We start from the raw sequence: 72,089 nt of genomic DNA, 5'->3' as shown, positions 1-72,089 counted from the left end.
TTTTCATTGTTTGTAAAGGTTATTCCTTACGTTGTTGCTTCATCTGATGTCCAGTTAAATTTCATTTCTTTTTTAAGATGGATATTACTTTGTTTAAATTTACCTACTCGTAGCACTGTGCATTTACTTTTGTTTAGTTTAAGACCCGATGCCATTCCAAAAATGTTTAGCGAATCTATAAGATTATTGAATGAGTCACTACTGTCATTTAAAAAATAAGTTGCATCGTCAGCAAAAAGGGACTGTTTAATTTCATCGTCAGATTCTAGCGATATTCCCGTTATATATTTTATTTGATATGATAAATTGTGATAGATATTCGATGCATATAATAAATAGCGAGGATGAAAGTGGGCATCCTTGTCTTACCCCTCGTTCGATGTTAAAACTGTTTGAAAAGAAGCCATTGTTGATAATAATGCTGTTAATATCGGTATAAAATAGTTTTAACCATTTTATAAGACTTTCACCGAAATTCATATTTTCTAAGCCAGAGAACATAAACGAATGGTCTAGTGAACCGAAAGCCTTTCCGAAGTCTGCAAAGAAAATGAGGCCAGAAAAACATAATTTTTACTATGGATATAAAGATATTGTAAAAATCACACAAGAATAATTAATTGTATTTTAATCAAATAAAATACACACAAAACACATATTTTTTTTAAACTAGCGTTTAGGTTTATAAAGAATAACATTGCTATTGTACAAATCTAATAAACAAAACTATACACAAGGAGAGAAATAAATAGGCAGGGCACAAGTGTACTGTAATTGTATATTTAGTAGTACATATTTTTGTAACAATGAATTATATTGCGTTGGGTTAATTGTACAAGTATTCTTACAACTGACCAATTTGGTAATTAATTATTTTGGTGCGTCTTCTGTTCTTGGATTCTCCATGATACAAGTAGACTTCTCTTAAGTCCTGGAACATGCGGTATTTTTTTAACACATACAAATATATATATTTCTATTTTAATGAGGAATATATTGAAAGGATTCATTTTTTTGCTATTAAAATTCTACGAATCATGTCCAGGGACCGTATTCCAGTGACTTCTTTAGTTAAAAAATAACTTAAGTTGAAATATTACGCAATATTTTTTCTTATCTCCGCCAAATGTTCTTTAAACATTATATTTGACTTCAGTTTAATTCTACTAGCTTCATAAACTTAATAAATTTCTTTACTCGGTGAATTTTTTCTCATATATTTAACCCTTAAAGAATTTCTTGAAGAGAAATACTAAGCGTCTCATGTTTGTTTTTTTACATTTCAAATTTAATTTAAGAAATTTATCTTAAAAAATTTCTTTAACTTAAGTGAAAACTTAAGAGCTACTAAATAAGACCCCAGGTAATCGCGTATAAGCTTACTCGATGAGGTTTAAAGTTACATTATTACTCAAAATCAACGAATATTTCGTACAATATTTCGTAAAATGAAGCTTAACAATTATAAATCATTGTTCCTTATGGCGATTGCCGAAATGTCAACGCCAGATGTGGTCTGGTAAAATAAATGTTTGTAGATACAAAATGCTCGTTTTTAGCTCGACTATTATATATGAAATATATATAGTGGAGCTATCCTACTCGTCCCGGCGTCGGTGTTAGCGTTTGCGTTTGCGTTGGCGTTGGCGTTAGCGTTTGCGTTAGCGGGCAAATGTTAAAGTTTGCGTACTACCCCAAATATGTTCAATGTCCTTTAAAATATTGCTTTCATATTTTGCATACTTCTTTACCAACATGGCCCCAACCTATACACTAGAGCAGACAACTCTATCAAGCATTTTGTAATAATTATGGCCCCTTTTCCACTTAGAATATGCATATTATTGATAAATGTATGTTAAAGTTTGCATACCACCTCAAATGTTTTCAAGAGCAGACAACTGTATCAAGCATTTTATAAGAAAAAATGGCCCTTTTTCCATTATAATATGCATATTACTTTAGCTGCATTGCCTTAACTTCTTTATTTATGATCAGATTTTATTAATACTTTGACAAAACAACACTTACCTGAATACCACAATGGTTTTCACCCAAACAATACCCCACGCCCCAACCCAGAATTCCTGCCCCCCCCCCTCCCCCCACACAAAAAAGATATTTATTTTCCTTTTTAAAATTTTGAAAAATCATCTTATAAATGACCACACCCCACATTAAACCCCCCTCTCAACCCCCCCCACCCCCCCCCTCAAAAAAAAATATATTGTTTTCCCCTGTTTTTAATTTTGAAAGATCGTCTTATAAATTATTGAATATGAACAATTTCCCCATGATGGCTTACGTTATACTGTCAAGCACTCGAATAGTCGAGCGCGCTGTCCTCTGACAGCTCTTGTTATTATTGTTTTGTATTGGTACCATTTTAGTGTTCGTGTGTCGTATGAATAGATATATTCGCGGGAAATTAAAATGAAATTAATTGTGTCACAAATAAATAAAAACGAGCATTTTGTATCTACACAAATCTATGTAATCATACCACATCCAGCGTTGAAATTGTGGCTCTTGCTATAAGGAGCACTGATTGTTTAGGTGTTAACTCTATTTAACAAAATTCTTTACGAAATTTTCGTTGATTTTGAGCGTTATATAGACTTTAAGCTAGATATCTTGTAAAAATATGGTTATCATTAATATTGAAGTTTCTGTTTTTCAGGGGGGTGCGGGGAAGTGGAAAAAAACAAACAAGTTAAGATGTTCATTGCCATCTCATGTGCATTTGTCACTAGTCTCTGAAAAGGTCAAAAGTAAAACGAATTATGGGATCTGCTTATGAGCGTTTTTTACATCTTTGAAAAGCACTTATTTTCAGCTTGTTACAATTTATATTATTTTTAGCAAACCTCCCGGTTTTAATCACTAGAGAATGCGCTGAAATTCTGAACTTACAAATAAAAGATCGTAGATGTAGAGGAAGTGATTCTAGATACCATTCACATTCGGAATTTGACTTAATTTGCTTATAGACTACCAGAAGACTATTTCCAATTTTTGCGCTTTAAAAAATAGTTAAGAAATATTTAGGGTTGTGCAAATGCGGATTTTTAAATACAAAAATGTACTTCTAAAAACCCATAATCGTCCAAAATCCGTTTTACATTCGATACCCAATTGATATTTCTTACCTGGCAATCATTCAATGCTTGCAGGCAAACCTTATGACATGAATGTTTGTGTTCAAAAATTTGAACAATATTTAATGATAGCAACATATCTTGAAGCGGTCCAACTCTCCATAGACTGCTGCCGAACGTGTACTTGTCCTTACCTGCAGAACACGCCTACAAAATACAAGATGAATCCTTTTTATATATGACACACATTCAACAAGGGTTTCACCCCACCAGTATCAAACATTCGTTCCGTAGCGATTTACAATTCGTCAACATTTCTTACACTGACATTGTGATGCCCGTCAAATCGTTATTAGAGGAAGATCCACTTTAGTCTGCCTATCAGGATTTGACTAAACATATCGGAATATCCATCGACCTTCCGCAATTCTGCCGGAAGACGTCCTCTCATGACGGATCGAACAGGTCAATCCCTGTTATGATCTCACGTTAAAAGGGCCTTGTGATTTTAAGTCAAATACTCTTACCACTAGATCGCAGAGGCTCTTATTCGAATATCACCCCAGCTTCCACATCCTCTTCAACATCAACTTGTGGTAATTCAGTTAACGTTTTCCGATACGTGAGGTTAACCATATTGTTTCTTATATATTTCTAACTATGTTTATTACATGCCATACCCTGTTTCCCATGTAATATAACTATTACGAATATTTTTATCTTACACATGTGTAATATACTTTTATGCGTTTTCATTGGTTTATTTTCGTTCGATTGACCAATCGCATTTTGTTATTTTGCTGAAATTACGTTGCAACGCCAAATGACGTCATGAAATGTAAACATCATTCGGGATTTATCATTATGTTTGCGTTAATATTTATTTAATTTGCTTATTTAAAAGCATGTGATAAAAACGATCTGATACTCGTTGTAATTTCATACCATATTTTATTAAACTCGTCCAGGAAATTCGTAAGTAAGCTCGCCAAAGGCTCGCTTACTCACAAAATTCCTGAACCCGTTTAATAAAATATGGTATGATATGACAACTCGTGCCAGATCCTATATATATGCCCTTAGAAATGCAGGTTCTTTCAAATGATATTATTTTTCTCGACAGAGAAATGGATGGAAAGAAACCCCGTGTGTGTATTATCGGAGCCGGACCGGCCGGTATGGCGGCTCTGTATCAGATGAAGCTTAACGTCGCAGACCAAATCAATGTGGAATGCTATGAGAAACAAGAGACCTCGGGAGGCTTGTGGAATTACACTTGGAGAACAGGTATGCCATACGACGATGGTGTACTTTGGTTTTAATTTCGTTGGAACCTTATTTCCATGATTTGCAATTTAAAAACATTAAATAAAGGGTTGCAATATGATCAACGAATTATAGATCCAACGGACTTCTTAGCTTTGACTCACGTGGTGTAAACACCAAGTAAATCAAAGCACAGTAGTTCGTTGAATATTAAATTCGTTGATAGCCCACCCACGAAACCCTCGAAAATTAATGTCAAACGAATACTAATGGTTTAACAGTATTTGGCAGCATTAGATCGACACATAATACATGTCAAAAGGTGTTCCTAATGCCCGATATATAGGGTTAGGGAAGGTCCTAGAAAGGTTGGAAAAATGTGCTCATTGTAATTGATTGATAGTTTCAGCTAATTCATTCTACATCGATTGTGAAACAAGTTCTATCAAATTATAGTTATCACCCCCGATTTCGATTCCTGGATACATAGCCAGTACTAGCGGCGAGTGTGGATTACATTAATGCAAGCATCGCAAGGTAGACCCCGCTCATCACGGGATTCGGGCCTTCGTGTCCCGATCATGTGATACACGTGTGTGTGAACCCGGCCTATCACACCATCCTGATAATTACGAACCAGTCGTTATATACATACTAATAATGACGAACCAGTCGTAATATACATTGGTAATATTTTAACTAATTTGTCCCTGTTTCAATTTGCAGCAGACGACTAAGTTTTGGTAAATTGAAAACATCATTTTCAAGTGTGCTGTTTTATTCATCATAAGCACTTGAAAACCTAGTGACAAAAGAGAAATTGCTCATCATGAGTAATTTCTCATTTTGTAAGTGGGTTTTTAAATTTCTTCTGCTGCAAGACGCAAAATTGCGTCTGCATACATCCAAGAGTTAAGGTAATCAGGCCATTATCAATTGGACATCCTATGTCGAATCTCATCATTCTGGAAACGTTCGATTCATACAGAATTTCGAGAACAGAAAACTATTAAACAATCTTCATGACGACGTCATCAATCGGCTATTCAGTATTTACGCAGTTACACGCACGAGTCAATGACTGGCCGCGAGACAATACGAAATTTAAAGAAACACAAATCCTGAGATCTCTATGAAAAACTGAGGGTTGAAATCATTCAACTGGAGATCATTGAGACAAAAGGAGAATGTGATCATTATAATAATCCTTTCGTCTTAATGTTGTAAAATGTCTTCTGGCGTCCGAAGGTGATTGTATTAGGTAAATGGTTTTAAGCATGCATTTCGTTTCAGGGACGGATTTATATGGGGAACACGTACACTCAAGTATGTACAAATCTGTGGCTGGCCGGACCGAAAGAGGGAAATGAATATATGGACTATTCCTACAAAGATCACTTCGGAAAACTGCTGCCTTCCTACGTACCACGTGAAATAGCTCAATATGTCAATGGTAAGGATTAATTTTGGATTTCGATTGGAATTGATTTTACGCCTTTATCTTTTCAAATATATCACGGCGAATATCACGGCGATCAGTGGACCTATCCATACTCCTGGCATTTCCTCACCTGAAATGTGCAATATTCCTTCAAACAATACTTGTACACTGGTGAGAGACGAATAAACGTCTGAAAGACTATTGATCGAGCCAGGATTCAAACTCAAGACCAATGTATTCTAAGTAGGAAATTGTAAGGATAGCGGGTAATCTAGAGGAAGCAAGAAACATTGAAAGAGAGCTTCTCAAACTCGTTTCGTCATTTGTTCTAAATAACATTTTAGTATTTTTCCTTATGTCTAATGCAGCTATGTTATTAAAGAGCAGAAAGTATGGAACACATACATAAATACTTTGTTGAAGTTGTTTTTAATTTATGTTTTCATAATCTGGTTTCAATGGTCATAACCTATGTCAGTGGTATTTTTAATAACAATTGCGTTCAAAACATCTTATGTTTATGTTTTAATTATTCTAGTTAGTTAAATTGAGTTTTTAGTATATATTGCCAAACAAATCATGTTTGATTAATAATTTTTCTTTCAAAAAGTACTATCTTTTCATTTCATTTTCGCACCAAAAAAGGTTTTAGCCAGGAATGTGTTCGACGGTCGCTTTGAAAACAATGAGTAACCTAAATCCCCTTCTTAAAAAAGTCAGGTGAATTTGCGTTTTTCTGTCTACAGGTCGATTTACCAAAGGCAAATGCGGCGACATGAAGTCCCTCGTTCATTTTCGGCATGTCGTCACAAGTGTCGAATACGACAATGATGCAGACCACTTAACGGTATGGATTCGAGATCTTCCCGGTAACAAAGACAATAAGGAAATATTTTCCCACGTGGTGGTGGCTTCAGGGGCATTTTATGTTCCAAACAGTCCAAGTTTTGAAGGCATTTGCTCGTTCCCCGGTCGTATCATTCACTCTCATGATTTCAGAGAAGCTAGGGAATTCGCAGAACAAACCGTTCTCATCGTTGGTTCTTCTTTTTCGGCGTCGGAAATCGCCGTTCAGTTAATAAGATTCGGAGCAAAACACGTGATCGTTACATACAGGCAACATCCGGTAAATTTCAAGGGAACCAGAAGTATCGAGGAGCGGCCATTGTTACAAAGGATCGACAACAACACCATCCATTTTAAAGACGGTACCAGCGCCGATGTGGACGCGATAATTCTGTGTACGGGCTACCTTTACCATTATCCGTATCTTAAAGGAGGCCTGAAGTTCGATACAGGTGTTCCCGTTTGTGTGATGCCAAATAAGATGTACAAAGGAACCGTGTACACACAAGGCGGCAACAATAAACTGTTGTTTATTGGACCATTAGATGGGTCTACAAGTACATACTGGGACAATTGCCAAACGAACCATCAACGCGAGAGGAGATGATGAAATCTGTTTGTGAATGGCAAGGAAGATTTGCAACACTCGACTCGATATTTGCAAAGATTACATTTCAGAAAGACATGTTGATAATGCTTGCTAAAGATGTGGGCTATCCGACAGAATATGTAGAGAGAGCGTTTGCAGTTGTCTTCCAATGCGTCCCTGACCGCATGGAGAACATATGGACTTACAGAAGTAAAGCCTACCGGACTGTTTTTACAGATGAACAGTCACCGGCTCCGGAAGTAAGATGGGATGAGTCGATGGATGACGATAAATTGGTCAAACAATATACGGATTAATTAGGTACTTTTATCAAAACTCGCTTCTGTAACTTGTTCTAAGGTAAATAAAGTAACTGATTTTTTTACAAGCTTGTATAACTTCCATTAGAACATGTTTTATCTCAATGCAACTCTATATTTAGTATACATTTTATGTAATGAAAGTGTGTAGAATGAACTATTGTTTTGAATGACGAATCAGTGTTGCTTATGTTTTTTTTTAAATAAATATATACCTGTAATACATATATATATATGTGTGACATTACCATTTGTTCTGTGGTTCATACGATAATTCAATTTCTTGAGATATGTTTTGTTGAGAAACAACCATACCATAGCAAATGGATGTTTTCATCACGATTGACTTTTCACCTTTCCGCCACAAGTTTCTGGGAAAATGAAAAGGGTTAACAAATTAACAAACAATCACGAGCTTAAACGAGTCAATTGCAAACGATTCTAGAAATTATTGTCAAGATGAGCAGTTCCTCCGTTTCCCAAAAATGATGTCTACCCTACCCAAAATGAATTTCTTCATATTCTATTTTCAATTGATGTTTGCAACTCAATATATAAGGGACAGTTCAAAATGGTCGTTTTGTAAAGAGTAAAAGGACATGTAGAAATCACTTGCTTCGATCTCTATCAATGCGGACGATTCTGGCAAATACGGAAACATACACATGAATAAAGGTTATACATATATAGCGAGCGTTTTAAGAATTCAGTTTTGCTTTAATAATGAGGTTTTTTCTCGCTGTCACGGCGGTAAATCCACCTATATACGTATGTTTCCTATTGTTTCCCATATGCATACAATATTCTGTCGAAAACCACGGAATGGAGTTCCACATAAACGCTTTAGATCATCGGTGCGAAGACAAATAAACAGTTTTATTATATGCTAGGCAGTGACCCCCTCTCGAATAACCCCGCGTGATATATAACCTTATATCTCACGGCTACAAATGATGTAATCATTTTGGCGCAGTGTATGACGGTATAGTGCAAACGTGCAAAATGCGTTTTGTTGAGATAACGTTCCAACAGGTCAAAATGAATAAATTAATACCGATAGCATTTAATAAACAGAATATCTGTTAGTTTGGCGTGACATATTCGATTATATCGCCAGTACTGGAGACAATTTCCACATTTTCACTCGCGCTACATTGTCCACAGTTTCACTCGTGAAACTATTAATTATCTCCCTTACCGGTGATGATATAATCGTATATCTCAAGGCAAACATACGCATATTCACTATTTATTAAATTTCAGAAAGAGTTAGCCAAGCCGCGGATATTCTACAAGTTCGACATCTCTACCGAGTTCGATATTAAGGAACGGCTTGATTTATCGGATCATTGATACACAAATACACACATTGTTAACATGAATAGTTTTGGACCTGAAAAGTAAAATTATTAGTGTTAAGCGTAATTTTGTTATTAAAAACACAGACAAAACAAGCGTGCTTTTGATTTGTAATGTTTGAAAGTACTCTACCGGTGAAAGTCTAGAGTCTTATCCGCCCTTCAGTTGTCCGTTCGTCCGTCCGTCCTCATCCGTCCGTCCTTGACTCCGGTGAGGTAGATAAGTGGCTAAAGATAGCCTCATAACGTTTATTCCGTCTTACTTATTGGCGCTGCACTGGCGGCCAGTAAGTAATGCATATTTCTTTTAACCTACGGGAGGAGAAGTTATTGCACTTGTCAATGTATATTTATGTTGTTACAATATCTTGCGCTAGAAGTGGAAATTTCTTAATGTAAATGAATTTCGAATAAGTGCCTACAACATGTATGTTATATGTATTAAAATAACCGCAAAATGTAATAATGCAAGTCTAATAAATAAATAAATAACCAAAATAACTGGTCACAGGGACCAGTCAATACGAGCACCGGTTGATTTGAAGTGCATCAATGATGCGGGTGAATTATTTGGTTTTGAATTAAAACAATATTTAATTTGGGGTGTTCTAATAATAGTGTTTATGGTTTGCTGATAGATTCTTGCTCAACGCTTATTTTCTTTATTTCCACAAAACGAAATCGATAACATGTTTCCCGTCATAAATTCCAAACGAGTAACAAGACTGTAGCTTGGGTGTTCCCCCATCAGCGTTCCATAATGAACTTCTCATTTCTGATTTGTCAAACAAACACAGGTTCGGTCTATAGGACTGGGATGAAATCCTACCACTGATTTTTAAAGAGTTGATAGGTCTCTTACGTAGTGTCTCGTAGAACACGGGTCAGACTTGCTAGGCTTACAACATAACAACCAATAGAATCGACGATTTTATTACCGCTTAATCCTTTTTTTTCAACACAATAGATTCTGTTCAGAAAAAAGCTTTTAAAAATAAGCAAAACATGGATCGCTTTCATAACTTATAGATGGAATATAATATTCAATATATAAATTATGAGTAAAGTTTTCAGAAGTTTGTATTCGTTATCTGATTTTCAAAGTGTCTATGCTGTACATATTTCTGTATTTGATTTTTGATTTTGATTTGATTTGCTCTCCGTTTTCAACACTTTTTAAGTTATATCATAGTGGTCATTGCACATACCCATGCTCCTCGTAGTTCCTCACCAGTACTGCACAATATTATTTCCAAGCCACTGACTGCTTTCTCTCGTGAACACAATTGTGAGGTAAGAAAAAATTAAATCCCGTAACACTTACACTGACTTCATTAAACTTCGGAAATAATATTTGCCGAGCCGGGGTTCAAACTCTCGACCCCTGTATTACAAGTCAGACTCGCTACCGACGGAGCTTATGTGGCTAATTTGAACTAAATTTGAACTAAACGTTTCCAGGTTATTTGCAAAATTGTATGTTGCATACTTAATTCTTTACAACCTGCAGACAATAGTTTCATCTTGCAGCAAACGACCTTAACATTTTCTCCGATACATTTAACAAATAAAATCCTCGGCAGCAGACTTATGTTAATATTTTGACAGAAAGAGAAATTCCTTTTGACGACAATTTTCTCATGTTGCCAAAATATTGTCTACCCTTCCCGACTGATTTAGTACAATTAATCCATGTTTTAAAAGATTTCGTACAGATAATTTCAAATGACGTCTGTGCACCGTCAAAAGCCGTCTACATAAGGTAAAGGGTAAAAGGGCTTTGTAAAAATGTGAACATTATTTCAAATCTGCTTTAATGATACAGTCAATCTTGTATCAATACCGTTAACATGTGTTCTATAAGACATAATACAGCTTAATACAGGATGCTAGTCATGTACAAAGCTCCGGTATCATCCCGTGTTAAGCTGTCACCTGATTTTACAGACATTCGTGCTTTGCTTCAGAGTGGTCGCTTAAAACAATATCGACTGTATGTGCGTAGATTATAAAAAGTAGTTTGTGGCAAAAAAAAATGCTTGTGCAAACCAATTTCTTCTTTTGCCACAATGCTTGTTAAAAGTCGTCTGCTGCAAGACGCAAGAATGCGTCGTTCGGTTTTAAAGGGTACAATCTGCATTTCACAATAGTATCATTATAATAGATTCACAGTTTACTCCTTACTTAACAGTCACTCGATTTTACACATCTGCTGAAAGCGACCTTTGGAAATATTGTAGAGAAAGAAGAAATTGATTGTTTTGCCTAAACAATCCATCGTTTTATGGATCATTCCACACACTGTTGTATATATCTTTCACATTTCAAATAGAAGTAGACAGTATCAGTAAGCCAAAGGTATACATTTACACCATTTGTAAACCATTTGTTTGTTCCATTTTCCAACACAACAATTCTGTTCTTTAGAAGCGTCATTAAAAACACAAAACGTAATAGCACCAGTAACTTATAGATGGGACATAACATTTAATATTATAGCACTAGTTACTTATAGATGGGACATAACATTTAAGCTGCGTTCATGTTGTTTGAAAGTTACTATAACTTTTCTATGTTAGACATCAAAGACCAATGGATGACAGTGTCGGACTCCGGATCCGAAGATCCAGGGTTCGAATCCCGTGATGAGCGGAATCAACATTTGCGATTTTTCACAATCTACTTATTGGCGCGAGAACTTGTTATGCATATAGGAGGAAGAATCGAGATTGGGATTAATATAAGTTGTAAGAACTTGTTTCACAATCGATGCAAACATAAATCAGTGTAAACTTAACTAAGGCCAATGGATCTATAAAGACATATCGGTCTGTAAATTATCAAACGAACCATAGACACAAGACATAATGACGTCCTTCTTTTATTTCTGTATATTTCAAAGCCTACACATTTACATATTATTTTCAACTCATTTTCGTTTCAGCTTCAGATTTTTTGTAGAAAACTTAGTATATGAATCTGAATGAAAACCCATCACAATAGTATATTTGAACAATCAGACTAAATATTTCCCTTTAAATGAAGGTACTCAAACTTTTTCCTTCAAGTGATCGAAAAACATAACAATTGTGGGTTTTTTTTCTTTATATTTAATGTCTCTTTGTTATCAAGAAGGAGAAGTTATCAAACAAATACACCAACAAATTTGTTAACGATGATGATCAAGTATTTTTTCTTACCTGGTTTATGTAGTTATAGTGTAAGTTATGTTACACACAAAGGTTAGAAAACAGCCTTTCATGTAGATTCTGGCATGTTTTATTAAATGAATTAGGTTCATATTGTGACCTATGAATTTATAAAGGCTAGATAACTTGAAAAAAGATGGATTTGAAAATTTTCAAAATCTAGAAGAAATGTCATCTGAGGTTAGATTTCGAAATTAGTACGGCATACGGGCTTAATGCATATCGTGTTGACCGTTTTGTTCAAAGCAACTCAGCTAATTTTCAAATTGTTGATTTGACAGAAAAACATTGGTCTCGATCGAAATTGAAACAACCTCAACTTGTGACAAGCTGAGGTTATGTCGTTTCGAAAGAGACTTACAGTATGATATTTATTGATAACTCGTACCATTCTTCTTCATTCCACGACCATTCCTATCCATTATGATGAACTGAATATCATCAGATCACTCGAGAAAGTCGTCTAATTTTATGGCCGAAATTTCTTTTTTGATACTTGTAAGTTTGATCGAGATTATTCTTTAAGATATACCTTATTCCGGACTCGACGTTCTGGAACGTATAACCGTTCCCTGTTTTGCTAGGTTGTTATCAGCAGAAATGAAATTCAAAGATTCAAAACATCTGAAAGTTTGTATGAAAACTTTATGTTTTTATCCTCTCTCGGTCCTCTCTCGGAAGAGGATGTATTGATCTCTGGGAGTGAATCATGACTGTCCAGGAAGAGTTTAATATGCATGACTTTAAATGGGTAAATATATATATATATATATTTATATATATATGATGGTCATTTTCCATATATGTGAATGGTAAATACTACTACAGTATGTTAATCTTCCAAAGAGAGACGTGTAAGAGAAGGAAGGGAGACAAGGCGCCGATGTTATAAAACTTATAGCATACTCAAATCAAAGCGAACTTAATAATTCCAGTGTTAGTTTTGGCTCTATTTGACTTAGGTCACAATTGGTCAATTAGGCAATTATTGACAACATTTAGTATTGATGAAGTTGAAAAATACCCATTCTTAAGCAGAAATCCTTGAGTTCGTTTGAGCTCTGAGCTATTGACAGTTAGAACTGTTTATGTTTCTATGTTGTTGGTAGGCGTGAATGTTAAATATGATTGATTTAAGCGTAGACAATAGACTAACACCTTTTTGTGTACTGTCGAGACGAGCGTTCTCTGTTTCAGCAGACGAGTTTAATTATAACATTTCAACCCATTACCAAACGATGACGAGATTTTACTAGTTTGTTGCAGACCACTCTATATACGGTGCCTAACCAATACGGATAAAACTGGAAACATGTGTGCGTTTTCAGCTAATACCTGAAATGGCACCGGATCATATCAGTAAGTATTGGCTGTTTTGAGGTGTGTTCTTTTATTTTCAATATTCTGTTTTTTTAAGTTTACATTTTTCACCAAACGGATATTCTACGGAACAACTAAGACAATCAATCAGTATATTGTATACTCGTGCTCAGAAACACAAACGTCAAGTTGCAGTGGGAATCTACATGGCCCAAACGATTAGGCGCAAAAACTGTTTAAAACGAAAGTAAAATGCAGATATTGGTCCATATAAACAATGAATTTCAAACTGAGCTAGTTTGCTGATGAAAAAGGCCGCATAATTCTTGTGAAATATTGCCATGGTGAGTGAAGGTTTAGTTTGTAGAAAAACAAGTATTTTATATGTCGATTGCTTGCATCGGATAATTCATGAAGTAGGCACCGATAATAGCCGAGACTTATGAATTAAATACGTGTATAGCACGTTTAAACAATGTATTGGATTCTGCTGATATGGTAATCATAAAGAATTTCTTGATTTTATATTGTTAAATGAAATGGGTCTGCTACTTCTCGTCCCTCAGAACACTGTCTTAACGCATGAAATATGTATTCGCCCTTCACTGAAAAAGGGTATTAAAACTAGGCATTTAACGTTACACATGATAAAGGTTCTTACAAAATCTGACTAAGAACGCGTGCTTTTGTTGAACGACCGATTCAGCAATAATATTTATAAGATATAAGAACCCGTTGATTGTTTTAATATAACATTTATATACACGATTCGATAACAGTTGGAAAAAGAAAGTTTTATAAAATATGATTGTTGTCGTATTATTAGTCTTGTTTAACCATTTTTGTTTACTTTTGTGTGATTATAATTATAATTGATTATTATATTTAATATAAGGTGAAATTAGTGTGTGTAACCTATGGGTTAGATTAAGAGATACATGTACTTCATCAATCGTGATACTTCCCTTGTTTACAATTGCGCTCTTCAAATGCACACATAGTTAGGTATTTGTCGTTTTTGGATTAATTCATTATCGACATTTAGAGCTAGTATCTCTTTTATTTGTACACGATATGTGTTAAAATATACAAGTTTTCATATCATAATTTACTAATTACTGTATTCTTTTTGTTTCAGACTTCAGTGCCCTAAAATCTGACTTTGAAGGTCGATATAGAATATGGTAAGTATAGTTGATAAGTTAATTCAATGTACTTAGGGCTACTCTCTCTTCGATATTTCTTGGATTGGATAAAGCAGTGAACTGAGTAATTGTACAATTTCTGAGTATCATTAACTTATAACTTTATTGGAACAATTTATCCTGCGTTGATTAACTGCTATGCCCATGGCATGTGTAAAGTAACCACGGAGGAAAAGTGTGCCAGTTGATAGGCTCAATCACATGACGTCGGAACACTATCACATGTCAATTGCTATAATTATGACAATTTATTTCAGAATGTCACGACCGACCGATGTTTTTTCGGGTTTGAAACTGCAAAGAATAAAGAGGAGCAGGAGAGTTGTGTGTTTTTGTCTGTAACTGTCCCCCCCTAGTAATACAGACAGATACAAATTTGAGTCTCGAGTGGATAATTTGTTGTTTTATGTGGACTGCAACAGTCATGAAGATGAAAAAGCCACCGAGCAACCATTAGATAGCCATTGTTTAAGCTTGTAAAAATAGTTGTTGCATCAAAATTTAAGGTTTGTTGTAGAAACCAAAAACATAATTATAATTTCTGTTGTGTATTGTTATTGTCTACAGATTTTGTTGAAGTATGTCAATGTTACTGAAATTATAGAGATTTACCGGTAGTTCAATAATGTTTGGAAATATGTAATTGATTATGTGCGTGTTGGTAGACCGCATCATTTGCTACTCTTATGAAAATAGTGAAGATGTGCCGACAGTGGTATACAGTGTACTACTTATTGGAATCCTATATTTATCGAGTTTTATAATTATTTTCTTAATACTGTTAGTAGATAGTGTTCATATCAATGAAAATAAATCAACATAAATATATGATATCCCTTATCTTGTCATGTTTACAATGTACATAATTGCTATCTTTTCAGACATCTTTAATGTTAAATGACATAATTTTTAAACTAATGTTATGAACACTTAAATATTTTAATTAAAGCGTATTTATTTCTCTACATATTTAATTAATTTGAGAAAATATTTGAAAAACAAAATTTGATTTGATTAACAAAAGAGTTTCACTACGTGGCAAAAGTCTATGATTTGAGGTTAAGTTTAACATTATTGATTTTGATTTGTACAAAACATGTTGACATTGTGTAAGTATACGTTTAAAACTTGTATGTCTATAACTTTAAAAGACACATTCTTGAAGTGTTTGTAAAGTAATGAACTGTTTGTATAAACCATGCAAGCACGAATGAACTAAAACATTGTACTGAATTGTTTATTACAGTGTCAAACATAGTTCGTTCCATTCCGTGTTGAACAGTTTCGTCTCCTAATGGGTAGTTGCAGGTTCTAACACTGACCCAACCTAATTAAGTGAGCTTCAATGTCTCTTTTTAGGTTGACATAATAAAATGTACACAATTCTATTGCCCTGCAATGTTATGCCAAGACGAGTGGTTGGCGGCAGAATGTTCGATTTATCACATTTGTGGTGGCAGCGTATTGGCAAACAGCCCCTTGCGACTTCATGCGGTTTACTTATATCGGACCGTTTAGATTGTCGTTGCCGCTTTCCTTTCTGTAAAAAAATGAAATATACACCCAAACAAATTACAGTAATGCAGCCAACTACTAAGAATCAAAGTAAAATGTAAATAAATCTAGCTGTTAATTGGAATTTAAATATACAACAGGTGGTACCAGTGAAATGACAGTTGATGGGTGCTTTAATGTCTATTGCTCAATACCTGGAAGTTAAGATCATAAGTTTTTCTTACAAGAAATAACACGCGTAACACATATCTGCGTTAAATGATTACAGTACATTTTTTGTCTCCCACAATCTATAAACCTATATACGCATGTCGTTATGAATATCTTTCAGTTAAAAGCACATGAATGGAAATTGCAGCCATACCGGTAGTTCACAATTCGACACCAACTTCAAGTACTATATTAAACGTTAAACATACGATATTAACATGTTGTTTATAAAACATGCTGAAAAGCACGTAATAATCTGTATATGTATCAATCGATTTCGTGTATTATCCAGTGTGATGTTTCCGGAATTGATCCGGCGCCAGTATATTGTGGTTTCGTTTGTTATCCGGTGCCCGTGAAATTAATATGCGACCCTTTTAAAACGCAAACACTCACGTTTTTGAAATTGCCAGTAATTTCCTACATTTTCATTATAATTCTTATAATTCTGAATGATAATAACAACAATGTAAAGTAGTAGTATTATATATTTTTTCTCTCCAGTTACAAACAAGTAAGTATTTTAAACTATTACATGACTATGAGGTAGGTATGATTCTTTTGTTTTCGTTCGTTTTGATAAAATATTTTATTTTCATAACGAATTTTGAAGTAAACCATTAGCTGAAACACCATGATGTTCCGTGAGCAACAATATTGGCATTTTAATGCGGTTTTGTGGCCAATTTCACTTCAAATACTAGGCGCATCCTGCATTTTACCTTGTTTATTTTTCGTTATGATATGTTGCCGTTTCGCGTATTATCCGGAAAAGTACAAATGTTTCCAGTATTATCCGTATTGGTTGACACCGTGACGTATAGCTTAAAATAGTTTATATTTATATATATACGACCCTTTCAAAATTATTTCATTTATTCGATATTCATTTTATGTTTCAATTGATAAATGATTGTTGTTCAAGAACTGAAACAACGCCGCAAATTATTTCTTGGCGCGTATGTAGGCAGTGATTAGGTTTTGGGTCATCAGCAAAAGTGGCTGGCAAAACTTGCTCTTAACATTAGTTGTTTGCAAGCGAACAACTAAAAACAAATAGGCTTATTGCATGTGCGTTGAGTGTCGTCCCAAATTAGCATGTGTACTCTGCACAAGCTAATAAGAACACCACTGTCCGCCTTTATGGAATTGTTCATTTAAACAAAGGCCCTTCTTTGAAATGAAAATCCAGTATAGGACAGTGTTATCCCGGAGTAGCCTGTGTAGACTGCACAGCTTTGGTGTGCTCTTAGGGTCAACCTCACTTGCGACTAAAACAAAATGAAATTTCACTTTTATATTTATCTTAATAATGTTGATATGAAGAATACAATAAATGGTCAAAGGCTAAAGAGCTTTGCACAATTCCCCATATACACTGCAATTTAACAGAGGTCATATAATTCTGGTGTGGGTCATTACAAGAAAATCAGGAAATAGGTACACAGTACCTCGATCGACATTTTCACAATGTTATCAGGGAGCAACAAAAACCAGAATGCACTTACACGGGTAAATGTAAGTTTTGGGCTTGACCAAGATAGTCTCAAGATTTTTACTTCTAAATGCTATTTTGTTATTAAAAAGAGACATTTATATCATTGAATATTAATTAACGGTTGAACGCCATTGTCAACATTATTACTCAGAAAAGAACTAGCACTACGCTAAAGAAAAGTGTCTTGTATTTGTTTTCAATGGAGAATCCACAAGGAAGTGTGCAGTAGATGGGTATGAGAGATATTTTATCCTTTCATTAGCGTGTAGAGCAACTGAACATTATCTGACAAACAAATGTTATATTTATTATATGATATAGTAACTAACTTAAGTTTTGCAATTTGAAGCGTTTTTTCAATAAAATGCCATCAACGGGCAAAATTTAAGATGTTGCTTATAGTTATGAGATTTAAGGATATATTTCACTTATATTTTTTAACAATCGCTTCCTAGCATATAATAATTATCATTTCCATATCCTCTAGCAGATTTGCAAGAGGTGAGTTAAAATAATAAGAGTTACAAAAAATAATATTCATATTTAAAACACGTTGAGGTTACATTCTTACTACTACTAAACAGAAAAGCACCACAAAACAACCGATGTGAGTTGGTTGATTATATATACTTTGAGAAAACAAAAGCACCACAAACCATGAGAAAAGAGGATTGCTTGATTGTATACATAAAAAATAAAAGCACCACAAACCAACAGAAAGACCAAAAGCACATTTAGTTATCTGCTTACCATAAAAAGAAAACATACGCTATACAGAGAATATTCAGATACCAGTAACTTATGTTTTACATTGTAAGAAAAGTAATATTATAACTTTCACAGTCCCTGACATTAAAAATGTGTCACCCAAATTGAGTTGACACCTACTATTTTCTTGATTTCGATGGAACAAACACTTTAACACAAGACATAAAATTTCCCTCTCAATGCAGTCTTCTGAAGTTGCTCTCAGAGCACATGCACAAATGACAATGTATGAAGAATGCAGAGATGCTTATTTTGATATAACATCAGATTTGGACTGGTAACAAAGTTATTGCTTTGATAAGTATCAGTTACTTCGCTTAATCCGTATTCTATTATAACAAGATTCCTGACAATAATGTTGTAATATTCCTTTTCAAAAATATAAAAGATTTACAGAACCCAGGTTAGAGCACTGCACTCATAGTGAACAAAGATATCTACAGAGCAAACTAGAGCTTTGTCACAGAAGTGACGAATACCCCCACATGCCGCATTGACACATAATATTTTGCATGTTTTCTTCACAAAAAACAGCGGACACCATGCTCAATTTTTTAAACGCACTAAGTGACCCCTTGACCTAGTTTTTGACCCAGAAAGGCCCATATTCAAACTTGGCCTTAAGATCATCTCCATAAAACTTCTGACCAAGTTTGGTGAAGATCGGATGTAAACTACTTGAATTAGAGAGCGGACACTTAATACGGACCGACAGACAGACCGACCGACCGACCGACAGACAAGTTCACTCCTGTATACCCCCATAAACTTCGTTTGTGGGGGTATAATAAAGTCAGAAATTCTATTCTATTTGAATACATTAACTCTTTCCCTCGTGCATAAAATATATTCTAAATATACACTGTAAAATATATCATTCAGAAAATTTAGATATCCAGTAAATAACAGGTGCAAAAAAGATTTATGAAAGATGTATTAGTGCCACAATCAAGAATTTTTTGTCACTGCATTTGCTTACTGCACAAGCTGATCCCTACATCTTTAAGTACCTTTTTGTAAGTTATTAGTCATTTTATGCACCAGGGAAAGGATTAATGATCACTAATTCTCTATGAAATAGTAGGAGTAAGTTATGTGTCATATAAGTTACCACCTTCATAAGCCAACATCCACATACAATGTCATACTTACGAACTCCTCAGTCCGCCGCAAGTGTGTAAAAACAAGTATATATAAAAGAACGGTAAATTGTGTTTTAAAAAAGCAGTTTGTTTAAAAGAGTGTACATTTTATGCATTCAAGTCACTTTGCAACAACTTAATGCTTAAAATATATGTATGAACAAATATATATATATATATATCAGGCATAATGTTCATCTATTGAAGTGTACAGTATTTACAGTGCATGATCTTATATACTACGAACAAGGAAAATATATTTAATATTAGGAAAATAAATACATGTCCGTCTTAAATACCTGTCTCATTCTGGTTTGTTATTGAGAGCAACATCAAACTTTTAGCTGTTTCACTTCTAGGTCACTGCAGCTAGTTTTACTTTTATAATATCCATAGTTGTTTCGCACATGATTTTTTAAATCTCTACAGATGTGTTTGGCAACATGCCTGTTTATCCATTTTAACTTTATACATGTCAAAGTAAAGAAAACACATTTGTACCTGAAATCATTTTATTTTCCACTTTCTGTGTAAGAAGAAGCAACTCTTCATCAGACATATCTGGAGGAGAAGCCTGAATTGCGGTTAACACACCTGCTAAAAACCAAAGCTGAGATATCAACAAACGTCTTAAATACCAGATTCATTCTTGTTTGTTATTGAGAGCAACATTAAAGTTTTAGCTGTTTCACTTCAAGGTCATTGCAGTTATTTATACTTTTTTAATATCCATAGTTGTTTAGCACATGTGTTTTTTAATCTCTACAGATGTGTTTGGCAACATGCCTGTTTATCGTTTTTAACTTTATACATGTTAAAGTAAAGAAAATACATTTGTTCCTGAAATCATCTTCTTTTCTGCTTCCTGTGAAAGAAGAAGCAACTCTTCATCAGACATATCTGGAGGAGAAGCCTGAATTGCAGTTGACACACCTGCTAAATATCAAAGCTGAGATATCAACAAACAGAAACAATATAAATCTTTAACTCCAAATCATTTGCCTTAATTATATAAATTGTATGTATGTATTATTGAAACCAAACAAGTTCTAACCTAGTGAAAGTACATGGAGAAATGAGAATAAACTTAACATTTTAATTTGCATAGATCTTTTACTGTGTCGGAAACAATTAAGAATGACAATAGGAAAGGTAGGAATCGCTTACACCAGACTTATATTTCACTGTTCTACTCTGGCATTTTTTAAACGGTTTATGAAAGAAGGGCAACTGATACTTTTTTAAATAAGATTGTCAATATAATAAATAATTTAAGTTATAAACCCTTGACACACCTTTACTCTTTTTACTTAGTATGACGAGTTCTCGACCTTCTTCAAAGAACTCCAAATACATTTTGGAGGCCATTTTGTTTACCCATCTGTTGTCAAAAGGATTGGATTCTTTTGGATTGGATATGTCTCTCTCCATTCCTGCTACTAGGTATCCAGCGTAGCCAGGAGAATTCTCCAAAATCCATTTGAATGTCATTCCCCTATAAAAGACATGCACAAATGAAGAACTAAATATTGGCTAGGACAAGTAAGAATTATTCTTAATGGGGGTATTTTTTTATCATTCTTAATAGGAACTATGATTTTTAAGTTCCCTTTATAGGCATTATAAGTAAAATAAGCCCTGCCCCCTTTTTCGACATGTGTACATATCAACATGATTTGAAAAACCTATACAGAGGATCACCTAAAGATTCCACCTTGCAATATTTGTACACTGGTTGTTTCGAATAAGTTTTTTTTTACAGGAAGTGAAAGGGTTAAGCATTTACTTCTGTCAAAATATTTAAATGTATGTAATTCAAACCTGAATTGGCCGAATTGAATTTCAAAGCAGCCAAGAAGATGTTTCGAATTTGTAATGTCGCTCCCAGCATTCTTGACTACAGTCTCTGCCTGTTTTCTGACGGCAGCAGCTGACAGGGGTTCATCGCGGTCGTTCTCACTATGCTGACTCTTGATGATTCTCGCCTCAGCAGAGTCATTCAGTGAGAGGGACCCATTAGGACGTCATTGAAACGAAGGCGCCCAAGATGTCATGATCTATAATAAATATCTTTTGTTAATGAATGCCTCTATTTAAGAATCCGTCTCTATCAACAGATAATATAATTGCTCGAATCCAATCAAGTTTTTCAAATTGGAAAACAGAATTTCACACCTGTAGCTTATTGGCTTGTGTATACTATATCCGGTATTATTGTGGGTAGGCTTTTCTTGTAGTATTTCATTAAAGCCACCCATGGGTATTGTAAAAAAAGACATCTGTGTGACCTAATATTCAATACAAATTCTCTCGCTGCCAGTTACAATCCATTCTTAATGCCATAGAGTAAATTAACAAATCCTTATTTCTTTACAAAATCTCAACATACGAAATCAATATATATGTATATATATATCACTGTTAATCTTTATTCTTTCCAAACAGTTACTACAGTTCAACTAACATCCTAACCAGTTTTTAAAACCTAAACCAATTACATGCATGATTGGTTCGCGGCGTTGGTCAAGTGGAAAGCGCAAGTAACCGCGCATTTGCCACTTGACCGCCAGAACATAAACATCACATATATCTTTGATATATTGTTCTGCGTTATTATTACAGGTTAGTGATAAATCAATTTATAAACTTTAACCTTTGTTTTGTTGTTATCTCTGTTTTAATTTAATTCCACGTAAGGTATTTATTGTATTTATTGCATTTATTGTCTTTATTATATTTATTGTATTTATTGTATTAACTGTATTTATTGTATTCATTGTATTACAATATTGCCATGTTTTTATAATTGCTATTACTGTTATTGTTGTATAATTAATTATGGTGATTAATGTCGGCATTTGCCACTTGACCGCCAGAACATAAACATCACATATATCTTTGATATATTGTTCTGCGTTATTATTACAGTCCCTTCACACGAACCATAAATATATTTGCCGAGAGCTACGTCGACAATGGCGCCCAACGTTCGGATGTGAAGGTCCGCTGTTCAACACAGACGTCGACATATTGTCGATACAACTTACACAGCTTTGTAAACAATCGAGTTTACACGTATGCCGGCTGGACGGATTTCCTCGGGATATCCTAGCGTTCAACTACGTCATCAAGCATAGACGCGTCTGATTGGATATTATATCCACGCATGCACGGGAAACCGTGTTGTTGACATACATTGTCACGTGTACACATCGTTTACCAGGGCCAAAACTGAACTTTCCACTCGCGAGTGTATTAAACTTTTTCATCAAAAGGATCCTTAGCATCGTTGATCGCCGTTGGATGTGACAGTGACTTCGATGTGCTTCCAACTTAGCTGGAAGTGTGAACACTAACTGTTTCCGGTCGAGAGTTTTAACATTGTTTTATTGTTTTGTTTTATCATGTGTTAAGATATGCGGCAGGATAATTAGATGAACTGGTAAGAATTTTGTTTATTTAATTTGAACTCAGCTTTAAAGTAACTCCAGATTTGAAAAAATTGTATTGGATTTAATTTCAAAACTTTAGTATATAGGCAAACAAAATTCTCACTAGATCTATAAATGAAATATACATTTTAGTTTTATCAGGTATTGAATGCAATTAGTTATTTGAATGCAAAACTGTGTTCAATCTATGAAATTTTAATAGCTGGATATATATATATATATATACCTATATATATATATATATATATATATATATATATAGGAGAGAGAGAGAGAGAGCAGAGGAGAGAAGAAAGAGCGAGAGCAGAGCGGAGAGAGAGAGAGAGGAGAGAGAGCGATCTCTCTCTCTCGTACTCGCGCTCGAGAGAGAGAGAGAGAGAAGGTTAATCATTTTAAGTGCCATATATTTTTACTATATATAAACCTAGTATAATCACAACTAATAAAGTCGTGTTGCACGATAATAACTACTCATAAACTAATTATAAACCCCTGTCAAATTTCTAGTTTTTTATTGGTCCGTGTTTGTATGTCTATTGTTCATTGCATATTGAACAAAAACTATGCTCAAGAAATCCTTGCAAGGTTACGCGCCATTTTAATCGAAAAGCGTTCGCAAGTAAATTGAAATACTGAGCAGTATTTCAAAAGTAAACAATCGGGGTGTGCGGTATTTAAAAAAATGTAAACGTTTAGTTTACAATTGTCGTTCGTATCGAGTAGAGAGCGGATTATCGAGTGCGGTACACACATGCATATATTGATGAGTAGTTGTTATAGCATAGTCGGTGTAGTTTAGATTTAGAAGTATAGAGGTAATTAGTAAATTTTAGTAGTAAGGAGGATTAGTCCTCGGGAAAGTGAAAAACGCTAAGTTTTGTCACAAATTTGTATTACTAAAGAGGACGAGTAGGTGAGATAATTATAGTTGATGATTATCGGGACTGGTTAAAAGAAAATCAATGGGTATTATAGGAGAAGGTCGCATTGAGCGATTGTGCATTTGAACGTCTTGCGGCAGTTGTTTCCCTTGACTCAATTGATTAATTGTGGTTATGCCCCTTACATATTATCCCATATAAATATTGTGTATTTAATTGAGCACAGAATTAAAATAAAGTGTTATATTGAAAGTGGTTGTTCACTGTGTGATTATTTATTTGCTTGTATATTATAATCATTAAATTATATTTTGTTTTACCATTATGAATATAACAAATATTTGCTTCTTATACATATTTGTATTGAGAATGACATGAGAAATAAGTAAAAGAGAGTTACGCTGCATCAGGAGAGAGCGTATACGGGAAGACATTTTGAAAGAGGAGCAAGAATTAAAGGAAAGGATAATAAAAGAGAGGATTGAGAGAGAATTACGGAGTGAATTATCAGATGAACAGGACAGCATAGTTTCAAATATGAACACGATTGATGATTATTTACATGAAGAGTCAATCAATGGCGTTGAACATATGTTAATGAATGAAAAGTCAAGAGATTGTTTTGAAACACAATTAAATGGCAACACGCCAGATTCTCTACGTTACTTGGATGAGCACATGAGAAAACTTGATGTAACATTGCGTTAATTGAAATTAGAACACGGTAAACATGATGATAAAACTTATGTCTTAAGTGCAGAACACATACACAAAAGTATTAGGGACGATTCTTCATTTGTGGCGGATAGAAATTCAGGAATAGAAGAACGTTTTAGCAACAGAGTACTCGACACAAGATTGAGTAGAAATGCGACAGGGAGTGTACATACATATGTTTTAAAAGAGGATATAAGGAAAGAACATGATGAATATGCAGAAATAAGAAGCCAATCTGAGAAGTATGAAAGACAGAATAGTCAGCTGCAGAAAATGCGAGAAGATGAGGAAAGGAGCCACAGAATGATGCTTGAACAGAGGCTTGTTTTAGAAGATGAATTTGAACGAAAACGTCAGGCTGAGAAAGAGTTACTACGAAACATAGAACAAATTGAGTTACAGGAAAGGAATTGTTTCAGCAGCGGAGCAGAAATGAACTACTGGATTGAGAAATAGCTATAAGAAGAATAAAAGATGATGATATGAATAGAAGATTAGAGGTGTTGAAACCGTAAGAAAGTGTGCTTAAAGATAAAGTACAACAGAAGAATGATAATTATATGATAAGGGAAGTGACAACAAATGATCGAATTAAGTTGAGTACCAGAATTCCAACATTGATGAGCTTTGATGGCAAGAACTTTGAAGAGTGGAAGCTTGAAGCTGTTTGTATGATGAGGACGGGACTGTATTCGGATTACGCAGTGTCACAAACTAAAAGGAACTCATTGAAAGGTGATACTCGTAGGATACTACATGTATTACCAATCAAACCATCTGAGTCAGCAGAGGAGCTTATCGCTAAAATGACTGAGAATTTTGGAGAAGTAAAGTCTGGTGAAAGAATAGTACAAGATTTTTACTCGGCAAAACAACATGAAACAGAATCATGCTCTGCATGGGGAATAAGACTAGAAGCTCTTTTTCAGCAGGCAGTGAATAAAGGAGAAATAGACGAAAGTAAGAGAGATAACAAGTTGAAGGAAAGATTTTGGAGAGGATTGAACTCAGAAAACCTTAAAGCAGTAACGAGAGTTGCATACGAATCAAACGACAGTTTAGAAAGTTTAAGAAGGAAAGCGAGACTAGAAGAGAAAGAATATAATCCAGTAAACATTACAGGAAAAACAGTGGTTAATCAGCAATCGACCGATGATAGATTTAAAGTGCTAGATGAAATGTTAGAAGGGTTGAAGAGAGTCGAAGCCGAGATGAATACAGTTAAGAAACAGGATCTGGAATGGAAGAGAGACTACGAAGCGACAAAGTCGATTGAACCGGAAAGGAGACATAACAGATACGCCAATAGAGGGCGTTATTGTAGAGGAGGATACAGTAGAGGTCGATATTCAAATAGAGGACAGACTCGATATCATAACCAAGAATATGAATCAACAGCAGAAAACAAACATAGCCATTTAAACGAGAAATCGCTTTCACGGCAGGGCACGATGGAAGCGAAGCAGAATTGAAAAGCCCTACGAAAGTTACCTTAGAGAAAGGCTGATAGGCGCTTCAAACGAAGGAGTAGTAATCAGTGAAGGCAAAGAGACGAAAGCTTTGATTGATACGGGATCAATGGTCACTACTTTGTCTGAAAGTTATTACAATACAATGGATCCAAAGCCAGAACTTCTACCATTGACCGATTTTAAAATCCAGTTGACGGGAGCCAATGGAACGGCAATAATATACACAGGCTATATAGAAGTAGCTGTGAAATTACCGTGTTCACCACGCCAGTGTCAAATGCTCATTTTGATAGTAAAAGACACTGAATTTAATGCTAAAGTGCCAGCGATTATTGGAACAAATCTGTTGCGAGAGTACAGGCAAGAATTTGAAATACAGAGAGGGGAGTTTCCCAAGCCATGGAAAATAGCATTTGATGCCATGCTATAACCAATAATAGGTCTGGTAAAGGCTACGAAGACCGTCATTCTTCATCCATTGGAGACTAAGACCATCACTGGTTTTGAAAGGAAGTCAGATTCGATTGAAGCAGCGGTTACAGAAACCGGTGACCTTCCTACAGCTTTCAGCATTTGTCCGAGAGTAGTGAGCCTAAAGAATCCAGAAAAAGACAGCAAGGATACCTGGAAGAGTTTGTAATTTATCGGCCAAGACAATCAGGATCGAAAGTAAAAGTGTTCTTTGTAACCTTGAAGGGGTGAATGTATTACGGTCCGTTCCGCTTTGCGAGAACAGTGACGCTGAAAATGAAGAGGTGAACGTTTATAACATTCAAAACGACGAACCACATCGTGATTTTGGGGTAGATATAGACGAGTCAGATTTGACAGTTGAGCAGAAAAGTAAAGTGTATAACCTATTCAATAAATGGGAAACTATTTTTCCAAAGTCGAAAGTTGACCTAGGACATACAGCCGAAGTAAAACATAAAATTGAGTTGACAGATGATACTTCATTCAAAGAACCATACCGGCGGGCACCACCTCATCTGTTCAACGAAGTAAAGGAACATCTTCAGGAAATGATAGAAATCGGCGCCATCAAAGAATCAAACAGCCCCTGGTCGTCGAATATAGTTGTTGTGAGAAAGAAGGACGGATCCCTAAGATGTTGTATAGACTTTAGAAAATTAAACTCAATAACTGAGAAAGATGCATATGCTATTCCAAAAGTTGAGGATACTCTACACATGCTTGCTGGCTCGAAATATTTTTCAAAGATTGATTTAAAATCTGGATATTGGCAAATTGAATTGGAAGACGATGATAAGGAGAAAACAGCGTTCCAAGTTCCAGGAGTTGGTTCATTTCAATGTACCAGGATGCCTTTTGGACTCTGTAATGCCCCGGCAACGTTTCAGAGGTTAATGGAACGTTGCATGGGTGATCTGAACCTGAAAGAGTGCTTAATCTACCTAGACGATATCGTTGTTTTTTCTTCGGACATAGACTCCCATCTAGATCGACTTGATTCAGTGTTTTCTCGTCTTGCACAATACAATCTTAAAGTTAACCCTAAAAAGTGTGAATTTTTCAAGACCAAAACAACGTATCTGGGTCATGTGATGTCAGCAGAAGGAATCCAGGCTGATCCACAAAAAGTTGAAGCCGTCCAAAACTGGCCTGTCCCTAAAAGTTTAAAAGATGTCAGAAAATTTCTAGGCTTTGCTGGCTACTACCGGCGGTTTATCAAATGATTTTCAAATGTTGCCAGACCTCTGAACGATTTGCTGCTGGGAACTTCAACTTAGAAGACAGTCAGGAAAAATCCAAAACCAAAGTTCAGATGGGAAGCCAGCCAACAAAACGCGTTTGACGCATTAAAACAGAAGCTGTCAAATCCACCAATCCTTGCGTATGCTGACTACACCTTGCCATTCACGCTGAACACAGACGCCAGTGGTACAGGACTCGGAGCTGTGCTGTATCAGAAGCAAGACGGAAAGGACCGAGTAGTGGCATACGCCAGCAGAAGTCTCACTAAGGCCGAGCGCAGTTATCCAGCTCACAAGCTCGAGTTCCTCGCTGTCAAGTGGGCCGTGTGTGAAAAATTCAACGACTACTTGTACGGCGGGAAATTTTAGGTTGTTTCGGATAACAACCCTCTCACCTATGTGACGACATCGGCTAAGCTTGACGCAACGGGGCAACGATGGGTCGCGGCTCTCGCAAATTACGACTTCAGCATTCGTTATCGGAAGGAGAAGAACAACAACGATGCGGACGGACTAAGTCGCATTTCACCATCGGTCATAGACGCCGTATGTATATCTGCCGAGGTCAACATTCCGATTTACCAAACCTAGGTTTCACCAGGAAATGAGCCACCTTTGAATGATCCAACTGAAAATATACCGGAAGATCTTTTTTAATCAAATAGTCTTTCTAACAAGGACTGGATCAAGGCTCACTCGGATGATCCACAGCTGAAAGAACTTGTCTGTCACATTCTCAGTGGCAAAAGACCTTCTTCGAAGGATAGATGCAAACATTATGCTAGAGAGTGGGACAAATTGGTTGTACAAAACGGTGTACTATATCGTAGGGCGAAGGTCAATGATGTTGACCGAACACAGATTGTTGTGCCCGAACATCTCAGGGACGATATGTTCAGATGTCTCCATGACGACCTTGGACACCAGGGTAGGGATCGTACCACTAGCCTGATGAAAAAGACGATTCTACCGGCCTGGTTTAGGTGCGTTTGTTGCCGAAAAGGTGAAACAGTGTGGTCGCTGCACTCGTAGAAAAAAGCCGCCCAGAGTGCGCTGATCTTCAGCCTGTTGAGTCGGCAGCACCATTAGAGATCGTATGCATCGATTATTTGTCGTTAGAGCGTTCAAAAGGCAGGTTTGAAAACGTTCTTGTCATTACTGATCATTTTAGCCGGTATGCACAGGCGTATCCAACACGCAATCGAACGGCTAAAACAACAGCTAAAGTGTTGTTTGATCAGTTTATTGTTCACTATGGTTTTCCTGCTCGGTTGCATTCTGACCAAGGAATTTTACATCTGCTCTTATCAATGAATTGTGTCAAATTTCAGGTATGGACAAAAGCAGAACAACACCCTATCATCCAATGGGCAACGGCGAAACGAAGCGGTTCAACCAGACTCTACAAGGCATGTTAGACACCTTGGAAGAGCATCAAAAAGCTGATTGGAAGTCTTATATTCCAACATTGGTGCATTCCTATAATTCCACTCATCACAAAGTACTGGGTTTTCTTCGCACTTTTTGATGTTTGGCAGGCATCCACGTTTGGCCATAGATGCATTTCTAGGGCTTCCTACGGATGACATTGCCGACAAACAACATAAGGAGTATGTTGCAAAGCTAAAAAAACGACTCAGGGAGTCTTATGATAGGGCGCGCCAGAATGCTAGGTCATCGGGGCTGTTGAACAAGAAGCACTACGACAAATCAGCTAGATCTACTCGACTTCAACCTGGCGACATTGTCCTCGTGCGTAATGTTGCTCTCCGAGGAAAGCAGAAGTTGGCCGATCGCTGGGAACACCAACCATACGTAATTGTAGCGCAGCCCAACCCAGACACCCCTGTGTATGAGGTTAAACGGGAAGGAGCAAGATTTACAAAAACTAAAAAGCTACACCGAAATCTGTTACTACCGTTTATGACAGTAAACGATAGTATGTCGGAGCCATCGAAACAGTGCCAAAGAGTACAACATGCGCCGTCAACACCAGAAGCGCCCGGTTCAGACACTGATGTCGAAGAAGAGACGGTTGCCAGACCACAGCGGAAACGGAAGAAGCCGCATTGGATGACGAAAGGCGACTTTGTGACATAACTGAAGTCAAACTGATATTTTAACAATTATTTTTACTGCGATTTTTAAAGTGATTTAAAACATTATTGGAATTCATGCACTTGCCATTATTGTTCTTATGACTGTTGTTATTTATGGATGCCAGTCAATTGTTTCATTACACGCTCTCAGCTGCGAATTACTCTATTTTTATAAATAAATTGTATAATTAGTTTAGAGCTGTATTCATCAAAGTCATGTATAATGATGTATTCAATTGTACAGAGATATTCGCAGTGTTCAGTCATCTATAGTCGAACAACATATATTAGTATTATATAACTAGGTGGTAATTGTTACTACTATTGTTAAGACTGTATTGTTAGCAATAGTTCATGGCTTTTGTAGTCGTTAGTCAAATATTATAAATTTGATAGATGTTGCAGTTAAACTGTTATGCAGTCCGCAATGTCCAATGTTCGTGAGCGTTCGTGATATCTAGGATATTACCGCGAAACATACTCTCTTAACCGTGCATCCCGTAGCCGTATTGGTGCACACAACGTGATGTTAGTATTCATGTATGATTATTATTTAAAATAAATAAATAATATTTTAGCGTTGAAGTATTGAGATATATGCGTTGCGTATAAGTATAAGTCAGTAGACTTATTTTACGGGCAGGGCAAGTATGTCACAGAGTAAATTAACAAATCCTTATTTCTTTACAAAATCTCAACATACGAAATCAATATATATCTATTTTACTGTTAACCTTCATTCTTTCCAAACAGTTACTACAGTTCAACTAACATCCTAACCAGTTTTTATGACCTAAACCTATTACACGCATGATTGGTTCGCGGCGTTGGTCAAGTGGAAAGCGCAAGTAACCGCGCATTTGCCACTTGACCGCCAGCACATAAACATCACATATATCTTTGATATATTGTTCTGAGTTATTATTACAGGTTAGTGATAAATCAATTTATAAACTTTAACCTTTGTATTGTTGTAATCTTTGTTTTAATTAAATGCCACGTAAGGTATTTATTGTATTTATTGTATTTATTGTATTTATTGTATTTATTGTATTTATTGTATTTATTGTATTTATTGTATTTATTGTATTTATTATATTTATTGTATTTATTGTATTAACTGTATTTATTGTATTAATTGTATTACAATATTGCAATGTTTTTATAAATGCTATTACTATTATTGTTGTATAATTAATTATGGTGATTAATGTCGGCATTTGCCACTTGACCGCCAGAACATAAACATCACATATATCTTTGATATATTGTTCTGCGTTATTATTACAGTCCCTTCACGCGAACCATAATATATTTGCCGAGAGCTACGTCAACATTAATGTTGAAAAATTATGACATGAGTTTTAACTCCACTATACTAAAAATCAATCTTCAAAAGAAATACCTCAATAAAATACTCCTAATATTATAGTCCTATGTTAGTTTTTGTGTACATGTATGTTTTCATGTGCGTGGGTTACAAAGTGTTAATGTTGTTAACATGATTTGGGTTTCAATCCTGTGTTCTTCTCTTCGACTCTTGTCTAACAAATGAATATTATAATGTTTAGAGTTTCATTTATCTGTTATGAAACAATAGTCAATGCTTGGAAATAATTGCTATATTCATTTATTTCTCGTGCGTTATAATCAAATTCATGTTTCCTTTGATTTCGTTTCAGACTTTTGATTATTTGTGTTAAATTAAAAAAACACCCGCGGCCTTACAAGAATTGCATAGAACGGAAAATATCGGGGGAAATCTTCGTCATTAATACCGCCATGGACAGAATGATACACATGCTCATATTATCATGCAAACAAATGACAATTCCAAGCGTCAAAATGTTTTCATTTTCAAGCGTCAAAACCCGAGTTGCATGATAAACATCAGGTTTTTAATTTGATACTTACCATGCTTACTTCGTGAAAAATTGGTCAACAATGGAAAAGTACAGAAACAAAGCAACGGGCGTTGGTATAATGATATATTTGTCAAAAAATTATTACACGTACCACGTGTAGAAAATCCGAATACACAGTAATTAACAGTAAACAATAAAAACACTTTAGCATTAACTTTAAACTATCGATCAATACATCGATATCGTCGATCCGCCATATTTGTCGCACACGCTGAATTGTGGTAGATCTCTGCAGTCTCATTGGTCAGAACCTTTCGAATTGTGGTAGCGTTATGTTCAACGATTGGTCAGTATAAACACAATTGCAATCACAATTGATATGAGCTGAATCGCTATGGGGAGGGCCACTCTGATGTTACGATGTATACTGAAGACTTTGCTATTTACTGCCATGGAAAAAACAGCTAAATTTTATTCAGCTACGTTTGCGTTTGAGTCATAAACAGTGTGCAAAAGCAGCATTATAATTATCTCATTAGGGGAATTAGCTCAAGTGGTAGAGCGCTCGCTTAGCATGTGAGAGGTACAGGGATCGATACACTGATTATCAATTCTTTTCATAAGCAATCGGACCACGTCTCTGTTTCCTCACCAAACACTAACACATATGCTTACCAAAGATAACATTGTCATGCTTTGAACATGTTCCGGGTTTGATGTGAACACTTTGCCAGGTTTTCTTTTTTACTTAAATAAATACAAACTAGCTTAACCTACTACCTTGTTCATGATTGTACTTACAAATTAGCGCCTAGACTCTCAGTCCTAGACTATAGGTTTCCTATAACAAGATTGGAATTTATAATTATATGTTTTCTTATTTTATAACAATTTAACAAGCGCCTGTTCTGAAAACCTCAAAGTTGACCTTAAAAAAATTTTTTAACATGTGTTGCACGCCATGTCGAACAACCAGTCACGAATTCGATCGTTTATATGACAACGGCTTTCAATATTTGTAACAAGCAAGCAACTCCGCTCTGCATAGCTATGATAAAACGGCCACTTGTCCAATCATGTTTCGCCGTTTCGATGTTTCAGACTAATAGGCCGGAAGCCATTCAAAGATTACACAATTATACACGTGAAGACAGAACTTATGCGCATCACGGTTCACTGTCATTCGCCCTTCGTTAACAAGGCTACCCACCATTTCACAGTATACCGCCAATTGTCAATGTCTCATAATAAAGTCGCTTACCTCCGAGTTAAACTGTGACTTTGGGCCATTGTCCATACACACAATTGGTTTGTTCAAATACATTGTCGTTTTATTAAGAGATTGAATGTTATGGAAGCAGTGGTTGAAGGTCATAATCTGAGTTATGGGCCCAGCACGCTTCCTCTGTACCACTCTGATGTTGTTACGATGTATACTGAAGAATTTGCTATTTACTGCCATGTAAAAAAAACAGCTAAATTTTATTTAGCTACGTTTGCATTTGAGTCATAAACAGTGTGCAAAAGCAGCACTATAATTATCTCATTAGGGGAATTAGCTCAAGTGCTAGAGCGCTCGCTTAGCATGGGAGAGGTACAGGGATCGATACCCTTATTCTCCATTCTTTTAAACCGCTAGTCAAACACCATGTTTTATGTAACACTTTCATGCAGAATTTCATTCGAATCATGATTTTGCTTGTTCTATCTATAAACAGTCAAATTTAGAACTGATTGGAACGGAATCTTTTACTCAGAAGACTTTGAAAAACTTCAAAACAAAATGTTTAGCAGAGCGAGGTTTCCATCCTCGGACCTTTGGGTTATGGGCCCAGCACGCTTCAACTGCGCAACTCTGCTGTTGTTACTATGTTTACTTCATGATTTGCGATTTACTGCCATGGAAAAACAACTTAAGTGTATCCATCTACGTTTAAATTTGAGACATAAACAGTGAGCAAAGTAGTGTAGTGCTAGAATTATCTATTGAGGGGAATTAGCTCAAGTGGTAGAGCGCTGGCTTAGCATGTGAGAGGTACAGGGATCGATACCTGCTTCTCCATTCTTTTCATCAGCAATCGGACCACGTCTCTGTTTCCTCACTAAACACTAACACATCTGCTTACCAAAGAAAACATTGTCATGCTTTGAACATGGTCCGGGTTTGATGTGAACACTTTGCCAGGTTTTCTTTTTTACATAAATTAATACAAACAAGCTTAACGTACTACCTTGTTCATGGTTGTACTTACAAAGACTCTCATTCATAGTTTCTAGGTTTCCTATAACAAGATTAGAATTCATAATTATATGTTTTCTTATTTGATAACAATTTAACAAGCGCCTGTTCTGAAAACATCTAAGTTGACCTTACAAAAATGTAAACATATGTTGCACGCCATGTCAAACAACTAGTCACGAATTCGATCGTTTATATGACAACGGCTTTCAATATTTGTAACAAGCAAGCACCTCCGATCTGCATAGCTATGATAAAACGGCCACTTGTCCAATCATGTTTAGCCGTTTCGATGTTTCAGACTTTAATAGGCCGGTAGCCATTCAAAGATAACACTATTATACACGTGAAGAAAGAACTTACGCGAATCACGGTTCACTGTCATTCGCCCTTCGTTATCAAGGCTACCCTCCAGTTCACAGTATACCGCCAATTGTCAATGTCTCATAATAAAGTCGCTTACCTCCGAGTTAAACTGTGACTTTGGGCCAGTGTCCATACACACAATTGGTTTGTTCAAATACATTGTCGTTTTATTTAGAGATTGATTGTTATGGAAGCAGCGGTTGAAGGTCATAATCTGAGTTACGGGCCCAGCACGCTTCCACTGTGCCACTCTGACGTTGTTACGATGTATAAAGAAGATTTTGCTATTTACTGCCTTGGAAAAAACAGCTAAATTTTATTCAGCTACGTTTGCATTTGAGTCATAAACAGTGTGCAAAAGCAGCACTATACTTATCTCATAAGGGGAATTATCTCAAGTGGTAGAGCGCTCGCTTAGCATGGGAGAGGTACAGGGATCGATACCCTGATTGTCCATTCTTTTAAACCGCTAGTCAAACACCATGTTTTATGTAACACTTTCGTGCAGAATTTCATTCGAATCATGATTTTGCTTGTTCTATCTACAAACAGTCAAAATTAGAACTGATTGGAAAGGAGTCTTGTACTTAGAAGACTTTGAAAAACTTGAAAACAAAATATCTAGCAGAGCGAGGTTTCGATCCTCGGACATCTGGGTTATGGGCCCAGCACGCTTCCACTGCGCCACTCTGCTGTTGTTACTATGTTTACTTAAGGATTTGCGATTTACTGCCATGGAAAAAACAACTTAAGTGTATCCATCTACGTTTGAATTTGAGATATAAACAGTGAGCCAAGGTAGTGCTAGAATTATCTATTGAGGGGAATTAGCTCAAGTGGTAGAGCGCTCGCTTAGCATGTGAGTGGTACAGGGATCGATACCCTGATTCTCCATTATTTTCATCAGCAATCGGACCACGTCTCTGTTTCCTCACTTATCACTTACAGATCTGCTTACCAAAGATAACATTGCCATGCTTTGAACATGGTCCGGGTTTGATGTGAACACTTTGACAGGTGGTTTTTTTCACTTAAATAAATACAAACTAGCTTAACGAACTACCTTGTTCATGGTTGTACTTACAAATTAGCGCCTAGACTCTCAGTCCTAGACTCTAGGTTTCCTATTACAAGATTAGAATTTATAATTACATGTTTTCTTATTTGATAACAATTTAACAAGCGCCTGTTCTGAAAACCTCAAAGTTGACCTTACAAAAAATGTAAACATGTGTTGAACGCCATGTCGAACAACCAGTCTCGAATTCGATCGTTTATATGACAACGGCTTTCAATATTTGTAACAAGCAAGCACCTCCGATCTGCATAGCTATGATAAAACGGCCACTTGTCCAATCATGTTTAGCCGTTTCGATGTTTCATACTTTAATAGGTCGGTAGCCATTCAAAGATTACACTATTATACACGTGAAGACAGAACTTACGCGAATCACGGTTCACTGTCATTCGCCCTTCGTTATAAGGCTACCCTCCAGTTCACAGTATACCGCCAATTGTCAATGTCTCATAATAAAGTTGCTTACCTCCGAGTTAAACTGTGACTTAGGGCCAGTGTCCATACACACAATTGGTTTGTTCAAATACATTGTCGTTTTATTTAGAGATTGATTGTTATGGAAGCAGCGGTTGAAGGTCATAATCTGAGTTTTGGGCCCAGCACGCTTCCACTGTGCCACTCTGATGTTGTTACGATGTATACTGAAGAATTTGCTATTTACTGCCATGGAAAAAACAGCTAAATTTTATTCATCGACGTTTGCATTTGAGTCATAAACAGTGTGCAAAAGCAGCACTATAATTATCTCATTAGGGGAATTAGCTCAATTGGTAGAGCGCTCGCTTAGCATGTGAGAGGTACAGGGATCGATACCCTGATTCTCCATTCTTTTAAACCGCTAGTCAAACACCTTGTTTTATGTAACACTTTCGTGCAGAATTTCATTCGAATCATGATTTTGCTGGTTCAATCTAAAAACAGTCAAAATTAGAACTGATTGGAACGGAGTCTTGTACTTATAAGACTTTGAAAACCTTCAAAACAAAATATCTAGCAGAGCGAGGTTTCGATCCTCGGACCTCTGGGTTATGGGCCTAGCACGCTATCACTGCGCCACTCTGCTGTTGTTACTATGTTTACTTAAGGATTTGCGATTTACTGCCATGGAACAAACAACATTAGTGTATCCATCTACGTTTGAATTTGAGACATAATCAGTGAGCAAAGGTAATGCTAGAATTATCTATTTAGGGGAATTAGCTCAAGTGGTAGAGCGCTCGCTTAGCATGAGAAATGTACAGGGATCGATACCCTGATTCTCCATTCTTTTCATCAGCAATCGGACCACGTCTCTGTTTCCTCACTAAACACTAACACATCTGCTTACCAAAGATGACATTGTCATGCTTTGAACATGGTCCAGGTTTGATGTGAACACTTTGTCAGGTTTTCTTTTTACTTAAATAAATACACATTAGCTTAACGTACTACCTTGTTCATGATTGTAGTTACAAATTAGCGCCTAGACTCTCAGTCCTAGACTCTAGGTTTCCTATAACAAGATTAGAATTTATAATTATATGTTTTCTTATTTGATAACAATTTAACAAGCGCCTGTTCGGAAAACCTTAAAGTTGACCTTACAAAAATGTAAACATGTGTTGCACGCAGTATCGAACATCCAGTCACGAATTAGATCGTTTATATTACAGCGGCTTTCAATATTTGTAACAAGCAAGCACCTCCGATCTGCATACCTATGATAAAACGGCCACTTGTCCAATCATGTTTAGCCGTTTCGATGTTTCAGACTATATAGGCCGGTAGCCATTCAAAGATTACACTATTATACACGTGAAGACAGAACTTACGCGAATCACGGTTCACTGTCATTCACCCTTCGTTATCAAGGCTACCCTCCATTTCACAGTATACCGCCAATTGTCAATGTCTCATAATAAAGTCGCTTACCTCCGAGTTAAACTGTGACTTTGGGCCAGTGTCCATACACACAATTGGTTTGTTCAAATAAATTATCGTTTTATTTAGAGATTGAATGTTATGGAAGCAGCGGTTGAACGTCATAATCTGAGTTATGGGCCCAGCAAGCTTCCACTGTGCCACTCTAATGTTGTTACGATGTATATTGAAGAATTTGCTATTTACTGCCATGAAAAAAACAGCTTAATTTTATTCAGCTACGTTTGCATTTGAGTCATAAACAGTGTGCAAAAACAGCACTATAATTATCTCATTAGGGGAATTAGCTCAAGTGGTAGAGCGCTCGCTTAGCATGTGAGAGGTACAGGGATCGATACCCTGATTCTCCATTCTTTTAAACCGCTAGTCAAACACCATGTTTTATGTAACACTGTTGTGCAGAATTTCATACGAATCATGATTTTGCTTGTTTTATCTATAAACAGTCAAAATTAGAACTGATTGGAACGGAGTCTTGTACTTAGAAGACTTTGAAAAACTTCAAAACAAAATATCTAGCAGAGCGAGGTTTCGATCCTCGGACCTCTGGGTTATGGGCCCAGCACGCTTCCACTGCGCCACTCTGCTGTTGTTACTATGTTTACTTAAGGATTTGCAATTTACTGCCATGGAAAACACAACTTAAGTGTTTCCATCTACGTTTGAATTTTAGACATAAACAGTGAGCAAAGGTAGTGCTAGAATGATCTATTGAGGGGCATTAGCTCAAGTGGTAGAGCGCTCGCTTAGCATGTGAGAGGTACAGGGATCGATACCCTGATTCTCCAATCTTTGCATCAGCAATCGGACCACGTCTCTGTTTCCTCACTAAACACTAACACATCTGCTTACCAAAGATAACATTGTCATGCTTTGAACATGGTCCGGGTTTGATGTGAACACTTTGCCAGGTTTTCTTTTTTTTACTTATATTAAAACAAACTAGCTTAAAGTACTACCTTGTTCATGGTTGTACTTACAAATTAGCGCCTAGATTCTCAGTCCTAGACTCTATGTTTCCTATAACAAGATTATAATTTATATTTATATGTTTTCTTATTTGATAACAATTTAACAAGCGCCTGTTCTGAAAACCTCAAAGTTGACCTTACAAAAATGTAAACATGTGTTGCACGCCATGTCGAAGAACCAGTCATAAACACCATGTTTTATGTAACACTTTCGTGCAGAATTTTATTCGAATCATGATTTTGCTTGTTCTATCTATAAACAGTCAAAATTAGAACTGATTGGAACGGACTCTTGTACTTAGAAGACTTTGAAAAACTTCAAAACAAAATATCTAGCAGAGCGAGGTTTCGATCCTCGGACCTCTGGGTTATGGGCCCAGCACGCTTCCACTGCGCCACTCTGCTGTTGTTACTATGTTTACTTAAGGATTTGCGAATTACTGCCATGAAACAAACAACTTTAGTGCATCCATCTACGTTTGAATTTGAGACATAAACAGTAAGCAAAGGTAGTGCTAAAAATATCTGTTGAGGGGAATTAGCTCAAGTGGTAGATCGCTCGCTTAGCATGTGAGAGGTACAGGGATCGATACCCTGATTCTCCATTCTTTTAAACCGCTAGTCAAACACCATGTTTTATGTAACACTGTCGTGCAGAATTTCATACGAATCATCATTTTGCTTGTTTTATCTATAAACAGTCAAAATTAGAACTGATTGGAACGGAGTCTTGTACTTAGAAGACTTTGAAAAACTTCAAAACAAAATATCTAGCAGAGCGAGGTTTCGATCCTCGGACCTCTGGGTTATGGGCCCGGCATGCTTCCACTGCGCCACTCTGCTGTAGTTACTATGTTTACTTAAGGATTTGCGATTTACTGCCATGGAAAAAACAACTTAAGTGTATCCATCTACGTTTGAATTTTAGACATAAACAGTGAGCAAAGGTAGTGCTAGAATGATCTATAGAGGGGCATTAGCTCAAGTGGTAGAGCGCTCGCTTAGCTTGTGAGAGGTACAGGGATCGATACCCTGATTCTCCATTCTTTTCATCAGCAATCGGACCACGTCTCTGTTTCCTCACTAAACACTAACACATCTGCTTACCAAAGATAACATTGTCATGCTTTGAACATGGTCCGGGTTTGATGTGAACACTTTGCCAGGTTTTTTTTTCACTTAAATAAATACAAACTAGCTTAACGTACTACCTTGTTCATGGTTGGACTTACAAATTAGCGCCTATACTCTCAGTCCTAGACTCTAGGTTTCCTATAACAAGATTAGAATTTATAATTATATGTTTTCTTATTTGATAACAATTTAACAAGCGCCTGCTCTAAAAACCTCAAAGTTGACCTTACAAAAAATGTAAACATGTGTTGCACGCCATGTCAAACAACCAGTCACGAATTTGATCGTTTATACGACAACGGCTTTCAATATTTGTAACAAGCAAGCACCTCCGATCTGCATAGCTATGATAAAACGGCCACTTGTCCAATCATGTTTAGCCGTTTCGATGTTTCAGACTTTAATAGGCCGGTAGCCATTCAAAGATTACACTATTATACACTTGAAGACAGAACTTAAGCGCATCACTGTTCACTGTCATTCACCCTTCGTTATCAAGGCTACCCTCCAGTTCACAGTATACCGCCAATTGTCAATGTCTCATAATAAAGTCGCTTACCTCCGAGTTAAACTGTGACTTTGGGCTAGTGTCCATACACACAATTGGTTTGTTCAAATACATTGTCGTTTTATTTAGAGATTGAATGTTATGGAAGCAGCGATTGAAGGTCATAATCTGAGTTTTGGGTCCAGCACGCTTTTACTGTGCCACTCTGATGTTATTACGATGTATACTGAAGAATTTGCTATTTACTGCCATGGAAAAAAACAGCTAAATTTTATTCAGCTACGTTTGCATTTGAGTCATAAACAGTGTGCAAAAGCAGCACTATAATTATCTCATTAGGGGAATTAGCTCAAGTGGTAGAGCGCTCGCTTAGCATGTGAGAGGTACAGGGATCGATAACCTGATTCTACATTCGTTTAAACCGCTTGTCAAACATTATGTTTTATGTAACAATGCCGTGCAGAATTTCATACGAATCATGATTTTGCTTGTTCTATCTATAAACAGTCAAAATTAGAACTGATTGGAACGGACTCTTGTACTTTGAAGACTTTGAAAAACTTCAAAACAAAATATCTAGCAGAGCGAGGTTTCGATCCTCGGACCTCTGGGTTATGGGCCCAGCACGCTTCCACTGCGCCACTCTGCTGTTGTTACTATGTTTACTTAAGGATTTGCGCTTTACTGCCATGGAAAACACAATTTAAGTGTTTCCATCTACGTTTGAATTTGAGACATAAACAGTGAGCAAAGGTAGTGCTAGAATGATCTATTGAGGGGAATTAGCTCAAGTGGTAGAGCGCTCGCTTAGCATGTGAGAGGTACAGGGATCGATACCCTGATTCTCCATTCTTTGCATCAGCAATCGGACCACGTCTCTGTTTCCTCACTAAACACTAACACATCTGCTTACCAAAGATAACATTGTCATGCTTTGAACATGGTCCGGGTTTGATGTGAACACTTTGCCAGGTTTTCTTTTTTTTACTTATATTAAAACAAACTAGCTTAAAGTACTACCTTGTTCATGGTTGTACTTACAAATTAGCGCCTAGATTCTCAGTCCTAGACTCTAGGTTTCCTAAAACAAGATTAGAATTTATATTTATATGTTTTCTTATTTGATAACAATTTAACAAGCGCCTGTTCTGAAAACCTCAAAGTTGACCTTACAAAAATGTAAACATGTGTTGCACGCCATGTCGAAGAACCAGTCATAAACACCATGTTTTATGTAACACTTTCGTGCAGAATTTTATTCGAATCATGATTTTGCTTGTTCTATCTATAAACAGTCAAAATTAGAACTGATTGGAACGGACTCTTGTACTTAGAAGACTTTGAAAAACTTCAAAACAAAATATCTAGCAGAGCGAGGTTTCGATCCTCGGACCTCTGGGTTATGGGCCCAGCACGCTTCCACTGCGCCACTCTGCTGTTGTTACTATGTTTACTTAAGGATTTGCGAATTACTGCCATGGAACAAACAATTTTAGTGCATCCATCTACGTTTGAATTTGAGACATAAACAGTAAGCAAAGGTAGTGCTAAAAATATCTATTGAGGGGAATTAGCTCAAGTGGTAGAGCGCTCGCTTAGCATGTGAGAGGTACAGGGATCGATACCCTGATTCTCCATTCTTTTCATCAGCAATCGGACCACGTCTCTGTTTCCTCACTAAACACTAACACATTTGCTTACCAAAGATAACATTGTCATGCTTTGAACATGGTCCGGGTTTGATGTGAACACTTTGCCAGGTTTTATTTTTTACTTAAATAAATACAAATAAGCTTAACGTGCTACCTTGTTCATGATTGTACTTACAAATTAGCGCCTAGACTCTCAGTCCTAGACTATAGGTGTCCTATAACAAGATTAGAAAAATTTATAATTATATGTTTTCTTATTTGATAACAATTTAACAAGCGCCTGTTCTGAAAACCTCAAAGTTGACCTTACAAAAGATGTAAACATGTGTTGCACGCCATATCAAACAACCAGTCACGAAAAAGATCGTTTATATGACAACGGCTTTCAAAATTTATAACAAGCAAGCACCTCCGATCTGCATAGCTATGATAAAACGGCCACTTGTCCAATCATGTTTAGCCGTTTCGATGTTTCAGACTTTGATAGGCCGGTAGCCATTCAAAGATTACACTATTATACACGTGAAGACAGATCTTAAGCGCATCACTGTTCTCTGTCATTCGCCCTCCGTTATCAAGGCTACCATCCAGTTCACAGTATACCGCAAATTGTCAATGTCTCATAATAAAGTCGCTTATCTCCGAGTTAAACTGTGACTTTGGGCCAGTGTCCATACACACAATTGGTTTGTTCAAATACATTGTCGTTTTATTTAGAGATTGAATGTTATGGAAGCAGCGGTTGAAGGTCATAATCTGAGTTATGGGCCCAGCACTCTTTCACTGTGCCACTCTGATGTTATTACGATGTATACTGAAGAATTTGCTAGTTACTGCCATGGAAAAAAACAGCTTAATTTTATTCAGCTACGTTTGCATTTGAGTCATAAACAGTGTGCAAACGCAGCACTATACTTATCTCATTAGGGGAATTAGCTCATGTGGTAGAGCGCTCGCTTAGCATGTGAGAGGTACAGGGATCGATACCCTGATTCTACATTCTTTTAAACCACTAGTCAAACATTATGTTTATGTTACACTTTCGTGCAGAATTTCATTCGAATCATGATTTTGCTGGTTCTATCTATAAACAGTCAAAATTAGAACTGATTGGAACGGAGTCGTGTACTTAGAAGACTTTGAAAAACTTCAAAACAAAATATCTAGCAGAGCGAGGTTTCGATCCTCGGACCTCTGGGTTATGGGCCCAGCACGCTTCCACTGCGCCAAGGCCATGGCTCATGAGCCCAGGTTGCGCTACCACAATTGAAAAGGCTTTATTTTTTAAGGAGAGTTTTTATTGGCCTAACTTTATTACTTTATTCATAATGTGATGCATGCTAAATTGCCATCTATTATTTAGAAAATCTTTGCCTTTGGTGTTTCAAACAATACTTTGCGAAATGTCATCTTATATAATATATATATATATATATATATATATATATATATATATATATATATATATATATATATATATATATATATATAGTCCTCCCAAACTATGACTTCCACTAGGATTTGAACCTGGACCGTTCACATTTACAGTGAACATGCTACCAGTTGCACCATGGAAGTTGGGGTTTGATTTCGGACTATAAGAATATTTCCATGAAGTTTCATGTTGGAATATTGTTACCTGTTTGAGAATCAGCCTTAAAAAGTTTCATCATACAAAAACAAAAAAGAGCAATGACATGCTATTTAAGAAAAATTGTAGGGTACTTGCCACTTTTCCTAATTAAAATCTATACATCCATGAAGTTTCATGTTTAAATGTAGTATTATATCTGAGATAAAGCCCTCAAAAGTCACATCAGTAAAAGACCAATAAGGGAAAATTAAATGTTATGGTCCTTGTGCATGGCACGTCTACTCATACAAAGCTATACATTTATGAAGTTTCATGTTGAAAGATCATTTTCTTGGTTTTCTTCAATAACCCCTTTTAATTCAGCCGTGAAAAGTTTCATCATGCGAAAACAACAAAGGGCAATAACATATTATTTATGAAATTGTAGGGTAATGGTTCTTGAGCATGCCACTTTTCCTAATTAAAATCTATACATCCATGAAGTTTCATGTTGAAATGTAATATTGAATCTGAGATAAAGCCCTAAAAAGTCACATCGATAAAAGACCAATAAGGAAAAATGAAATGTAATGGTCCTTGTGCATGGCACGTCTACTCATTGAAAGCTATACATTTATGAAGTTTTATGTTGAAAGATCATTTTCTTGTTTTTTTTCCATAACCCTTTTTCATTATTTCCGTTTTCCAGTCCTCAAAAGACTGTGTGGCAGTTGACCTACAGAACCAATTCATGAAGTACTGTACATGGTCCGGCGGAATGCGATCCTGACCACACTGTTTACAAACGTGAACTTTCTTCCTGTCATATTTCCTTTTCGTAATTCCTTCTTTTTCCATCTCAAGCTTTCGCTTCCTGTACCTTTGAGTGGTGTAGGGGATATTTGACCTGTCCAGAAATGTAACCATGGGTTGGGGAGCAATATGAGTAGACAAGGGCATTGTATTTTCATTTGAAAACTGGTCTATAACTATATATTTGATCTCCTCTCCAGTCACTCTATCAGACGTATGCTTGGGAGCAATAATGTCATTATTGTTTAACAACTGGCCTTTTTCAGATGGCTGCTTTGGCGGTTTTTTCTGCCCCTTCATTCTTGCAAGACCAGCAGTGTTGGTTGGACATGGGAAAATGTGTGGTTCCGCTTTCCCAGTAGGAAGTTGAACAGGTTTTTCAACGGCAACCGGAATTCCCGCACTGGTTGTTTGTTTCGGGTTGACGAACCTCACTCCCTTGTTGACAACAAGTTTGTCTAGGTCTTTGGCACGTTTTGTATGCCTGAAAGAAAATAAATAATATTGGGCTTTATGATACTTAGATGAGACTTCAGATGAAAATGTACAATCTTGTTGAATTCGATGATTGGTTATGGAGATACAAGTGTTGATGTAAGGGCGGACAACACTATTGCATAACTCCCTTGACTGAAGCAGCAGATAATACCAAAAAGTATTAGTGCTAGGTATGACATATAGTAAGTATGAATCTGAAGATAAATAAAATCATTGTGAAAAAAAAAAAAATTGCTCATTTGAGTTAATTTAAAATTTGTCACATTTTCAAAATTATAATGAATCATGAAAAATACAAACATTCATTTCAAACGCCTTTTTACTTTGTTTATCAAACGTAATTACCATTGTCTCAATGTGCCCCTGCTTATTTCCGGCAGTTGAATGCTTGTCTCATTCATCACCTTGGCGTTCTGCAAAATCAGCTGGCGGATGTCATAGTACGCCTTTGTGACGTCATCGAGTCTTGAACGAACTCGGGGAATGATGGACAGCAGTTGGACAATAATGGCCTCTGTATACCGGTTCGCATTTGGCCAGCTCGCAGGTACTGAATCTGGTCCACCGCGCATGCACCTTAAACAGCACATGCGAAATTTGGGCGTACATTTATTTATGTTGCAGACACATTCAAATTTGCAAAAATGTAGAAATGGAATAAAATATAGGTTACATCTGCCACATTCTGCTAAAGCCTTTTAAAAAATGAGATCCCTTATATCCTATTGTGTTGCTGACTAATACTTTAAAATTGATAACTTAGTGTTGTCAATATTTTATTTACTTAGGTTATAGAACTGCATAGGGAAACAAACTAAATATTGCACGTTACTTATACAGACTATTTGTTGACAGCAATTGGGAATTTATATTTTTTCCCAATTAGGTGTGCTGTTTTGCATTACTTTATAAAGGAAAAAAAATCACAGTGAACATGCAGATTATTACCTTTCCGTACTCTCAACTCCTGGTACAACATTGCGTTTGGACTTCTTGGCCTTGTACCGACCCCTAGCTTCCTTTGAAAATCTCTCGGGAAAGGAAGTTCGTCTTTTGTCGTAATCCAACAGATTGTTCCAGAGTTGTATCAGACGATCTGCTTGTAGATTAGTCAGGTAGGTGTTCTTTCGAAGACCAACCAAATATGCCGCTAGCTCCTGAACTCTGCCATACCCTGGAATGTTGTTAGGCCCTACAGATTCCTGTGTAAAATCAACATATCAATTAGATTTGTGAGTAATGTTTTATCACGAGTTAATGTTTCTGACTTACTTGATGGTTAAGGACTATTGTTAGATACGGCAACATATGAAATACCATTTTTTCTACAAGACCAATTTGACGTCTATTTTGTATGAGATGAAAGAAATAAAGAAAATTAATAAATATATTTCACTATTTGTTTTATTTTAAGGCAACGGTTATTCATACGAGGACAGTAAGAAGATAAAGGGTTCGAAACTTTGAATCATATGATGAGCGAAGACAACTTTATATCCATTTTATAAATCAACATTCTATGCACAAGTATTGGTTTAGAATCCCGAGCAGATTAGACAGTGATAATTTGAAGTTATAAGAACATGTTTCACTGGCTATATTAATGAAGAGGTGTAGACTAAACTAGTTATTCATGCTTATTTAATAAATAAACAAGGGCTGTTTGTAAAACATGCATGCCCCCCATATGGGCTCTAAGTTGTAGTGACAGCCATTTTGTAAATATGTTTTTTGTCAACGTGACCTTGACCATTGACCTAGTGACCTGAAAATCAATAGGGGTCATCTGCGAGTCATGATCAATGCACCTATGAAGTTTCATGATCCTAGCCATAAGCTTTCCTGAGTTATCATAAGGAAACCATTTTACTATTTTGGGTCACTGTGACCTTGACCTTTGACCTAGTGACCTGAAAATCAATAGGGGTCATCTGCCAGTTATGTACAATCTACCTATGAAGTTTCATGATCCTAGGCATAAGCGTTCTAGAGTTATCATCCGGAAACCATTTTACTATTTCGGGTCACCGTGACCTTGACCTTTGACTTAGTGACCTGAAAATTAATAGGGGTCATCTGCTAGTCATGATCAATCTACCTATCAAGTTTCATGATCCTAGGCATAAGGGTTCTTGAATTATCATCCGGAAACCATTTTACTATTTCGGGTCACCGTGACCTTGACCTTTGACCTAGTGACCTGAAAATCAATAGGGGTCATCTGCTAGTCATGATCAATCTACCTATGAAGTTTCATGATCCTAGGCATAAGCGTTCTTGAATTATCATCAGGAAACTATTTTACTATTTCGGGTCACAGTGACCTTGACCTTTGACCTAGTGACCTTAAAATCAATAGGGGTCATCTGTGAGTCATGATCAATGTACCTATGCAGTTTCATGATCCTAGGCCTAAGCGTTCTTGAGTTATCGTCTGACAACCACCTGGTGGACGGACTGACCGACAGACAGACCGACCGACCGACAGACCGACATGAGCAAAGCAATATACCCCCTCTTCTTCGAAGGGGGGCATAAATATACCAATGCCTAGTACATCGCATTAAATCACACAACAAATTACTTTTTAACAAGAGGACAGAATTCAAGACAGCTGATGTCCAATAAAAAGAAGTTCACTACTGCATCACATTAAATAAGCAAATTAAAAGAAATCCACTTAAGCACATAAAACCTACCTCACTTTCCAATTCATTGAATGAATCTTCTTTTACAGATACAGCTGACAACTGTTCCGGCACAGGTATAGGAGCTGGCTCAACATACTGCTACAAAAGAAACAAAACGATAATTAAATTATTTTTAATCTGAAATACAATAACAGAAATATGATGGGAAAGTGACTACAGAATTCCATAATTCAAAAGTCTTCAATGATATAAGAAAACTTATGCTCTACACTTTGAATGTAATATTTTCCTTGTACTAAGTGCTTTTTATCACACATTGAATTGATATCTGTCTGATTATCTCTGATATAACACTGCCTGGTATATTTTTGTAAATCAGTTCAACAGGAAGTTTTTATATCAGACCACGATAGGAGGTAGGTAATATTACTCGGAATCAACCATAAAATAATCAATTTTAGTAATATCCAATCAGAATCAACAAAACACATAATTTGATATCAAGATGTAATATATTTTTAACACAAAACGCAACACAAATAGCAAAAACATGTTTTAGAAATATTATGCGCAAGTCCTCGTGACGTCATAATTAAAACGTCAAATGAAAATCATATTCATTCCCACTAAAAATGACATATAATTTTTTTTAAATGAATAATTGGCCAATGATCAACAATCTTATCTTTCCCAAAAACTTCTCTTTAACTTTTCAAACACATATCCAATATTAACTAAATAATCCAGTATAGAGTAGCCTAATCATATCTCTAAGTTACCTGTGTAGCCTGGAAGTCAGGAACAGTTTCAGTTAACATCGCCTTGTATTCCTCTGATGTGAAGTACTTCAGAGGAGTTGCTGTAAATGCTGGTTTGGTAGAACTGGAAGGGACTGGATGTTCTGGTACTTGTGTAAGCGGAAGGCTGCTTATATCAAGTACGGCATCAGATGATTCCTTCAAACCAACAGTTGAGATGGTGAGGTCGTCTATCTGATCTGTATCTTGAAATGAGCCCTCTTCCTCTTCTTCCAAGATAATGCTCTCCTCTTCTGGGGCTGTCTCAAGGGTATCTATCGCCTTGAGGTAATCCTCCATTACACTCCCAGTTTGACTGTACAGGTACTCGATTCCGATGAGTTCACCTGAAGTAGAGTTTAACATAAACATAATAATTCTTTCATTACATGAAGGGCTACAACTTGGTCATGGATTAGGGCCAAAAAATCAGAAGACGTGTGCCCGTTTCAACTTAAACAAAGCCCATTTCATTAAATACTACTTTGCAGAGAACAAAAAAAAAATTGACAACATTTTGGAAGTGTTTGCTTAAGAAGAGAACATTAAGTAGTTAAAGCCTTTACAAGAAACTCGTTACATCTCATTTCTGTGGAACCTAGTTAATCGCATTATTGTTTAGTTATGGGTTACAACCCACTTAGTGTACAAAGCAAGCACATCTTGGTCATATAATCCCATCTTTGCAAATGAGCCTTTCTACTTATTGTTGCCTCTGTTCTCTGTGTGAGTTATTTGGGAATATGTTAGCTGCACTTATAAATAATAATTTACCTGTGTACTTTCTTGGCTCAGTAAATGATGGCACTAGCTTCTTCTTCAAAACCTTCACTGCCAAGGTATTTGTCGCATGTTGCAGAAGGCCACTGTATGATGGATGATCCGAGGTCACAGAAGTTGCTGCTCGTCCTCGATCTTCATTCCATCTATGGAGACCATCTACCAAATGGCCTGGAACAGGACATCACTGGCGAGGGTACCTGTGAAAATTAATCTTAATTATGCTATAATTAATATGATATTACATGAATAACTTTTTATAAAGAATGCGAAGGGCTGTGTTTTTTGTGAAATTTTCTTTTCCTCACCAATATAACAAAACCTAAGAAATTTATAGATACAATCTTATATAGTTTGTTTGACTGACAGACTCTAAAACTGGAAGTGTAATAACTTATTTCCAAATGACACATTTTGGAATGTCAGAAATCGAAATAGATTGCAGATGACACATTGTTAAAGATGATTAAGAAATTGATTAAGTAGGGTAGAAATCAGTGAAATAAAAGGAGAAATTGCTGAAGGAAAGCTATACCTCCTTTTATCACAATGATATCTCGAGTTGTCTACCACAAACTCATAAAATATCTTTACTGTCTGGAAATGGGTAAACTTATTGTGAATTACCTGGGATAAACCTGTTCAGGTGCAAATGGAAGCTTTCCAAGGACGTTGAGCCACGAGCACATCTATAGTTTGGCAACACAATCCCTCCCTTTTTCGAAGTGCCAGTCTTGGTGTACAGGGCTATTCCAGGGGGATCCTGTATGCAGGCAATGTGTTTCTGCTGAGCTTCCCAGATGCTTTTCATCCGCGAGCTGTTGATTAAGGGTACACCTAGAGTGTCCCTTCTCTTTTCACCACTGAAGGTTTCAATGAGGTCGCGGAGAAGTCTTGTAGTCTCAGGCACACCCCTTGTCATGCGACGGCAGTGCAAAGCTAGTTCATAGCGGGTGAGAGTTTTAACAACATCACTGTCATACTTTTAATTAATGTCTTGCGCTGCAAGCTCATTCCTCTTTGACATGACAAGACGTTGAAAATCCTCTTCATCCCAATTGAAGATGCAGTTGCTCATCATACCCATGAAAGTTGAGTACAAGGCGTGGGAGTCAGTGGAACAACCAGTGGCAATCCTCCTCATAAAATGCCAGATGTCTAGACGAACAACTGTGCAATTCCATGCTGAGGCCTGCAACACTTGTTTTAAAGGAGATGCACCACAGCAGTCACGATCAAGGTAAAGGATTTCTGGCGAAGGGATCTCTGCCTTTGTGTATTTGTTGATGATGCCCACCAACATTGGGGTAAGACCTTGACCTTCACTGCTTGTAATGACTGAAGTCAGAATCTGCCCATGCTCGTTCCCCACATTCGAGCACCAAAGAGCTGTTTTAGCGGGGCGACCAGCCAACTTCTTCACCACCTTCTTAGTCGAATCCAGTTTTAGAATTCTCCCAAACACAGAGGTTATGCCAGCCTTTATCTCATCAAGTCGTTGAAAGACACCCTGGATGTAAATTTGCATGAACCATCTGTGTCTGGGTAGGGGAGCTCTTTCCGGTGGATCAGAAATGGTTCGATTGACAAGCAAACCAGATTGTGCTGCATCGATGAAGCCGCTGCAATCTGTAAGGTAGTGAGCATTACTATTGAGCCATGCTTCATCATGTTGCTCATCTACCTTCTTTCTTATTTGGCTGCAGCTGTTGCCAAGTCCTCTATTCCTGAGCAGCAAGACAATCTTCCTGTCACAGGCATGCTTTGCGGTTAGGATGCGCGGGAACTGTACCCTGAGGCCTATGTCAAGCTGCGACAAAATTGAATGGCTCCAACTGAGTACACGCCGTCTGCATTTCATGCATTCCAGGTTGTCACAGGCCACGTTGTAGTAGCCATCAATATCTACAACTTGTCTGACCTTTTGGTTTATGCCTGTAGAGGCGAGTTATTGCCTATCGCAGCCTGGATGTGGACGATACAGCTGGACTTTCCACTGTTTTCTGGGCATCCATAAAAACAGGGGCCGTGCGAAGTACCTATCCACTCTAGGCAAGCTGTTTACTGCAACGGCTGGCTGAGGAGGATACCACCATAGCTGGTTTAGGTGCTCCGGAACAAGTTCCACACCCCCTGAGCTGGTCCAAAGGAACAGGGCTTTCGCTATCCACTGCTGGTCGGCCTTTGGTAGGGTTGTCTTCCAGCGGGCTGGGATACAAAGGTCTGAAATTCGAATATTTATAACATAACTGATCACTGAAGCTTGAGCCATCCAATATCATATAATATATATATATATATATATATATATATATATATATATATATATATATATATATATTTATATATGGAAAGATCAATTAATCATGAGGCATTTACAGTGTACATGTCTCTGCCGTAAAATTACTTATTTGCTAATCATATCTAAGGGAAATTGTCTCGCTTATTGATGCTTATGAGTGACCGAAATTACCCTCATAATAGTTTTACTATCGCAGGAACACTCATGATGTAATCAATATTCAGAGATTACATGTTCTATGGCAATTATCACAGCACTCTTGGATTTAAAAAAAACTTCTCTTTCGACACAGATTGTTTGGGTGCTAGCGTATACTAATACATTAACAACGCGATAATTCCAATGCAAATGTCATTTTGTTTTCTGTATTTAAACAAAACAGGCCTAAGGCTCTACAGTGTTTTGCCATAGGCCACTCCCATGAGAAAACATTCCAGCGCCTTAGTTAAAAATCCAACAAGTGTCAGAGGTCAGGATGTTACCTGTGCTGGGGAAAAATTCCATGAAGTTTTTTCTACCAACTTAATAAAACCAGTAAAAAGAACAGGTAGAAGGCTTTCATGTAACCTTTACAATTAGAATCATACCTTTATTTTCACGTTGACCAACAACAGTATCTAAGGAAGGGCTATGTGAAGGTCTTTGATTTGCGCTCACGTCATCCACTTACTGTTGGGTATCAGGAACTGGCGAATCACTTTGACTTGCAGGCATAGGACGGGTTGGTGGTAACAAACCTGAAGTCAATACAAACTACCTCAGCGTCCTCATAATACATTTTCACGCAAACAAATAAGGTATTGTATTTAAACACTCAAGATAATGCTACAGATGATATGTCCCAGATTAATTTTACATTACTGTATTAATATCCAATATAGGTTCATGCACAGATTATGTGAATTGTCTCACTTTCTATGCAATTGTAAGTTGATCATAGCCTTTTCATGTCATTAAAATCTCATAATCATCATCTTTTTCATAATTGGTATACGTCGTCTTTTATTTCCTTTTGAAACAGGAAGAGTTCAAAATATCTATAAAATAAATCTTGTCAACTCCATAAGTAATCTGAAAATTACCTTGCTGAATAGCGGGAAGCGCTGTCTGTCAACTGGAAGATTGTTGTGCTTTTGCGGCCGGCAGTGGCTTCCTTATTGGCAAACTTGCACCCGATAACAAGGCTGAAACAGTATAGTTTTGCTTCGTTCATTCTCTGTATACTTTAGTCAACAAAACAAAATGACCAATCAATATATATTTAGACAATTTCCTGATATGGATACGATACAAAACGATTGTGTCAGAAAAAAAAGGAAAAAAGTGCATAAAATGGCAAATTTTCCAAATTGTTTTTAAGTTGCCTTTTTCTTTTCACACCATTTGAAACTCGAGTTCACTTATATTGCAGCAACAGTTAAATAATTCATGTTACGAGGGTTGTAAATGGGTATAAGGCTAAGGAAGTTTGTCTTGCACAAGAACACTATTCTATGACCAGCTAAGTTGCAAATAAAACTCTGGTCTCTCAAATGAAAGTCTAACGCCTAGACCATGTGGCCAGACGGAGTGATGTGTAAACAGAGATAGAATTTATGATTCCATGATAAGACTTAGCTAATAAATATATCCCATACTGATCAATCATTCTGATCACATAGCATTATTACATGGAAAGTAGTTCTCACGCTAAATTTAATCAAACTGAGATGATACCTTTTCGTAGAGCCGAGATTGTTGGGACAAAGAGTTCCCGGGATGACAACTTTGGTGTGCTCTTAGCATCCACATCGCTTGTAACTAAAACAAAATAAAATTTCACTATTATACTTATCTTAATAATGTTGATATGAAGAATAAAATAAATGGTCATAGGCTAAAGATCCTGGCACAATGTCTAATACTGACATTACACAGAGGTCATATAACTCTGGTGTGGCTCTTTACAAGAAAATCAGGAAATAGCTACCTTGATATCTCTACTAATTTTCACAATGGTATCAGGGGCAACAAATTAAACATTTAATATTACTTAATGGTTTAACGCCATTGTAAACACTATTACTGGGCAAAGAACTAGCACTATGCTAAGGAAAAGTGTCTTGTATTTGTTTTCAAAGCAGAATCCTCAAGGAAGCGTGCAGTACATGGGTATGGACACCTAGGAGGTCTCCTAAGGGAGATAATACATCCTTTCATTAGTGCCAAAGCAACTTAACATTATCTGACGTTAAACAAATAAATGTTGTATTTATTTTTTCAAGATATAGTTACTAACTTAAGTTTTACAATTTGAAGCTTTATTTCAACAAAATGCCATCAACAGGCTAAATTTAAGATGTTGATTATAGGTATGAGATAAAAGGATATATTGCACTTATATTTGTTAACAATCGCTTCCTAGCATATAATAATTATCGTAACCATATCCTCCAGCAGATTTGTAAGAGGTCAGTTAAAATAATAAGGTTTACAAATAATAATATTCATATCTAAAACAAGTTGAGGTTATATTCCTACTATTACTAAACAGAAAAGCACCACAAAACAACAGATGTGAGTTGGTTAATTATATAAACTTTGAGAAAACAGAGGCACCACAAACCACGAGAAAGAGGATTGCTTGCTTGTATACATAGAAAATAAAAGCACCACAAACCAACAGAAAGAACAAAAGCACATTTAGTTATATGCTTACCAGAAAAAGAAAACATAAGCTAGGCAGAGAATATCCAGATACCAGTAATAAGTGTTTTATATTCTAAGAAAAGGAATATTTTAACTTTTACGGTTCCTGACATTAAAAATGTGTCACCCGATTTGAGTAGACAACTACTATTTTCTTGATTTCGATGGAACAAACACTTTAACACAAGACATGAAATGTCCAGCTCAATGAAGTCCTCTGATGTTGCTTTCAGAGCACATGCACAAATGACAATATATCAAGAATGCAGAGATGCTTATTTCAAACAACGTAACATTTGGACTGGTAACAAAGTTATTGCTTTGATAAGTACCAATTACTTCGCTTGATCCGTATTCTATTATAGCAAGAACCCTGACAATAATGTTGTAATATTCCTTTTCAAAAATATAAATGATTTACAGATGAGAACCTAGGTTAGAACACTGCACACATAGTGCTAGGTAAGAACACTGCACACATAGTGCACAAACATATTTACAGAGCAAATAACGTAAAACATTCTTAACTATTTGAATACATTAATTCTTTCCCTCGTGCATAAAATATATTCTAAGTGTACATTAAAAAATATATCATTCAGATAGGCCATCTTGCCTTTTGTATTTAAGATATCCCGTAAATAACAGGTGCACAAAAGATTTATGAAAGATGTATTAATGCCACAATCAAGAACTTTTTGTCACAGCATTTGCTTACTGCACAAGCTGATCCCTACCTCTTTATAAGGTATTGGTCATTCAATGTACTAGGGAAAGGATTACTGATAACTAATGCTCTATGGAATAGTAGGAGTAAGTTATGTGTCATATAAGTAATCACCTTGATAAGCCGTCTTCCACATACAATGTCATACTTACGAAGTGTGTAAAAACAAGTATATAGAAAAGAATGGTAAATTATGTTTTTAAATAGCGGTTTGTTGTGAAGAGTGTACCTTATGTGCATTCAAGTCACTTTGCAACAACTTAATGCTTAAAATACATGTACGAACAAATATATAAATATCAGGCATAATGTACATCTATTGAAGTGCACAATATTTACAGTTCATGATCTTATATACTATGAAAAAGAAAAATATATAGTTAACATCATGAAAAATAATACATGTTTGTCTGAAATACCAGTCTCCATCTGGTTTTTTATTGAAAGCAACATTAATTTTAGCTGGTTTACTTCTTGGTCACTGCAGTTATTTTTACTTTTTTAATATCCATACTTGTTTCACAAATATGTTCTTTTAATCTCTACAGATGTGTTTGGCAACATTCATGTTTATCCATTTTAACTTTATACATGTTAAAGTAATGAAAATACATTTGTACCTGAAACCATCTTCTTTTCAACTTTCTGTGTAAGAAGAAGCAACTCATCATCGGACGTATCTGGAGGAGAAGCCTGCAGTGCGGTTGACACACCTGCTAAAAATCAAAACTGAGATATCAACAAACATCTTAAATACCAGTCTCAATCTGGTTTGTTATTGAGGGCAACATTAAAGTTTTAGCTGTTTCACTTAAAGGTCACTGCATTTATTTATACTTTTTTAATATCAATAGTTGTTTTGCATGTTTTTTTAATCTCTATAGTAGTGTTTGGCAACATGCCTCTTTATCCTTTTTACTTAATACATAATAAGTAAAGAAAATACATTTATACCTGAAATCATCTTCTGTTCTGTTTCCTGTGTAAGAAGAAGCAACTGTTCATCAGACATATCTGGAGGAGAAGCCTGCACTGCAGTTGACACACCTGCTAAAAATCAAAGCTGAGATATCAACAAACAGAAAGAGTATAAATCTTAAACTCTTAATTTTTCGCCTTAATCATATCAATGTATATATGTATGTATTATTGAAGCCGAATAAGTTCTAACCTAGTAAAAAAACATGGAGAAATGAGAATATACTTAACATTATAATTTGCATAGATCTTTTACTGTGGCTGAAACAATTTAGTGACAACTGGAAAGTAGGCATGGCTTACACCAGACTCATATTTCACTATTCTACTCTGTTTTTATACGGTTAATGAAAGAAGGGCAACTGATACTTTTTAAAAATAATATTGTCAATATAATAAATAATTTAAGTTATGAACCCTTGACATACCTTTACTCTTTTCTTTCGTGTGACGAGTTCTCGACCTTCTTCAAAGAACTCAACATACTTTTTGAAGGCCATTTTGTTTACCCATCTGTTGTCGAATGGACAGGATTCTTTTGGATTAGCTAGGTCTCTCTCCATTCCTGCTACTAGGTATCCAGCGTAGCCGGGAGAATTCTCCAAAATCCATTTGAATGTCATTCCCCTATAAAAGATGAAGAACTAAATATTGGCTAGGACAAGTGAGGATTATTCTTAATGGGGTTATTTTTCTAAATAGGACCCCCGAGTCCTCATTGATATAAAGACACAGAGCTCCAGATAAGGTTTTGTGAAATTCTTAACGTTATTACCAGATTTTCAAAAATAATTCTTAACTCTGAAATTTTAATCTTAACGTTACTACTAAGTTTTGGAAAATAATTTTAAACTTTTCTAAATGACCTAAAAATAAATAATAATGGTTGTTTTCATGCAAAAATCAAAATAAACATACTAGCAACTTTATTTAAACGAGTTCAACAGTGTCTATTCAGTATTATAAAATTTTATTTTTCAAATACTTTCATATGCCCAAACTGTGCTTAGATTGCATGCCTTCGATGAATTTTTACATATTTCACAATTAAAACGGCCCTCCCCTTCAATCTTGTCAACGATTAGCCACGGGAATTGTCCCTTCCACTCGTTTAATAATGTTTGTTTTTTTAAGTTTGGACCCGTCGTGTCACGTTTTTTTTTAGCTTTTCCGACTGTGTCGGCAACTGAACATACAACATCGTATAAGATCTTTTCTATAATATCTTTCTTAACATTCAACTTCGGCTCACATTTTGTATGTAATATGTTAAAAGTGTGTTTTTGCATGCTTTACTGTTTTATAGGAAGCTCTCCGGGCGCCGCCATTGTTTTTTGACAGATAGACTGTACACGCCGCTTTTATTGGAAAAAATGCACTTTGTTTGGCAAACCCGATAGCCATTCTATATAAGCAACGAAGATATGCGAAAAGAACTCATTAAAAATCGATACGAACCGATGTAAAAATAATATTCGTAACTTGATTTTGTAATTCTTTATGGTACGACAAGATTTTAAAATAAATACGTAACGGACTTGAAAATTATTCGTAATTACGAAAATACGACCCTTATCTGGAGCTCTGACACTTTGCAAGTTTGATAATAATCTGATCACAACTGTGATTTTTTTAAGTTTCCTATTTATACATATATGTAAAATAAGCCCTATCCCTGTGAGACACTTTTACATATCAATTCAACATGATTTGAAAAAACTATACAGAGGATCACCTAAAGATTCCTCCTGTAAAATTGTGTACACTGGTGGTTTCAAAGAAGTTTTTAACAGAAAGTGAAAGGGTTAAGCATTTACTTCTATCAAAATATTTTGATGTATGTAATTCAAACCTGAATTGGCCGAATTGAATTTCAAAGCAGCCAAGAAGATGCTTCGAATTTGTAATGTCGCCCCCAGCATTCTTGACTACAGTCTCTGCCTGTAGTCAGACGGCAGCAGCTGACAGGGGTTCATCGCGGTCGTTCTCACGATGCTGACTCTTGATGATTTTCACCTCAGCAGAGTCATTCATTGAGAGGGACCCATTAGAACATCTTCGAAATGAAGGCTCCCAAGAGGTCATGATCTGTAATAAATATCTTTTGTTAATGAATGCCTCTATTTAAGAACCCGTCTCTATCAGCAGATAATATAATTGCTCGAATCCAATCAAGTTTTTCAAATGGAAAAACAGAATTTCACACCTGTAGCTTATTGACATGTGTATACTATAACCCGGGTTTATTGCGGGTAGGCTTTTCTTGTGGTATTGCATTACAGCCACCCATGGCTATTGTAAACAATGAAATCTGTGTGACCCAATATTCAATACAAATTCTCTCCACGCCAGTATCACTCCATTCTTAATGTTGAAAAATTATGTAGTGCATAGTAGAACGGTAAATATCGGGGGCAAATCTTCGTAATTAATATTACCCCTGACAGAATGATACACATGCTCATATTATCATGCATACAATTGACGTCGTCACTGACAATTCCAAGCGTCAAAATGGTTTCATTTTCAAGCGGCAAAACCCGATTTGCACGATAAACATAATAAAAGGTTTTTAACTTCGTGCAAAGACAAAGTAGGTCAAAATTGAAAGTAAAACAAAGCAACGGGCGTTGATAAAATAACGTCAAAAACGTCACACTTACCACGTGTCGAAAATCCGAATAAACAAGAATCTGAATACACAACAAATTAACAGTTAACAATAAAAACACTTCAGCATTAACTTAAAACTATCGATCAACACATCGATATCGTCCATCCGCCATTTTTATTTACAGCCAATTGTGGTAAATCCCTGCAATCTCATTGGTCAGAACCTTTCGAATTGTGGTAGCGTTACATTCAACGATTGGTCAGTATAACCACAATTCAACCACAATTGATATGAGCGTATTTGCTATGGGGAAATGCCATGACTCGTGAGCCCATAATGAGCTACCACAATTGAAAAGGCTGAATTTTGGCGGGGAATTTAAATGGCTATTCTTTATTTGTTTATTCTTAATTTGAACTATTCCAGATTTCCATATAAAATCAAGAAAATATCTACATTATGACTTGCTTTTTTGTTTTGTAAACAATATTATGTGAAATGTTATAATATTTTAGGACTTTTGACTCACAAGGTTAACAATAACAAGATATGATTATGACAAAGTGAAATTCTCTGACAGCATTATAATCCTCACAAACTATGACTTCCACCAGGATTTGAACCTGGATCTTTCACATTTACAGTGAACATGCTACCAGTTGCACCATGGAAGTTGGGGTTTGGTGTTGGACTTAAGACTGCAGCAATGAATTTCCAGTGTTAATGCAATTATCTTATAATGTCCAGGCACACAACACCTGTCCCCTTATTATATATATCAGCGTCTTTATGTGAACTAAATCCAAAACTCAAGTTACTTTTACAGTAATTGGTCACAATACACTTCCAGTCTCCGTCAGGGTGATTCGTAAGCAGGTTTGTTGTAATAGATTGCTTTCTAAATATCACTATTGAAATAGTTCACAAAGCACTCTCAAATATACTGTCTCTATCAGCAGATGATATATAATATAATACATTGTCTCTGACAGTAGATGATATTAACACTCAAAAGCACCGTCTCTGACAGAAGATGATATTAACACTCAAAAGCACTGTCTCTGTCAGTAGATGATATTAACACTCAAAAGCACCGTCTCTGGCAGTAGATGATATTAACACTCAAAAGCACCATCTCTGGCAGTAGATGATATTAACACTCGTAAGCACCGACTCTGGCAGAAGATGATATTAACACTCAAAAGCACCGTCTCTGGCAGTAGATGATATTAACACTCAAAAGCACCGTCTCTGGCAGTAGATCATATTAACTCTCAAAAGCACTGTCTCTGACAGTAGATGATATTAACTCTCAAAAGCACCGTCTCAGGCAGTAGATGATATTAACACTCAAAAGCACCGTCGCTGGCATAAGATGATATTAACACTCAAAAGCACGGTCTCTGGCAGTAGATGATATTAACACTCAAAAGCACCGTCTCTGGCAGTAATGATATTAACACTCGTAAGCACCGACTCTGGCAGAAGATGATATTAACACTCGTAAGCACCGTCTCTGGTAGTAGATGATATTAACACTCAAAAGCACCGTTTCTGGCAGTAGATGATATTAACACTCGTAAGCACCGACTCTGGCAGAAGATGATATTAACACTCAAAAGCACCGTCTCTGGCAGTAGATGATATTAACACTCAAAAGCACAGTCACTGGCAGCAGGTGATAAACACACAAATACAGTCACTTGCAGTAGTAGATGATATTAACAATCAAAAGCACTGTCTCAGACAGTAGATGATAAACGCACAAATACACTGTCAATATAAGTATGATATTTAAGCTCAAATACACTACGTCAATAAGAACTAAAATAAGGAAAGGGCAATAAATCAATGAAGTTTCATGTTCAAATCTTGTATAGTGTCTGATATATAGCCCTGAGAAATTACATCATACAAAAAACAAAGGGCAATAATGCTTATTTAAGAAAGTGATGAGTTATGCTTTTTTGGTCATAACACTTATCGTAATTGATATATGTAAGCATCCACGAAGTTTCATGTTGAAACCATGTATCCTATCTGAGATATAGTCCTGAAAATTTACATCATACAAATACATGGGCAATCTCTTATTTAAGAAAGTGAAGAGTTATGGTTATTGTTCATGGCAAGTATCCTTATTGATATATGAAAGCACCCATGAAGTTTCATGTTGAAATCGTGTATATGTCTGAGATTAAGCCCTGAAAAGTTACATCATATAAAAACAACAAAATGCTGTAACTGTTTTTTACGAAAGTGTAGGGTTATAGTTCTTGAGCATGCCACTTTTCCCCATTTATATCTATACATCCATGAAGTTTCATGTTGAAATCTGTTATGGTATCCAAGATATAGCCCTGAAAACGTACATCATAAACAAACAGCTAAAGGCAATAACTATTATTTAGAAAGTGTAGAGTTATGTTTCTTGTGCATGGCGCTTGTCCTCATTGATAGTTATACACCTATGAAGTTTCATGTTGGTTTTGGTTTTCTTCAATAACCATTTTTCATTATTTCCGATTTCCAGTCCTCAAATGACCGTGTGGCAGAAGCCTTACAAAACCAATTCATGAAGTACTGGACATGATCAGGCGGAATACGTTCATGGCCACACTGTTTACAAACAGGAACTTTCTTCCGTTCATATTTTCTTTTCAAAATCCCTTCCTTTTCCATGTCGAGCTTTCGCTTCCTGTAGCGTTGAGTTGAGTAGGGGATGTTTGAGATACCAGGAAATGTCACCGTACCAGGAAATGTCACCGTTTGCCAAGGAGCAATATGTGAAGGACCGGACCAGTATTGTTTGATAAAGTGTCCTTTCCGGTTACAACTTCAGATGTTACTACCTGAGACGGCTGCTTAGGAGCAATAACAGTCACATTTGATGTCTCAGCTTTGATACTGGTATATTTTACCTCTGCTGTCACTGTTTTAGACAGCTGATTGGGCCTCTTTCTCTGCCCTTTAAATTTGCCAATCCAGCAGTATTTGTTGGACATGGGAATATGTGAGGTACAGCTGTCCCTGTTGAAAGTTCAGCTGGTTTTTCAACCGCAGCCGGAATGCCCACAGTGGTTGTTTTTGACGGCTTTACAAACCTCACGCCCTTGGTAACAACAAGTTTGTCAAGGTCTTTGGCACGTTTGGTATACCTGAAAGGACATCAAAGTTATAGATCTTGATGATATTTAGAATAAACTACAGCTGCAGATAACTTAAGACTTCATAAACAATTATTTAATATATGAACCCATGAGAGCGGGTGCTCATTTATAGTGCTTTATTGAGAAATTACCAGACGATAATCATGTCATAGGCTTTTGATTATTTATTAAGAAATCGGTATACGAAAAACAAATAAATTCATTGAATTGATATCCCTCGCCTGAGAGCTTTATCTCGGATGAGCATGTTCATTTTCTAGGTAAGGGAGATGAAGGTGATGATAGGGAATTTCAGAAATGACAAATTAAAAGACAAAATGGCCACCAGTCAGACACAATGAATCGAATAAAAAAATATCTCTGCGCATATCAGGTTGTTCCAGAGTTGTATAAGACGATCGGCTTCTTGATTAGTGATGTAGACGTTCTTTCGGAGAATAACCAAACATGCCGCTAGCTCCTGAACTTTGCCATACCCTGGAATGTTGTTAGGCCCCACCGATTCCTGCGTAAAATCAATAAATCCATAACATATGGAAATCAATTGTTCAATCATGTCTTATTGTTTCAGGCTTATTCAGAAGTATTGTCAAGACTATTCAATATGTACTGCCTAATCCTAAACTCTATTAAAAATATCGGAATGAGGCATACCTAGGGTTACCTTGGACTACTAAGAGGGTTCGAATCATATGATGAGCGAAGACAACTTAACAACCTTTCATTGATCCACTTTCAATGCACGAGTACTGGCAAATAATCAAGAAAGCAGAATCGAGAGTGATTAGTTAAACTTGTAAGAACTAGTTTCACAGTTGATGTAAATTAGAAGGTGTACACTCAACTAGTTATTCGTGCTTATTGGATAAACAAAATATACATTTGCCAAGTATATTGCATTAAGTCACACAACAAATAACTTTATCAAGAGGATGGAATCCAGGACAGCTTAAGTCCAATAAAAAAAAGAAGTTGACCACTGCATCACATTTATTAAACAAAACAACCATTAAAAAAATCCAATTAAGGCCATAAACTTACCTCACTCTCTGATTCATCAATGGAATTATCTTTCAGAGATGCAGTTGACAACTCTCTTACAGGTGTAGGAGATGGCTTAATATACTGCTACAAAAAAAAACAAAAATAATAAAATGAAAATGTAAAAGAAATCTGAAAAACAGTACCAGAAATATGACAGGATACAGGTGCTTCCTAATTTTTCCATTATTCAAAAGTCTTAAATGATACAAGAAAATCTTTGCTCTAGACCTTTTAATGTAATTGTTACATCTTACAAAGTGCTTTCTTCCATGTATTACCCTTAAAATTGGATATGAAGTTGTTACTTTCAACATTAATGTTGTAGTTTGCAGAATTAATCTTTCGGAAAGGAACAATTAGCCAATCACGAACAATCTCAGCTTTCCAAAAACTTGTATCTTTAACTTTTCAAACATGTATACAAAATTATTAACTAATCAATTATAGAGTAGTCAACGCATATCTCAAAATTACCTCTGTTGTCTGGCTGTCACCAGTTTCATTCCGCCATTCAGCCTCGTATTCCTCTGGTGTGGGAATCGGCAGGAGAGTTGCTTCAACAGCTGGTTTGGTAGAACTGGAAGGGAGTGGATGTATCAGTACTTGTGGAAGTGGAAGGCTACTAATGTCAAGTACAGCATCAGACGACTCCTTCAAACCAACAGTTGAGATGGTGAGGTCATCGATCTGATCTGCATCTTGAAATGAGTCCTACGCCTACTCCAAGATAATGCTCTCATCGTCTGCCTCGTCTGGAACTGTCTCAAGGGTCTCTATCGCCTTGACGAAATCCTCCATACGTTCACCAGTTTGCTGGTACAGGTACTCGATGCCAATTTCACCTGTAGAGTTTAACACTTTAGAATTAATTCATTAATAGAAAAGTCTCACAGAAAATGTGTTTAAATGTATGTGTGATTTCAGCACCGTTCCTTCTTAAGTATCAATTAAAATCACTTTTTATTCCATTGCTTATTTCAATGAAATAAATGTTTTTAAACAAAACAAGGCTTGTCACCGTAGAATGACATATGCCCCCTTTTTCCACATTTTTCGAAACCTAAACACAAAGTGTGATGGAATTTGAGACAGACAGATCACTATATCTTTTTTATCAAAATAAAGTCACAAGGAAAGTATAGTTTATCAAATGGTATCTAACATGTTATCTCTAAGAGTGGCTCATATGAAAATGGTTATGTACTTAATCCAATTATATATTTACAATTACGTTTACAATTTTGACAACATTTTGAAGTTGTTGATTTGTTAGGGAAGACATAGATGTGGGAAAGGGAGAAATTGATCATATTGGACAATCCCTCATTTTCCAACAATTATGCCTAATGTCCTCTACATGAAACTGGTTTCATTTAATTATTGTTTGGTTATGGGTTACATCCCTATAAGTGTACATCTTGATCATTTAATTAAAACATGTTTGCAACTTAGCCTTTCTACTTATCTTTGTCTGTGTTCTTTGGAGACACAAGCTGGCTGCACGTATAAATAATAATTTACCTGTTTACTTTCTCGGCTCGGTATATGATGGGATGATCTTCTTCAAAACCTTCAATGCCAAGGTATTGGTCGCATGTTGGAGAAGACCACTGTATGATGGATGACCCGAGGTCGCGGCAGTTGCTGTTCGTTCCCGATCTTTATTCCATCTATGGAGACCATCTAGCAAATAGGCCTGGAACAGGACATCACTTGCCAGGGAACCTGTGAAAAGTAATCATTATATTTAAATTATTAATATAATCTGAAAAACTCTTTAATTAAGAAAGAAAAGGTTTGTGGTTTTTTAACAATTCTCTTTTACTCATTGATATCTAAACACTTCAGAAGTTTCAAGTTAAAAACTGATAAAGTTAATGAGTTACAGCCCTGAAAAGTTTGTTTGACGGACAAACGCCAAAACTTTCTCCTACCACCTTTGAAGGGGCATAAAACTGGGAGTGTAATAACTATTTTCGGAACTATTCCAAATGACACATTTTGGACTGTCAGAAATCAAAAGAGATTGCAGATGACAAATTGTAAAAGAATATTAAGAAATTGATTTAGTAGGGTAGAAATTATTGTGATAAAACAGTCCTACTTGGTTACTCCTTTCCCCATAGATTCAACAAGATCATGGCTAATCTATCTAACTGTTTAGGGGTCATTATCAAAGTGGTGTGAAGAGCTGATCACTGTTGGTAGTGATAACTTGAGGGGATTTATTGGCCATATCTAATTACAAGATACTGGTGTAGAATGCTGAGAATTCAGAGGGTTTTAAACATTGCTCACACACTAAATGAATAATTTGATTGTAGAAAATTACAGGGGCATGCATTTTAATAGGTATCAAGAGTTAATTAATATTAAAAAACTAAAGCACATTTTAATAAAGAGCATCGTGCTTGTATTACAATGATGGATTAAAATATAAAAAAACAGATCAAAACTTGTACATAGTTTATTATTGAATTTACAACATGTTAATTAAACTATGTTATGTAAAGTATATGAATATGCGAAAAGTATGTAATAATCTCAGAGCATAATTATAATTATATTATATAAAATTATAATGCAGATAATTTGTATTACACATAATTATCAAATTATTCAGAAGTAAGCAATTGATTATTCCATATATTTTCAAGGTACATCTATTAATGTTCATATAAACAAGTTGAAATAGCATTAATAGTATGCCACATAAACTCTATAGAATTATTGTCAATTTATAATAATAGAATGATAAAACTGCTGTATACATTTATATTTAGTACTGTCATGATTGTAACCCAAACTTTTCTTGCAAGGACATTTCATGGAAAAAAAACATTAATTTAGCATTAACAGTATGCCACATAAACTCTATAGAATTATTGTCAATTTATAATAATAGAATGATAAGCTGCTGTATACATTTATATTAAGTACCGTCATGATTGTAACCCAAACTTTTCTTACAAGGACATTTCATGGAAATAAACATTAATTTATACCAAATACCAACTTCACCATTGTAATTCACATAACAAATGTTCACATAATATACATAACAGGTAACCTTGTTACTAATCAGTAAGTTAAAAAACAAATTTTTTAATAAACACATTTACAGGACTATCAACATGAGTATCCAGCATGATATTTGCTAGTGGAATGTTGAACTTAAATTATATAATTAAATGAATTAATTAGATGTAGTATCCTGTGGTTGATAAATATTAAATACCAAAATGTCCCAACTTAAAGTCTTATCAACATGAATTTTGCATTGATCTACTTCAAACATATTATCCATCTGTGCACTACTTCATCAAACATCATGTTTCTTTCTTGTTTGAAATTCTTCTCTGTAAAATAACAGCATGCTTGTATTTGTGTTCACTTATTTTTTAATATGTAACCACTTACACAAATAGTCATCTATTCAGATTCAAGACATAAATTCCAACACTATGTAGGCTAGCTACATAAAGTCAGTCGAAATATTGCTCCGTTATACGGTACCTGATCAATTAGATTTTAATAATGATTAATACTAACGATAACTAACATTATGTATAAACTTATCAATATCATGTGTTCGAACCATTACAACTTCCTACACAATCAAAGTAAAACATTATGTATATCAGAATTAAAGTAAAATGTAATTATGCAGCATAAGGCTACAAAATTTGAAAGCAACATTTTGTTATTGTAGGCATATATGCCAGTATCTCCTTCTCTCATAAAATGCATTTCAAAGAAACATATTTTCCTCCAGCTTTCTTCAGTAAACTCATTTTTGTAAAATGAATTTAATGTTGTAATGCCACTTTCCTCAATTTTAAGTTCCGACAAAAAAACTTTAGATAGAAAATCAGCATTAACTATATGTTTGTATATCTCTTTTGTAAATGTTATGGGGGTTTCCTCTGACTGTTTAACTAATATCCCCTTAATTCCTTCGTAACCTGTCTACACACTTCATGTGTGTCGCGATATGACATGCAGTATTGCACTATATGCTCTCCAGTTTAATTAAAGATTTTCCTTCAACACATTTTACACTGTGATCTTTTCCTTTCAAGCAACTGAAAATGTTGCCACTTTTAATTGCTGGTTCAACTCCACACTTATTGTTTTTTAGAAATGCTTTGAACTCATCAAAGATAATATATTCTGAATCAGTTTCGTCAAAAACTATTCTAAGTTACCTCAGTCATGGAATATGAAAAGTCATTTTGGTTCTCAATCTGATAGAGTAAAGAAAACTATGTTTTAAAATCATAATAACTTCTATTAGTTTTAATTTCAATCATTTCATATTACATGTTCGGTGCTTGTTACATGTCAAATTTAAGATGTAACAAAGGTGAACATGAAATTATTTTACTAACAAATTTCAAGCTTACCTGTTTTATAAATATAAAATATCAAAATAAATGTTGTATTGGCTATGAATATTTGGCACCACTGATAATTACACTGGTCGATAACTCTCTAAAACATGTTGCAGCATATTCAGATTTGGCCAGATATAACACCTAGGTACATTTCGAGGGGTTAAAGCCAGAACGTGATAAGTGCACTTTTTATCAAAAATCACTTTTTTGCACTTTCATAAAGTTATTCCAACGTTCTACAATATGCACTATTCCCTGGAATCACATCTTGAATACAACATAGTTTATCCGAAAGAACCAAGGTGCACTAAGTGCTTCTCGACAAATCTGGTGTATGCCAGAATGCTTCAAGTGCACTTAAGTCATTTTGGCACAATAAGTTTTCATACATATTGAGAGGAAAAACATGTGCCAAAAGGATTTAAGTGCACTTAAATCATTTAAACATAACCCATTTGTGCACATAATTTAAAGTAAAAACAAAATATGAAGCCCTTACCTTGTTAAGGAATTATTGCATCTTGTTTATTTAAACAGGAATACACAAACTAGTGTGCTAATTTGTAATTAGATAGGGAGAATATTCCTTTATTGGTGCTTATCTAAAAGACATTATTCTCCCACTAAGATGGTAAAATAAGATTCGATCTAGAGGCTGTTTTACCGATTCCATGTTCTCGTGTGAGCCAAGTTTATTATAAAAGAAAAAGAAAAAGTTTCAATATTTTCTTTTACTGTTTACAAAACACAAGTTTGACATGTTTATTGTGGAACGAAACTGAAGGAAAATGCGGCTGTGAAGTGGGAACCTGTCTTTTGACTTACATGAAATTCCTTCCCACCACAGTAAAGAATGTCTGTTTTTATTCTGACTGTTGTAGTGGTCAAAATCGAAAATAGGTTATTACTGTTGCATTGAAAAATGTAAAAACATAGAAACCATTGAACAAAAGTATTAAGAAAGTGGACATACCCAGATGAAGTGTGATAGTGTACCTGCTTCCATAGAATGAGCAAAGAAATTTACATTGGTATATTTACTAATGGGAACCAATTGTGAGGGTTACACCAAAGAGAACTCCGTATGTTGGAGTGCCTATGAAATACTATGACGCTTTTTATATCAAGCATGTAGCTTAAACTGTAATGCCGCCAAATGTTGTAAATGTAAGTTGACAAAAGGTTATATGGACAAAAACAAAATTGATAAAACTACAATTGTGATCCGGGTGTGTGTTTTTTAAGTGCAGTTTTGATGACACCAGTTTTCAGTGTGGTTAACTCATATCCTCTATAAAATCAAATCAAATCCTCTATCAAAGGACCTTCTCTAAAATGTGACATACAACCCTTGTAGATTCTAAACTTCCAATTACAGCAACAAAGAAGAAAGACCTGCCATCACTTTGCTCTGAAGGGATAATTCCTTCAGAATATCACCAGTATTTCAAGGATATTCCATACCCAGATACAATAAAATAGATAAGATGCAGAATGATGTGGAATAGAATATCTGAATCTTAACTTTCTTCCATTGTTAAGGTTGGAGACACATGTCCTGTTCAAATCTAGAATGCAAAAGAAAATAAGTATGTACTTCTACAAAAAGAATTACCATTATGATTATTAAAATAAACTTGTTTTAAGTGCACATGTTTCGTTTAGTCTCGTAAAATAGATGCATAGCACAAGGCTGTGATGCTTTAATGGCACTGTATGGCATAGGAAAAGCAGCATTCAATTCTTATGCAAAATAGCACCAAGTGCACTTAACACAGTTGTACTCTGAAAATATATATGTTTTACGTTTATGCCAGAATGAAGTTAGTGCTATTTTGAATACAAAAGCATTAAAATATTGTATGCAATCATATAATATGTTTACAATGTCATAACAATACTATTACCTATATTATAACCAAATATTATGCTGATATTCATATTCATTTTAAAGTTGTAGTCTGTCGAACTTTAATTTTGCGTTTTTCTCCACTATTTGAAAAATGGAGTTATCACGTTCTGGCTTTAACCCCTCGATTTATTATCGCCAAGCAGGCTGTTGTCAGCCTGACAGGGGAGTGTGCTTTATGACCACAGAACAGTTAACACTAATTAGTTCTGCTGATAAGCCGATGGCTAAAATCTAGCCGTCCTGGGAGTAACTGAGTAGGACTGAAAAGAAGAAATTGCTCCAGAAGAGTAGTTTCTCCTTTTATAACAATGATTTCTAGAGACATCTGCAACAAAATCGTTATTTATTTTTATTTAAAATATTGAGTTACCTGGAATAAACCGGTTCAGGTGCAAATGGAAACTTTCCAACGACGTTGATCCACGAGCACATCTGAAGTTGATCAATGCCTCCCTTCTTGGTAGAGCCAGTCCTGTTGTAGAGGGATATTCCAGGGGGATCCTGAATGCACGCTATGTGGCGCTCTTGGGCTTCCCAGATACCTTTCATACGGGAGCTATTGATAAGGGGTACACCAAGAGTATCCCTACCCTTTTCCCCACTGAAGGTTTGAATTAGCTCTCTGAGAAGTCTTGTAGTCTCAGGAACCCCCCTGGTTTTCCGACGGCAGTGCAGAGCTAGCTCATACCGACTTAGGGTTTTAACCACATCCTCATCTGAGTTGTAATGTATGCCTTGTTTAGTAAGTTCATTCTTCTTGGACTGAAGAAATCGTTGGAAGTCTTCTTCGTACCAAATAAAAATGCAATTGCTCATTAGTCCCATGAACGTGGAATACAAGGCGTGGGAGTCGGTGGAACACCCAGTGGCAATCCTTCTCATGCAGTGCCATATATCAAGCCGAACTACTGTATGCTTCCAATCTGACGGCTTCAACACGTCTTGTAAGGTAGAAGCACCACAGCAGTCACGATCAAGATAGAGGATTTCTGGAGGAGGGATATCTGCATTTTTGTAGCGTTTTACTATTCTAACCAACATTTTGGTGAGACCATGTCCTTCACTAGTGGTCATGACTGAGTTGAGAATCTGCTCATTCTCATTTTCAACATTGGTGCACCAAAGAGCTGTTTTGTCAGGACGACCAGCCAGCTTCTTGACCACTTGATTGGTTGAATCCATTTTCAGAATCCTTCCAGACACAGAGGTTATGCTTGCTTTAATCTCATCCAGCCGTTGAAAAACATCCTGAATGTAAATATTCATGAACCATCTATGTCTGGGAAGGGGAGCTCTTTCTGGCGGATCAGCAATTAATACATTCACAAGTAGACCAGATTGTGATGCATCGATGAACCCTTCGCAATCGGTCAGATAGCGAGCATTTTGCCTCAGCCATGCCTCATGGTGTTGTTCATCAACCTTGTTTCGTATCTGACTGCAGCTGTTGCCAAGTCCTCTATTTCTCAGCAGAAGGACGTTACTCATGTCACAGGCATGTTTGGCTGTCAGGATGCATGGAAACTGCACCCTGTGCCCTATGTCAAGCTGTGACAGAATGGCATGGCTCCAGCTGAGGACACGCCGTCTGCATTTCATGCACTCAAGGTTGTCACAGGCCAAGTTGTAAAAACCATCAATGTCTACGACTTGCCTGACCTTATGGTTGATACCTGCAGAGGCGAGTTCTTGCCTATCGCAGCCTGGATGTGGACAATACAGCTGGACTTTCCACTGTTTTCTGGGCATCCATAAAAACAGGGGCCGTGCGAAGTATCTATCCACTCCAGGTAATCTGTTTACTGCAACGGCTGGCTGAGGTGGATACCACCATAGCTGGTTTAGGTGCTCCGGAACAAGTTCCACACCCCCTGAGCTGGTCCAACGGAACAGGGCTTTCGCTATCCACTGCTGGTCGGCCTTTGGTAGGGTTGTCTTCCAGCGGGATATATATATATATATATATATATATATATATATATATATATATATATATATATGGAAAGATCAATTAATCATGAGGTATTTACAGTTTACATGTTTCTGTCGTAAAATTACTTATTTGCTAATCATGTCTAAGGGAAATTGTCTCGCTTATTGATGCTTTTGAGTGACCGAAATTACTCTCATGATAGTTTTACTATCGCAGGAACACTCATGATGTAATCAATATTCAGAGATTACATGTTCTATGGCAATTGTCACCACACTATTGGATTAAAAAAAAACTCTCTTTCGACACAGATTGTTTGGGTGCTAGCATATACTTATACATTAACAATGCGATAATTCCAATGCAAATGTCATGTTTTTTTATGTATTTAAACAAAATAGGCCTAAGGCTCTACAGTGTTTTGCCATAGGCCACTCCCATGAGAAAACATTCCAGCGCCTTAGTTAAAAATCCAACAAGTGTCAGAGGTCAGGATGTTACCTGTGCTAGGGAAAAATTCCATTAAGTTTTTTCTACTAACTTAATAAAACCAGTAGAAAGAACAGGTAGAAGGCTTTCATGTAACCTTTACAATTAGAATCATACCTTTATTTTCACGTTGACCAACAACAGTATCTAAGGAAGGTCTATGTGAAGGTCTTTGATTTAAGCTCATGTCATCCACCAACTGTTGGGGATCAGGAACTGGCGAATCACTTTGACTTGCAGGCATAGGACGGGTTGGTGGTAACAAACTTTAAGTCAATACAAACTACCTCAGCGTCCTCATAATAAATATTCACACAAACAAATAAGGTATTTTATTTAAACACTCAAGATAATGCTACAGATGATATGTCCCAGATTGATTTTACATTACTGTATTAATATTCAATAAAGGTTCATGCACAGATTATGTGAATTGTCTCACTTTCTATGCAATTGTAAGTTGCTCATAGCCGTTTCATATGTCATTAAAATCTCATAATCATCATCTTTTTCATAGTTGGTATACGTTGTATTGTATTTCCTTATGAAACAGGAAGAGTTCAAAATATCTATAAAATAAATCTTGTCAACTCCATAAGTAATCTGAAAATTACCTTGCTGAACAGCGGCAAGCGATGTCTGTCCACTGGAAGTTTGTTGTGCTTTTTGGGCCGGCAGTGGCTTCCTTATTCAATTTGGCAAACTGGCACCCGATAACAAGGCTGAAACAGTATATTTTTGCTTCGTTCATTCTCTGTATACTTTAGTCAACAAAACAAAATGACCAATCAATATATATTTAAACAATTTCCTGATATGGATACATTAAACGATACAAAACGATTGTGTCAGAAAAAAATGTGCATAAA

At 36.1% G+C, this 72,089-nt stretch overlaps 1 protein-coding gene and 9 non-coding genes across 10 annotated transcripts in view; 5 read left to right on the top strand and 5 right to left on the bottom strand.

Annotated features, from left to right (window-relative positions):
• The window catches only part of LOC127849678 (uncharacterized), a gene marked incomplete at its 3' end in the record, with an annotated part of 8,544 nt that extends 1,364 nt beyond the window's left edge, over positions 1–7,180 (top strand). The window contains exons 2-4 of the mRNA XM_052382425.1: positions 4,222–4,385; positions 5,692–5,817; positions 6,552–7,180. Of these exons, the coding sequence (XP_052238385.1) occupies positions 4,226–4,385; positions 5,692–5,817; positions 6,552–7,180 (915 nt within the window). The remainder of the gene's footprint in view (positions 1–4,221; positions 4,386–5,691; positions 5,818–6,551) is intronic.
• A 28,033-nt stretch (positions 7,181–35,213) lies between these two features.
• Positions 35,214–35,285, bottom strand: Trnam-cau (transfer RNA methionine (anticodon CAU)). The gene has a single exon. It is a non-coding gene; the product is annotated as a tRNA-Met (tRNA).
• A 1,136-nt stretch (positions 35,286–36,421) lies between these two features.
• Positions 36,422–36,494, top strand: Trnaa-agc (transfer RNA alanine (anticodon AGC)). Its single transcript has one exon. It is a non-coding gene; the product is annotated as a tRNA-Ala (tRNA).
• Positions 36,495–37,866: 1,372 nt separating this feature from the next.
• On the top strand, positions 37,867–37,939 carry Trnaa-agc (transfer RNA alanine (anticodon AGC)). The gene has a single exon. It is a non-coding gene; the product is annotated as a tRNA-Ala (tRNA).
• A 166-nt stretch (positions 37,940–38,105) lies between these two features.
• Trnam-cau (transfer RNA methionine (anticodon CAU)) lies at positions 38,106–38,177 on the bottom strand. Its single transcript has one exon. It is a non-coding gene; the product is annotated as a tRNA-Met (tRNA).
• Positions 38,178–38,893: 716 nt separating this feature from the next.
• Positions 38,894–38,965, bottom strand: Trnam-cau (transfer RNA methionine (anticodon CAU)). Its single transcript has one exon. It is a non-coding gene; the product is annotated as a tRNA-Met (tRNA).
• A 1,814-nt stretch (positions 38,966–40,779) lies between these two features.
• Trnam-cau (transfer RNA methionine (anticodon CAU)) lies at positions 40,780–40,851 on the bottom strand. The gene has a single exon. It is a non-coding gene; the product is annotated as a tRNA-Met (tRNA).
• Positions 40,852–40,978: 127 nt separating this feature from the next.
• Positions 40,979–41,051, top strand: Trnaa-agc (transfer RNA alanine (anticodon AGC)). The gene has a single exon. It is a non-coding gene; the product is annotated as a tRNA-Ala (tRNA).
• A 516-nt stretch (positions 41,052–41,567) lies between these two features.
• On the bottom strand, positions 41,568–41,639 carry Trnam-cau (transfer RNA methionine (anticodon CAU)). Its single transcript has one exon. It is a non-coding gene; the product is annotated as a tRNA-Met (tRNA).
• Positions 41,640–41,766: 127 nt separating this feature from the next.
• Trnaa-agc (transfer RNA alanine (anticodon AGC)) lies at positions 41,767–41,839 on the top strand. The gene has a single exon. It is a non-coding gene; the product is annotated as a tRNA-Ala (tRNA).
• The last annotated feature ends 30,250 nt before the right edge of the window (positions 41,840–72,089 follow it).

This window comes from Dreissena polymorpha, chromosome 11 (assembly GCF_020536995.1).
Source record: "Dreissena polymorpha isolate Duluth1 chromosome 11, UMN_Dpol_1.0, whole genome shotgun sequence".
NCBI lineage: Eukaryota > Metazoa > Mollusca > Bivalvia > Myida > Dreissenidae > Dreissena > Dreissena polymorpha.
This window is presented reverse-complemented; position numbering and strand designations above follow the sequence as displayed.